General features: G+C 45.5%; 1 protein-coding gene across 1 annotated transcript; it reads left to right on the top strand.

The window, feature by feature from the left end:
- The first annotated feature begins 31,755 nt into the window (after positions 1-31,755).
- On the top strand, positions 31,756-51,362 carry LOC124045057 (basic salivary proline-rich protein 4-like). The gene is made up of 2 exons (XM_046364278.1): positions 31,756-33,532; positions 51,221-51,362. The coding sequence occupies exon 1, from the start codon at positions 31,780-31,782 to the stop codon at positions 33,418-33,420; it is 1,641 nt and encodes a 546-aa protein (XP_046220234.1). The 5' UTR covers positions 31,756-31,779; the 3' UTR covers positions 33,421-33,532; positions 51,221-51,362.
- The last annotated feature ends 20,727 nt before the right edge of the window (positions 51,363-72,089 follow it).

Below are 72,089 nucleotides of genomic sequence, written 5' to 3' on the forward strand. Positions count from 1 at the left end.
AGGAGGGAGTGTCATACCAGTGAGAGGAGGGGGAGTGTCATACCAATGAGAGGAGTCGTCAGTGTCATACCAATGAGAGGAGGGAGTGTCATACCAGTGAGAGGAGGGGAGAGTGAGTGAGAGGAGGGGAGTGTCATACCAGTGAGAGGAGTCGGTAGTGTCATACCAATGAGAGGAGTCGTCAGTGTCATACCAATGAGAGGAGTCGTCAGTGTCATACCAGTGAGAGGAGGGGAGAGTGTCATACCAGTGAGAGGAGGGGGAGTGTCATACCAGTGAGAGGAGTCGTCAGTGTCATACCAATGAGAGGAGTCGTCAGTGTCATACCAGTGAGAGGAGGGGAGAGTGTCATACCAGTGAGAGGAGTGTGTCATACCAGTGAGAGGAGTCGGTAGTGTCATACCAATGAGAGGAGTCAGTGAGAGGAGGGGAGTGTCATACCAGTGAGAGGAGGGGGAGTGTCATACCAGTGAGAGGAGGGGAGAGTGTCATACCAGTGAGAGAGGAGGGGGAGTGTCATACCAGTGAGAGGAGGGGGAGTGTCATACCAGTGAGAGGAGGGGGAGTGTCATACCAGTGAGAGGAGGGGGAGTGTCATACCAGTGAGAGGAGTCAGTGTCACCAGTGAGAGGAGGGGGAGTGTCATACCAGTGAGAGGATGGGGGAGTGTCATACCAGTGAGAGGAGGGAGTGTCATACCAGTGAGAGGAGGGGGAGTGTCATACCAGTGAGAGGAGGGGGAGTGTCATACCAGTGAGAGGAGGGGAGAGTGTCATACCAGTGAGGAGGAGGGTGAGAGGGGGAGTGTCATACCAGTGAGAGGAGGGGGAGTGTCATACCAGTGAGAGGAGGGGGAGTGTCATACCAGTGAGAGGAGGGGAGTGTCATACCAGTGAGAGGAGGGGTGTCATACCAGTGAGAGGAGGGGGAGTGTCATACCAGTGAGAGGAGGGGGAGTGTCATACCAGTGAGAGGAGGGGAGAGTGTCATACCAGTGAGAGGAGGGGGAGAGTGTCATACCAGTGAGAGGAGGGGGAGTGTCATACCAGTGAGAGGAGGGGGAGTGTCATACCAGTGAGAGGAGGGGGAGTGTCATACCAGTGAGAGGAGGGGGAGTGTCATACCAGTGAGAGGAGGGGGAGTGTCATACCAGTGAGAGGAGGGGGAGTGTCATACCAGTGAGAGGAGGGGGAGAGTGTCATACCAGTGAGAGGAGGGGGAGTGTCATACCAGTGAGAGGAGTCGGGTGTCATACCAATGAGAGGAGTCATACCAGTGAGAGGAGGGGAGAGTGTCATACCAGTGAGAGGAGGGGGAGTGTCATACCAGTGAGAGGGGGGAGTGTCATACCAGTGAGAGGAGGGGGAGTGTCATACCAGTGAGAGGAGGGGGTGTCATAGAGAGGAGTCATACCAGTGAGAGGAGGGGGAGTGTCATACCAGTGAGAGGAGGGGGAGTGTCATACCAATGAGAGGAGGGGAGAGTGTCATACCAGTGAGAGGAGGGGGGAGTGTCATACCAGTGAGAGGAGTCGGGAGTGTCATACCAGTGAGAGGAGTCGTCAGTGTCATACCAATGAGAGGAGTCGTCAGTGTCATACCAGTGAGAGGAGGGGGTCAGTGTCATACCAATGAGAGGAGTCGTCAGTGTCATACCAATGAGAGGAGTCGTCAGTGTCATACCAGTGAGAGGAGGGGAGAGTGTCATACCAGTGAGAGGAGGGGGAGTGTCATACCAGTGAGAGGAGGGGAGAGTGTCATACCAGTGAGAGGAGGGGGAGTGTCATACCAGTGAGAGGAGGGGGAGTGTCATACCAGTGAGAGGAGGGGGAGTGTCATACCAGTGAGAGGAGGGGGAGTGTCATACCAGTGAGAGGAGGGGGAGTGTCATACCAGTGAGAGGAGGGGGAGTGTCATACCAGTGAGAGGAGGGGGAGTGTCATACCAGTGAGAGGAGGGGAGAGTGTCATACCAGTGAGAGGATGGGGGAGTGTCATACCAGTGAGAGGAGGGGAGAGTGTCATACCAGTGAGAGGAGGGGGAGTGTCATACCAGTGAGAGGAGGGGGGAGTGTCATACCAGTGAGAGGAGGGGGAGTGTCATACCAGTGAGAGGAGGGGGAGTGTCATACCAGTGAGAGGAGGGGGAGTGTCATACCAGTGAGAGGATGGGGGAGTGTCATACCAGTGAGAGGAGGGAGAGTGTCATACCAGTGAGAGGAGGGGGAGTGTCATACCAGTGAGAGGAGGGGGAGTGTCATACCAGTGAGAGGAGGGGGAGTGTCATACCAGTGAGAGGAGGGGAGAGTGTCATACCAGTGAGAGGAGGGGGAGTGTCATACCAGTGAGAGGAGGGGGAGTGTCATACCAGTGAGAGGAGGGGGAGTGTCATACCAGTGAGAGGAGGGGGAGTGTCATACCAGTGAGAGGAGGGGGAGTGTCATACCAGTGAGAGGAGGGGGAGGGTGAGAGGAGGGGGTGTGTCATACCAGTGAGAGGAGGGGAGTGTCATACCAGTGAGAGGAGGGGGAGTGTCATACCAGTGAGAGGAGGGGTGTCATACCAATGAGAGGAGTGTCATATACCAGTGAGAGGAGGGGAGAGTGTCATACCAGTGAGAGGAGGGGGGAGTGTCATACCAGTGAGAGGAGTCGGTAGTGTCATACCAATGAGAGGAGGGGGGAGTGTCATACCAGTGAGAGGAGGGGAGAGTGTCATACCAGTGAGAGGATGGGGGAGTGTCATACCAATGAGAGGAGGGGAGAGTGTCATACCAGTGAGAGGAGGGGGGAGTGTCATACCAGTGAGAGGAGTCGTCAGTGTCATACCAGTGAGAGGAGTCGTCAGTGTCATACCAGTGAGAGGAGTCGTCAGTGTCATACCAATGAGAGGAGTCGTCAGTGTCATACCAGTGAGAGGAGTCGTCAGTGTCATACCAGTGAGAGGAGGGGGGAGTGTCATACCAGTGAGAGGAGGGGAGAGTGTCATACCAGTGAGAGGAGGGGGAGTGTCATACCAGTGAGAGGAGGGGGAGTCATACCAGTGAGAGGAGGGGGAGTGTCATACCAGTGAGAGGAGGGGGGAGTGTCATACCAGTGAGAGGAGGGGGAGTGTCATACCAGTGAGAGGAGGGGAGTGTCATACCAGTGAGAGGAGGGGGAGTGTCATACCAGTGAGAGGAGGGGAGAGTGTCATACCAGTGAGAGGAGGGGGAGTGTCATACCAGTGAGAGGAGGGGTCAGTGTCATACCAGTGAGAGGAGTCGTCAGTGTCATACCAGTGAGAGGAGTCGGGGGAGTGTCATACCAGTGAGAGGAGGGGGAGTGTCATACCAGTGAGAGGAGGGGGGGAGTGTCATACCAGTGAGAGGAGGGGGAGTGTCATACCAGTGAGAGGAGGGGGAGTGTCATACCAGTGAGAGGAGGGGGAGTGTCATACCAGTGAGAGGAGGGGGAGTGTCATACCAGTGAGAGGAGGGGGAGTGTCATACCAGTGAGAGGAGGGGGGAGTGTCATACCAGTGAGAGGAGTCGTCAGTGTCATACCAATGAGAGGAGTCGTCAGTGTCATACCAGTGAGAGGAGGGGAGAGTGTCATACCAGTGAGAGGAGGGGGGAGTGTCATACCAATGAGAGGAGTCGTCAGTGTCATACCAATGAGAGGAGTCGTCAGTGTCATACCAGTGAGAGGAGGGGAGAGTGTCATACCAGTGAGAGGATGGGGGAGTGTCATACCAGTGAGAGGAGTCGGTACCAGTGTCATACCAGTGAGAGGAGTCGGGAGTGTCATACCAGTGAGAGGAGGGGAGTGTCATACCAGTGAGAGGAGGGGGAGTGTCATACCAGTGAGAGGAGGGGGAGTGTCATACCAGTGAGAGGAGGGGGAGTGTCATACCAGTGAGAGGAGGGGGAGTGTCATACCAGTGAGAGGAGGGGGAGTGTCATACCAGTGAGAGGAGTCGTCAGTGTCATACCAATGAGAGGAGTCGTCAGTGTCATACCAGTGAGAGGAGGGGAGAGTGTCATACCAGTGAGAGGAGGGGGAGTGTCATACCAGTGAGAGGAGGAGTGTCATACCAATGAGAGGAGTCGTCAGTGTCATACCAATGAGAGGAGTCAGTGTGTCATACCAGTGAGAGGAGGGGAGTGTCATACCAGTGAGAGGAGGGGGAGTGTCATACCAGTGAGAGGAGTCGTCAGTGTCATACCAATGAGAGGAGTGTCATACCAGTGAGAGGAGGGGAGAGTGTCATACCAGTGAGAGGAGGGGGAGTGTCATACCAGTGAGAGGAGTCGGTAGTGTCATACCAATGAGAGGGGAGTGTCATACCAGTGAGAGGAGGGGAGAGTGTCATACCAGTGAGAGGATGGGGGAGTGTCATACCAGTGAGAGGAGGGGAGAGTGTCATACCAGTGAGAGGAGGGGGGAGTGTCATACCAGTGAGAGGAGGGGAGAGTGTCATACCAGTGAGAGGAGGGGGAGTGTCATACCAGTGAGAGGAGGGGGAGTGTCATACCAGTGAGAGGAGGGGTGTCATACCAATGAGAGGAGTCGGGAGTGTCATACCAGTGAGAGGAGGGGGAGTGTCATACCAGTGAGAGGAGGGGGAGTGTCATACCAGTGAGAGGAGGGGGAGTGTCATACCAGTGAGAGGAGGGGGAGTGTCATACCAGTGAGAGGAGGAGGGAGTGTCATACCAGTGAGAGGAGGGGGAGTGTCATACCAGTGAGAGGAGGGGGAGTGTCATACCAGTGAGAGGAGGGGGAGTGTCATACCAGTGAGAGGAGTCGTCATCATACCAATGAGAGGAGTCGTCAGTGTCATACCAGTGAGAGGAGGGGAGAGTGTCATACCAGTGAGAGGAGGGGGGAGTGTCATACCAGTGAGAGGAGGGGGAGTGTCATACCAATGAGAGGAGTCGGGGAGTGTCATACCAGTGAGAGGAGGGGAGTGTCATACCAGTGAGAGGAGGGGGAGTGTCATACCAGTGAGAGGAGTCGGTAGTGTCATACCAATGAGAGGAGTCGTCATGTCACCAGTGAGAGGAGGGGAGAGTGTCATACCAGTGAGAGGAGGGGGAGTGTCATACCAATGAGAGGAGGGGAGAGTGTCATACCAGTGAGAGGAGGGGGAGTGTCATACCAGTGAGAGGAGGGGAGAGTGTCATACCAGTGAGAGGAGGGGGAGTGTCATACCAGTGAGAGGAGGGGGGTGTCATACCAGTGAGAGGAGGGGGTCAGTGTCATACCAGTGAGAGGAGGGGAGAGTGTCATACCAGTGAGAGGAGGGGGAGTGTCATACCAGTGAGAGGAGTGTCATACCAGTGAGAGGAGTCGTCAGTGTCATACCAATGAGAGGAGTGTCAGTGTCATACCAGTGAGAGGAGGGGAGAGTGTCATACCAGTGAGAGGAGGGGGAGTGTCATACCAGTGAGAGGAGTCGGAGAGTCAGTGTCATACCAGTGAGAGGAGGGGAGTGTCATACCAGTGAGAGGAGGGGGAGTGTCATACCAGTGAGAGGAGGGGAGTGTCATACCAGTGAGAGGAGTCGGTAGTGTCATACCAATGAGAGGAGTCGTCAGTGTCATACCAGTGAGAGGAGGGGAGAGTGTCATACCAGTGAGAGGATGGGGAGAGGAGTGGGGAGTGTCATACCAATGAGAGGAGGGGAGAGTGTCATACCAGTGAGAGGATGGGGGAGTGTCATACCAATGAGAGGAGGGGAGAGTGTCATACCAGTGAGAGGAGGGGGGAGTGTCATACCAGTGAGAGGAGTCGTCAGTGTCATACCAATGAGAGGAGTCGTCAGTGTCATACCAGTGTGAGAGGAGGGGGAGTGTCATACCAGTGAGAGGAGGGGGAGTGTCATACCAGTGAGAGGAGGGGGAGTGTCATACCAGTGAGAGGAGGGGGAGTGTCATACCAGTGAGAGGAGGGGGAGTGTCATACCAGTGAGAGGAGGGGGTGTGTCATACCAGTGAGAGGAGGGGGAGTGTCATACCAGTGAGAGGAGGGGGAGTGTCATACCAGTGAGAGGAGGAGGAGTCAGTGTCATACCAATGAGAGGAGTCGTCAGTGTCATACCAGTGAGAGGAGGGGAGAGTGTCATACCAGTGAGAGGAGGGGGGAGTGTCATACCAATGAGAGGAGTCGTCAGTGTCATACCAATGAGAGGAGTCGTCAGTGTCATACCAGTGAGAGGAGGGGAGAGTGTCATACCAGTGAGAGGAGGGGGAGTGTCATACCAGTGAGAGGAGGGGGAGTGTCATACCAATGAGAGGAGTCGTCAGTGTCATACCAGTGAGAGGAGGGGAGAGTGTCATACCAGTGAGAGGATGGGGGAGTGTCATACCAGTGAGAGGAGGGGAGAGTGTCATACCAGTGAGAGGAGGGGGGAGTGTCATACCAGTGAGAGGAGGGGGAGTGTCATACCAGTGAGAGGAGGGGGAGTGTCATACCAGTGAGAGGAGGGGGAGTGTCATACCAGTGAGAGGAGGGGGAGTGTCATACCAGTGAGAGGAGGGGGAGTGTCATACCAGTGAGAGGAGTCGTCAGTGTCATACCAGTGAGAGGAGGGGAGAGTGTCATACCAGTGAGAGGATGGGGGAGTGTCATACCAGTGAGAGGAGGGGAGAGTGTCATACCAGTGAGAGGATGGGGAGTGTCATACCAGTGAGAGGAGGGGGAGTGTCATACCAGTGAGAGGAGGGGGAGTGTCATACCAGTGAGAGGAGGGGGAGTGTCATACCAGTGAGAGGAGGGGGAGTGTCATACCAGTGAGAGGAGGGGGAGTGTCATACCAGTGAGAGGAGGGGAGAGTGTCATACCAGTGAGAGGAGGGGGTGTCATACCAGTGAGAGGAGGGGAGAGTGTCATACCAGTGAGAGGAGGGGAGTGTCATACCAGTGAGAGGAGGGGGAGTGTCATACCAGTGAGAGGAGGGGGAGTGTCATACCAGTGAGAGGAGGGGAGAGTGTCATACCAGTGAGAGGAGGGGGAGTGTCATACCAATGAGAGGAGTCGTCAGTGTCATACCAGTGAGAGGAGGGGAGAGTGTCATACCAGTGAGAGGAGGGGGAGTGTCATACCAAGTGAGAGGAGTCGTCAGTGTCATACCAGTGAGAGGAGGGGGAGTGTCATACCAATGAGAGGAGTCGTCAGTGTCATACCAGTGAGAGGAGGGGGAGTGTCATACCAATGAGAGGAGTCGTCAGTGTCATACCAGTGAGAGGAGGGGGAGTGTCATACCAGTGAGAGGAGGGGAGAGTGTCATACCAGTGAGAGGATGGGGGAGTGTCATACCAGTGAGAGGAGGGGAGAGTGTCATACCAGTGAGAGGGGGGGAGTGTCATACCAGTGAGAGGAGGGGGAGTGTCATACCAGTGAGAGGATGGGGGAGTGTCATACCAGTGAGAGGAGGGGAGAGTGTCATACCAGTGAGAGGAGGGGGAGTGTCATACCAATGAGAGGAGTCGTCAGTGTCATACCAGTGAGAGGAGGGGAGAGTGTCATACCAGTGAGAGGAGGGGGAGTGTCATACCAATGAGAGGAGTCGGGGAGTGTCATACCAGTGAGAGGAGGGGGGAGTGTCATACCAGTGAGAGGAGGGCAGAGTGTCATACCAGTGAGAGGAGGGGGAGTGTCATACCAATGAGAGGAGTCGTCAGTGTCATACCAGTGAGAGGAGGGGAGAGTGTCATACCAGTGAGAGGAGGGGGAGTGTCATACCAATGAGAGGAGTCGTCAGTGTCATACCAGTGAGAGGAGGGGGAGTGTCATACCAGTGAGAGGAGGGGAGAGTGTCATACCAGTGAGAGGAGGGGGGAGTGTCATACCAATGAGAGGAGTCGTCAGTGTCATACCAGTGAGAGGAGGGGAGAGTGTCATACCAGTGAGAGGAGGGGGAGTTTCATACCAATGAGAGGAGTCGTCAGTGTCATACCAGTGAGAGGAGGGGGAGTGTCATACCAGTGAGAGGAGTCAGTAGTGTCATACCAGTGAGAGGAGGGGGAGTGTCATACCAGTGAGAGGAGGGGGAGTGTTAAACCAGTGAGAGGAGTCAGTAGTGTCATACCAGTGAGAGGAGGGGGAGTGTCATACCAGTGAGAGGAGGGGAGAGTGTCATACCAATGAGAGGAGTCAGTAGTGTCATACCAGTGAGAGGAGGGGGAGTGTCATACCAGTGAGAGGAGGGGGAGTGTCATACCAATGAGAGGAGTCAGTAGTGTCATACCAGTGAGAGGAGGGGGAGTGTCATACCAGTGAGAGGAGGGGAGAGTGTCATACCAGTGAGAGGAGGGGGAGTGTCATACCAATGAGAGGAGTCAGTAGTGTCATACCAGTGAGAGGAGGGGGAGTGTCATACCAGTGAGAGGAGGGGAGAGTGTCATACCAGTGAGAGGAGGGGGAGTGTCATACCAATGAGAGGAGTCGTCAGTGTCATACCAGTGAGAGGAGGGGGAGTGTCATACCAATGAGAGGAGTCGTCAGTGTCATACCAGTGAGAGGAGGGGGAGTGTCATACCAGTGAGAGGAGTCAGTAGTGTCATACCAGTGAGAGGAGGGGGAGTGTCATACCAGTGAGAGGAGGGGGAGTGTCATACCAGAGAGAGGAGTCAGTAGTGTCATACCAGTGAGAGGAGGGGGAGTGTCATACCAGTGAGAGGAGGGGGAGTGTTAAACCAGTGAGAGGAGGGGGAGTGTCATACCAGTGAGAGGAGTCAGTAGTGTCATACCAGTGAGAGGAGGGGGAGTGTCATACCAGTGAGAGGAGTCAGTAGTGTTATACCAGTGAGAGGAGGGGGAGTGTTAAACCAGTGAGAGGAGGGGGATTGTCATACCAGTGAGAGGAGTCAGTAGTGTTATACCAGTGAGAGGAGGGGGAGTGTTAAACCAGTGAGAGGAGGGGGATTGTCATACCAGTGAGAGGAGTCAGTAGTGTCATACCAGTGAGAGTAGTCAGTAGTGTCATACCAGTGAGAGGAGGGGGAGTGTCATACCAGTGAGAGGAGGGGAGTGTTAAACCAGTGAGAGGAGGGGGAGTGTCATACCAGTGAGAGGAGTCAGTAGTGTCATACCAGTGAGAGGAGGGGGAGTGTCATACCAGTGAGAGGAGTCAGTAGTGTTATACCAGTGAGAGGAGGGGGAGTGTTAAACCAGTGAGAGGAGGGGGAGTGTCATACCAGTGAGAGGAGTCAGTAGTGTCATACCAGTGAGAGGAGGGGGAGTGTCATACCAGTGAGAGGAGGGGGAGTGTCATACCAGAGAGAGGAGTCAGTAGTGTCATACCAGTGAGAGGAGGGGGAGTGTCATACCAGTGAGAGGAGGGGGAGTGTCATACCAGTGAGAGGAGGGGGAGTGTCATACCAGTGAGAGGAGGGGGAGTGTCATACCAGTGAGAGGAGGGGGAGTGTCATACCAGTGAGAGGAGGGGGAGTGTCATACCAGAGAGAGGAGTCAGTAGTGTCATACCAGTGAGAGGAGTCAGTAGTGTTATACCAGTGAGAGGAGTCAGTAGTGTCATACCAGTGAGAGGAGTCAGTAGTGTCATACCAGTGAGAGGAGTCAGTAGTGTCATACCAGTGAGAGGAGTCAGTAGTGTTATACCAGTGAGAGGAGTCAGTAGTGTCATACCAGTGAGAGGAGTCAGTAGTGTCATACCAGTGAGAGGAGGGGGGAGTGTCATACCAGAGAGAGGAGTCAGTAGTGTCATACCAGTGAGAGGAGGGGGGAGTGTCATACCAGTGAGAGGAGGGGGGAGTGTCATACCAGAGAGAGGAGTCAGTAGTGTCATACCAGTGAGAGGAGTCTGTAGTGTCATACCAGTGAGAGGAGTCAGTAGTGTTATACCAGTGAGAGGAGTCAGTAGTGTCATACCAGTGAGAGGAGTCAGTAGTGTCATACCAGTGAGAGGAGTCAGTAGTGTCATACCAGTGAGAGGAGTCAGTAGTGTTATACCAGTGAGAGGAGTCAGTAGTGTCATACCAGTGAGAGGAGTCAGTAGTGTCATACCAGTGAGAGGAGGGGGGAGTGTCATACCAGAGAGAGGAGTCAGTAGTGTCATACCAGTGAGAGGAGGGGGAGTGTCATACCAGTGAGAGGAGTCGGTAGTGTCATACCAGAGAGAGGAGTCAGTAGAGGAGGGGGAGTGTCATACCAGTGAGAGGAGTCAGTAGTGTCATACCAGTGAGAGGAGTCAGTAGTGTTATACCAGTGAGAGGAGGGGGAGTGTTATACCAGTGAGAGTAGGGGGGATTGTCATACCAGTGAGAGGAGTCAGTAGTGTTATACCAGTGAGAGGAGGGGGAGTGTTAAACCAGTGAGAGGAGGGGGATTGTCATACCAGTGAGAGGAGTCAGTAGTGTCATACCAGTGAGAGTAGTCAGTAGTGTCATACCAGTGAGAGGAGGGGGAGTGTCATACCAGTGAGAGGAGGGGGAGTGTTAAACCAGTGAGAGGAGGGGGTAGTGTCATACCAGTGAGAGGAGTCAGTAGTGTCATACCAGTGAGAGGAGGGGGAGTGTCATACCAGAGAGAGGAGTCAGTAGTGTCATACCAGTGAGAGGAGTCAGTAGTGTCATACCAGTGAGAGGAGTCAGTAGTGTTATACCAGTGAGAGGAGTCAGTAGTGTCATACCAGTGAGAGGAGTCAGTAGTGTCATACCAGTGAGAGGAGTCAGTAGTGTCATACCAGTGAGAGGAGTCAGTAGTGTTATACCAGTGAGAGGAGTCAGTAGTGTCATACCAGTGAGAGGAGTCAGTAGTGTCATACCAGTGAGAGGAGGGGGGAGTGTCATACCAGAGAGAGGAGTCAGTAGTGTCATACCAGTGAGAGGAGGGGGGAGTGTCATACCAGTGAGAGGAGGGGGGAGTGTCATACCAGAGAGAGGAGTCAGTAGTGTCATACCAGTGAGAGGAGTCAGTAGTGTCATACCAGTGAGAGGAGTCAGTAGTGTTATACCAGTGAGAGGAGTCAGTAGTGTCATACCAGTGAGAGGAGTCAGTAGTGTCATACCAGTGAGAGGAGTCAGTAGTGTCATACCAGTGAGAGGAGTCAGTAGTGTTATACCAGTGAGAGGAGTCAGTAGTGTCTTACCAGTGAGAGGAGTCAGTAGTGTCATACCAGTGAGAGGAGGGGGGAGTGTCATACCAGAGAGAGGAGTCAGTAGTGTCATACCAGTGAGAGGAGGGGGAGTGTCATACCAATGAGAGGAGTCGGTAGTGTCATACCAGAGAGAGGAGTCAGTAGTGTCATACCAGTGAGAGGAGTCAGTAGTGTCATACCAGTGAGAGGAGTCAGTAGTGTCATACCAGTGAGAGGAGTCAGTAGTGTTATACCAGTGAGAGGAGGGGGAGTGTTAAACCAGTGAGAGTAGGGGGGATTGTCATACCAGTGAGAGGAGTCAGTAGTGTTATACCAGTGAGAGGAGGGGGAGTGTTAAACCAGTGAGAGGAGGGGGATTGTCATACCAGTGAGAGGAGTCAGTAGTGTCATACCAGTGAGAGTAGTCAGTAGTGTCATACCAGTGAGAGGAGGGGGAGTGTCATACCAGTGAGAGGAGGGGGAGTGTTAAACCAGTGAGAGGAGGGGGAGTGTCATACCAGTGAGAGGAGTCAGTAGTGTCATACCAGTGAGAGGAGGGGGAGTGTCATACCAGTGAGAGGGAGTCAGTAGTGTTATACCAGTGAGAGGAGGGGGAGTGTTAAACCAGTGAGAGGAGGGGGAGTGTCATACCAGTGAGAGGAGTCAGTAGTGTCATACCAGTGAGAGGAGGGGGAGTGTCATACCAGTGAGAGGAGGGGGAGTGTCATACCAGAGAGAGGAGTCAGTAGTGTCATACCAGTGAGAGGAGGGGGAGTGTCATACCAGTGAGAGGAGGGGGAGTGTCATACCAGTGAGAGGAGGGGGAGTGTCATACCAGTGAGAGGAGGGGGAGTGTCATACCAGTGAGAGGAGGGGGAGTGTCATACCAGAGAGAGGAGTCAGTAGTGTCATACCAGTGAGGAGTCAGTAGTGTCATACCAGTGAGAGGAGTCAGTAGTGTTATACCAGTGAGAGGAGTCAGTAGTGTCATACCAGTGAGAGGAGTCAGTAGTGTCATACCAGTGAGAGGAGTCAGTAGTGTCATACCAGAGAGAGGAGTCAGTAGTGTTATACCAGTGAGAGGAGTCAGTAGTGTCATACCAGTGAGAGGAGTCAGTAGTGTCATACCAGTGAGAGGAGGGGGGAGTGTCATACCAGAGAGAGGAGTCAGTAGTGTCATACCAGTGAGAGGAGGGGGGAGTGTCATACCAGTGAGAGGAGGGGGGAGTATCATACCAGAGAGAGGAGTCAGTAGTGTCATACCAGTGAGAGGAGTCAGTAGTGTCATACCAGTGAGAGGAGTCAGTAGTGTTATACCAGTGAGAGGAGTCAGTAGTGTCATACCAGTGAGAGGAGTCAGTAGTGTCATACCAGTGAGAGGAGTCAGTAGTGTCATACCAGTGAGAGGAGTCAGTAGTGTTATACCAGTGAGAGGAGTCAGTAGTGTCATACCAGTGAGAGGAGTCAGTAGTGTCATACCAGTGAGAGGAGGGGGGAGTGTCATACCAGAGAGAGGAGTCAGTAGTGTCATACCAGTGAGAGGAGGGGGAGTGTCATACCAATGAGAGGAGTCGGTAGTGTCATACCAGAGAGAGGAGTCAGTAGTGTCATACCAGTGAGAGGAGTCAGTAGTGTCATACCAGTGAGAGGAGTCAGTAGTGTTATACCAGTGAGAGGAGTCAGTAGTGTCATACCAGTGAGAGGAGTCAGTAGTGTCATACCAGTGAGAGGAGTCAGTAGTGTCATACCAGTGAGAGGAGTCAGTAGTGTCATACCAGTGAGAGGAGTCAGTAGTGTCATACCAGTGAGAGGAGTCAGTAGTGTCATACCAGTGAGAGGAGTCAGTAGTGTCATACCAGTGAGAGGAGTCAGTAGTGTCATACCAGTGAATGCATATTTCTACTTTTCTTCCTCTTCTTCTCTTTCCTCCTCGTGTTTTCTGTTTCCCTCTGATCCTCCAGCCTGTTTCTCTCTGTCCTCATGAAGTGTGTGTATGTGTTGTTTGGGTGCCACGTTCTTCACACATGACCACTAGGTTCACAAACCTTGACTTTAGAACCAGGTTGTTACCACGGAGACTAACATACGTCGCGGTATATAAAAGGCTGTTTTTCTGTGTGCTCTGTGTAGTGTCGGCGCTCAGTGTTGAACATAATATGATGCTGGCTAGATGTGTGGGTGTGTTATAACCAATAGCCTCTCTTTTGGGAGTCATTTTGACAGCGAGATGTTTAATAACAACAACAGCCCTGGCAAAGGACTCTGTTCCCAAAAATCTGTTCCACCACAGGAAAAAGGATGAAGAGACTAGAGCCTCCAGTGACAATCTCTCCAACTGCAGTATGTGATGATCCTCGTTGGATTTAGCCAATGGAAAATCTCTCTCTCTCCCAATACATATGAGCGAGAGAGTCCTCTTGTCTAGAAAGCAGCCAGGGGAAACGTCTTCCTATAGATAGTGGTGTAAAACTAGGACAGTGGGAATCACTGCTTCTTCTTCAGGGAGCTGTTGAGAAGCGTATGTTGAGCTACAGCTGCTGCTGCTGTCAGTGTTCAGCCCACTGCAGGGGCTGGGACAGCCAGTTCAACTGGAGCAGGCAGCCGACTGGGCCAACAAGCTCTCACAGTCTCAATGCAGAATTAAATGTTCATCCATTTTCTACAAACGTCAGATTTCTATGTTAAGTTTAGGCACTCATTCCAAATGGTTACGGTAAGGGTTAAGGTTTGGGTTAAAACCAAAACTAAAAAAACAAGTGTCCATGACTGGGATTGAAAACGAAACCTTCTGATCATGATATTAGGCCTGTCCTCCACCCCATCCACAAGGTCCTATCAAAACCCAAGCCTACTTACAACGCTCAATGTTGCCCCTAGTGGCCGGTTTTGAATGCATTTCCCGATGTCTTCATTATATGCATAGACATCCAATTATGTCTCAATCCTGAACGACCGAGCTGGACTGGGAAGCCGCCAAGTCCATTTCAAGGACTCCTCGACAGCCCCTCTCACTGTTGCTGGGTCAGTGGCACTGGGCACTGCACACAGCTCACATTGATTAAGTAATTGAATAAATAATTATTACTCAATTGATCATTAAATCAACTGCATTTCAGAGACATCTTTCTCAGTAGTAGTAGATTATAGTTTTTACTCGCTAGGGCAGTGAAGCTCACCAGATAGCTAATATCGTTAACAGTCCCAATTCTAGGGACAGCTTGATAAGCAGTGAGGCGCTGCTCATTAGATAACGTTGCAGGTGTGGTTTTGTTCCCTGGTATGTAACAAGGAGGATTATGGCTTATTTTAGCCCAGCGGAACTATCACAGAGAGGCTGCCCGTCTCGGCTCTTTCTCCCTGGCACTGCCCCAGCCTCAGTCCTCCTGGTCCTCCAATCTGGCCTGTCTGGCACATGGTAGTCCCAGCACACTACAGGATGGAACAGGACTGGAGAGCAGAGAGAGGTAGAGGGAGAAGGGAAGGAAAGAGGGAGAGTGAGGGGGAGAGGTAGAGAGAGAGGTAGGAGGGGAGAGCAAGGTAGAGGGAGAAGAGAAGGGAAGGTAGGGTGAGGGAGAGAGAGGGGAGGGAGAAAGAAGGGGAGAGGTGGAGAGAGAGGAAGGGAGGGTGAGGGAGAGAGAGGGGAGGGAGAAAGAATGGGAGAGGTGGAGAGAGAGGAAGGGAGGGTGAGGGAGAGAGAGGGGAGGGAGAAAGAGAAAGAAGGGGAGAGGTAGAGAGAGAAAGAAGGGGAGAGGTGGAGAGAGAGGAAGGGAGGGTGAGGGGAGGGAGAAAGAGAAAGAAGGGGAGAGGTAGAGAGAGAGAGGAAGGGAGAGGGGGGAGATATAACAGAAATGTATTTTTATTTCTTTATTTTTATTTATCCGTTATTTTACCAGGTAAGTTGACTGAGAACACGTTCTCATTTGCAGCAACGACCTGGGGAATAGTTAGAGTGGAGAGGAGGGGGATTAATGAGCCAATTGTAAACTGGGGATTATTAGGTGACCATGATGGTTTGAGGGCCAGATTGGGAATTTAGCCAGGACACCGGGGTTAACACCCCTACTCTTACGATAAGTGCCATGGGATCTTTGATGACCTCAGAGAGTCAGGACACCCATCCGAAAGATGGCACCCTACACAGGGCAGTGTCATTGGGATATATTTTTTTAGACCAGAGGAAAGAGTGCCTCCTACTGGCCCTCCAACACCACTTCCAGCAGCATCTGGTCTCCCATCCAGGAACTGACCAGGACCAACCCTGCTTAGCTTCAGAAGCAAGAAATGCAGAGAGATAATGTGATGGCATCTAGCTATGCATTGGAATAGGCAGACACACACACACACAACCCACAAGTCAGCAGTGTTGTTCTGTACGGTACCTTATGTGAGTGTTATGGATGGGTTGGTGTGATGAGATAGGGAGTGTCTCCCTCTGCTGCAGCCAGCAGGAACACTCAAACTGGGTTCCTTTGGGCATCACGGCTATTCTGAGGACCAGATCTTATCCATTATACATGAGCAGGGCCCATGATCCCCGTGCACCAGGTAGTCAGGCACCACATGGGCTCGCGCACATGCATGCACGCACACACATGCAAGTATACACACACACACACACACACACACACACACACACACACACACACACACACACACACACACACACACACACACACACACACACACACACACACACACACACACACACACACACACACACACACACACACACACACACACACACACACACACACACACACACACACACACACACACACAGTCTCCATCAGATCCCTCAATGGAATAACACTAAGGGCTGCTGGGCAGGATCCCACTGGCTCCTCTATGCATTTCCCTTACTGGTGCATTTGACCACAATTTGTGTAATTTACGGTATACAGATGCAGGATCTTAATTTGAGCCAATTCGCTACAGCAGGAAAATAATCCTGCAGCAACAGGAAATATTAAGACTTATGTGGATTATAATGAAGGGATTGATACATTTTTCTCAAGTGAAAATCAAGTCTGACATTTTCAAGTGGAAGTTATCTACTTCAGAAGCCTTTTTAAACCTTAAATACACTACATGTTTTATAAGTCCTGCATTGCAGGAAAGTCTTGCAACAGGGTGGTCAAATGAAGATCCAATTCAGTATGTGCTAAGGCCTAGACTTGCACAGTTCATGCACAACAACAGAGTACATGCAGTTTTCATTGTCACTGATCACCATCGTTGTCAGTTGAACAGGGTTCGGATTACAAACAGTTAATGTGTTGTGAATTTTCTCTCTTTACTTGACATGCAAGTCAAATAGCATTTCTCATGAGAGCTTTATTGTTGTATGGCTGATGCCCTGTTCAAAGATGTCTTCATCGCTGATCACAGCGAGTCTGACAACAGTCATTTTTTGATGGTCAGCAAAGCTGGTCACGGATAGACTACATACAAGCTTAATTAGACATGTTATTTCAGTATGACACTTCCTCTTCTGGCATCCCTGCCTGCCTGCCTCCATGCCTGTATGCCTGCCTGCCTCTCTGCCTATCTCCCTGACTCTATGTATGCCTCCCTCCCTGTCTGACTGCCTCCCTACCTCCCCGCCTGCCTGCCGCACTACTTGCCTGCCTGTCTGTCTGCCTCCCTGCTTGCCTGCCTCCCTGCTTGCCTGCTTGTCTGTCTGCCTCCCTGCTTGCTTACCTCCCTGCTTGCCTGCCTCCCTGCTTGCCTGCCTCCCTGCTTGCTTACCTCCCTGCTTGCTTACCTCCCTGCTTGCCTGCCTCCTTGTTTGCTTACCTCCCTGCTTGCCTGCCTCCTTGTTTGCTTACCTCCCTGCTTGCCTGCCTCCCTGCTTGCCTGCCTCCCTGCTTGTCTGCCTCCCTGCTTGCCTGCCTCCCTGCTTGTCTGCCTCCCTGCTTGCCTGCCTCCCTGCTTGCCTGCCTCCCTGCTTGTCTGCCTCCCTGCTTGTCTGCCTCCCTGCTTGCCTGCCTCCCTGCTTGCTTACCTCCCTGCTTGCCTGCCTCCCTGCTTGCCTGCCTGTCTGTCTGCCTCCTTGCTTGCCTGCCTCCCTGCTTGCCTGCCTCCCTGCTTGCTTACCTCCATGCTTGTTTACCTCCCTGCTTGCTTGCCTCCCTGCTTGCCTGCCTCCTTGCTTGCCTGCCTCCCTGCTTGCCTGCCTCCCTGCTTGCTTACCTCCCTTCTTGCCTGCCTCCTTGCTTGCCTGCCTTCCTGCTTGTCTGCCTCTCTGCTTGCCTGCCTCCCTGCTTGCCTGCCTCCCTGCTTGTCTGCCTCCCTTTTTAAATGTTGAAAGGCTGACCCGAAGCTGGTTCTTAGTGATAACTAGGGTGTTTTCCTCGAATCCCTCCAGTCACGTTCCAGCCTGAAGGCTGCTGTCTGTTTGTCTGTCCGTCTGTGTTTCAGAACTCCCTCCCTTAGATAAGACATACATGATTAGTCACTGTAAACACTGTAAAGGTAGGGAGCACGCTTCTGGAACCACAGTGCTTTTTAAAACATGAATACAAAATCCCCAGGTCCCCTCCTTCCCTGGCTGGGTTCTGTACAGGGTATTGTTTTTCAGTTTTACTGAAATTCACTATTGATCTGCCGTGACATCGCTTATAGTGAGGTTTTTAACGATCAGCCAGTTGGAGTGAGACAAAGTGCTGAGGCAGATTTTAATTAAGTAACATACGGTAATACTGATCGATGATCACTGTAAGGAATGGAGGGGGTGGAGAGTGGAAGGGGAGGGGGTCCTGTGGGAAGGAGGGGGTAGTGGGGTGTGATAAAGAGTGAGAAAGGGGCATGTGTGGTGGTGTGTGAGAGAGAGAGAGAGAGAGAGAGAGAGAGAGAGAGAGAGAGAGAGAGAGAGAGAGAGAGAGAGAGAGAGAGAGAGAGAGAGAGAGAGAGAGAGAGAGAGAGAGTAGTGTGTGTGTGCGTGCGTGCGTGTGAGCGTGTGTTGCAAACACGTATGTGTCTGTGATTGGGAAGCCTCTGAGGGAGGTGAGAGTGTTTCTGACTTCCTCACTGAGAACTTGGGGGTGATCCAGTGAGATTGAGAATGACCCCTGTGTGTAGTTCATCTCTTAGCCCTGGCCTGCTGAGACTAAGCTGTCTGCTGCAACTCTGCAGCTCAAATAAGAGAGAGACGGGTGTCGCTTTCTCCACAGGACTATGAGGACGCTTTAAAAGTTGATCTTATCGTGCTCTTTGACCTCCACCTTTTCTGGAATCTTTTTAAAATTAGTTCTGGATTCACTATTTTCACTGTTATATTCGTTATTCTGGAAAAGATAGAGATCAGAGATCTAAAATGTTCCCTGCAATTATTCTGATCTGACTTTCCCACATAAATTAATCTGAATTAAAGGCACAGTATGAGGAAAATGAGAAAAATCTTCATATTTCAGTTGAAGAAAAAGTGGAGGGTTTGGAACAGAAATCTTCAGATGATGCAGATTCATTGTTACTGTACATCAGTTAGTCCTGTTCATCTAAAGCAGAGAACTACAGTACAGTACAATATAACATAGCCATGTGGAAACGTTAGCCGTAGCGTTGGCGCTAGATGGAGAAAATGGCTGCCACTGGACTCGGATTGTCAGGTTTAAAACACTGAGGGAGCATTATGATAGACCCACTAGCACTCTGCTGTAATGGAGAACACTAATGGAGTTTTATATATTTTTTTTATAGTATCACTCTAACCAAATGGAAAGCAATTCTCCAGAGAAAAAGTATTAATCTAACCAAATGGAAAATAATTATCCTGAGAAAAGGTATTAAAGTATTCTATGCAGATGTTTCCAATGGGAACAATGAAGTGATATTCATTCCTATATTCTGCAATTGAAGTGCTCTTATACTGTGGACCATTTAGTCATGGTAAATGCCAAAATATGCATAAACTACTATAAGATACTATCGATTTAGAATACTTCAAATGTTATCCGATCCATCACACACTGTATGTGCTTCATCCAACTCCTCTGGTTATCATTGTCGTGTCATTCTTGTAAGGAGTTGCCTAGTCAGGCTAGCCCATGTAAACACATACCCATGCATTTCGGATAGGTGTTTGAAAGATCACTCGACACAAAGTGATAGGCCACCTTTTAGCAGACAGTACTGTAAGACAATTAGGGATTCTCCCTTTTTAAAGAGGCCTGGTTTATTCATTAGACACCAAACAGAAGAAAATGGACTGAAACAGGGAGAGACTACTGTCCTTATCCAATAAGAAACACTCCTTTTCTGGGGGGTTTCTATTTGAAAAGTTTGTCCGTTGTGTTCCATAATGCACACGATCCTGGGCCCACATTGACTGGTTGTCCTCCCTGGGCAGATGATCCAGCTCACTGGCCGGTCTATAGCCTTAACGAGGCAGATGATCCAGCTCACTGGCCGGTCTATAGCCTTAATGAGGCAGATGAAGCAGCTCACTGGCCGGTCTATAGCCATAATGAGGCAGATGATCCAGCTCACTGGCCGGTCTATAGCCTTAATGAGGCAGATGATCCAGCTCACTGGCCGGTCTATAGCCTTAATGAGGCAGATGATGCAGCTCACTGGCCGGTCTATAGCCTTAATGAGGCAGATGATGCAGCTCACTGGCCGGTCTATAGCCATAATGAGGCAGATGATCCAGCTCACTGGCCGGTCTATAACCTTAATGAGGCAGATGATGCAGCTCACTGGCCGGTCTATAGCCTTAATGAGGCAGATGATGCAGCTCACTGGCCGGTCTATAGCCTTAATGAGGCAGATGATGCAGCTCACTGGCCGGTCTATAGCCTTAATGAGGCAGATGATGCAGCTCACTGGCCGGTCTATAACCATAATGACGCAGATGATCCAGCTCACTGGCCGGTCTATAGCCATAATGAGGCAGATGATCCAGCTCACTGGCCGGTCTATTGCCATAATGAGGCAGATGATCCAGCTCACTGGCCGGTCTATAGCCTTAATGAGGCAGATGATCCAGCTCACTGGCCGGTCTATAGCCATAATGAGGCAGATGATGCAGCTCACTGGCCGGTCTATAGCCTTAATGAGGCAGATGATCCAGCTCACTGGCCGGTCTATAGCCATAATGAGGCAGATGATGCAGCTCACTGGCCGGTCTATAGCCTTAATGAGGCAGATGATCCAGCTCACTGGCCGGTCTATAGCCATAATGAGGCAGATGATGCAGCTCACTGGCCGGTCTATAGCCATAATGAGGCAGATGATGCAGCTCACTGGCCGGTCTATAGCCTTAATGAGGCAGATGATCCAGCTCACTGGCCGGTCTATTGCCATAATGAGGCAGATGATGCAGCTCACTGGCCGGTCTATAGCCATAATGAGGCAGATGATGCAGCTCACTGGCCGGTCTATTGCCATAATGAGGCAGATGATGCAGCTCACTGAGGCAGATGATGAAGCTCACTGGCCGGTCTATAGCCATAATGAGGCAGATGATGCAGCTCACTGGCCGGTCTATTGCCATAATGAGGCAGATGATTATTAATTATGACGGTAATCATCTGTTGTCCACTGTGTACACATAATTAGGTGTGAATAGGGTGCTTCATGACTATCACCATGATGCGTTCCAAATGGCATCTTATTCCCTACATAGTTCACTACTTTAGGGTCCATAGGGCTTTGGTCAAAAGATGTAAGGAATAGGGAGCCATTTGGGACGCATCCCGTCATTTCAGGGGCATTGACTGTTCCGTTCTGTATGTTTCTAGGAAATTGATCAATGTATTGACTTGCATACTCTACAGTTCCCTTTATTATTTTCCACACCTTTGATAAATATGTACAAAGGCAACAATATATAAACTACCATACAATTGTTATTTAGCAGACACTCTTATCCAGAGTGACTCAGTGTTAGTGCATTCATCTTAAGATAGCTAGGTGAGACAACAACACATCACAAGCATACATTTTCCCTTAACAAAGTATTTATCGGGGGGCATATCAAATAGAAAAGTAAAAATAATGATTCATTATTGTGCTCAACAACATGCATTGACAAAATGCTACCTCGAGTGATTGAAGAGGTTAGTACTTCTTGAGTATTAAAAAAATGAAGTAAATAAATATATACCTAGCTAGCACATAGCGTTCTGAGAACCATATGTTTCTTGGAGCTTGGTGAGATTGGTTATTTTTCATACACCTTCCCACAATGTTATGGGAATGGTGCAGGATACCCAGCTAGCACATAACATTCTGAGAACCATATGTTTCTTAGGTGGGAATTTCAGTAGTTCAGTGTAAGGTTTTATGCAGGTTCTATTAAGTCGTGCTCTCGGAACATTAAGAAAACGTTCCAGAAAAACCACAAGAGAACATTAGTAACTGTAATGGGTGCATGTTGGTGGCAGGGAAGTCAGGCGCAGGAGAACGAACTTGGTAAAAACGGAGTTGTTTAATAAATGCTGATAAAACTCCAATAACCAAAATGTACAAAACAACAAAAGTGGGTACAAAACAACAAAAGTGGGTACAAAACAACAAAAGTGGGTACAAAACAACAAAAGTGGGTACAAAACAACAAAAGTGGGTACAAAATAACAAAAGTGGGTACAAAATAACAAAAGTGGGTACAAAATAACAAAAGTGGGTACAAAATAACAAAAGTGGGTACAAAATAACAAAAGTGGGTACAAAACCCGTCACACACCAACATAATACATGCACATCACATACAATCAAACAATCTCCGACAAGGACATGGGGGGAACAGAGGGTTAAATACACAACATGTAATTGATGGGATTGGAACCAGGTGTGAAGGAAGTCGTGACAGTAACGTTCAAAGAACGTTCTAAGAATGTTATTTAAAACTATATACATTCTGTTCTCAGTGTCAACAAAACTCTCTTTATCCTCTATCTTGTTAAGTGTGTTCAGGTGTGTTAGCCGATCCCACTAATTGGCCACACCTGATCTTAACGAGTGCTTGTTTCCTTTGAAATGGGGTCTGTTTGAATAGACTAAAAGGAACAGTTTTGTATGAGTAAAAAAAAAACATGGCATGCCAGCTCCATTCCGGTGGTGCAGTCGACTAATTCCATGGATAGAGGTAAGAAGATGGGTTTGAATCTCACTGACTACGTGCCACAATAAAAACATATATGTTTGCATGATTAATGACTAAGCAAATGAACTTCCATGTGTCCTATCTGTTCCTCGAGTTCAAAACACTTAACCCAAACTAAGCTAACAGTGTTATTAAAATTCTTATTTGAAACATGTTCTCAGAAAGTTCATTAATTATCTTCAAATAACCTCTAATTTATGTTCTCAGACCATGAATAAAACCTCCTAGAAAAACTTTCAGGGAACCATTGTAAAACTTTCTCAGAACCTCTCTGCAACTTAAAAATGTACGTTCCTAGAACAGGAGACATTTTTACTTCCGTTCTCAGAACATTTAAAAAACGTTCCATTTTACCGGTCAAGAAACTTATGGCTTCGTTCCCAGAACTAATGGGAAACCGAAAACATATGTTCCCACAACTTCCAATGAACTAAATGGGCTAGCTGGGATAGAAACAGAGTGCACTCTAAATAATTGAACTGTATGATTGAGAAAGACTACATTGAAGTTCTCCATGGAGAGAAAGACACTTTTGGAGAGTATAAAAGAGTGAAGTGTTCTGACTGACTCATCGTAAACAGCAGTAAAGATGAACTGGCCAGAACTTGCATCAGCCTGCAGTTTAATCTCAGCTGCCCTTGAACCAGGCTAGATGGCTGGCTGCTTCCCTAAAATGAGATTGGAAAAATGTAAAGACACTTATTTCTCTCTCTTTCTCCTTCCCCCGGTACATCCCTCTCTCTCTTTCTCTGATCCACACATCTTAGTTGCAAGGGGGATGGCTGGTTGATGGGCAGCTCTGTTAAAGGCCTGGTGGTGCTATGACTGATCTGATGTATAGTAGCCTTTTCCTCTGACAGAGTGGGTAATGAACTTTTCTGGAGCGGCCTGCTGTTTCTCAATGATACGACTCAGTTAGCACCACAAACACAACCACCAGCACCAGTACCACCACAACCACTACAGCAACCACCATCACCACAACTACCAGCACCACCCCTACCACAACCACCACCATCACCACAACTACCAGCACCACCCCTACCACAACCACCACCGCAAATACCACCACCACCACAACAACACCCATCAGCACAACCACCACCGCAAACACCAGCACCACCCATACCACAACCACCACCACCACAACAACAACCACCAGCACAACCACCAACACCAACACCAGCACCACAACAACCACCAGCACAACCACCAGCTCCAGCACAACCCCTACCAGAACCACCACCACAACAACAACCACCAGCACAACCACCACTGCAAACACCAGCACCACCACCACAACAACAACCACCAGCACAACAACAACCACCAGCACAACCACCACTGCAAACACCAGCACCACCACCACAACAACAACCAGCACCACCACCACAACAACAACCACCAGCACAACAACAACCAACAGCACAACCACCACCGCAACTACCAGAACCATCACCACAACACCAGCACCACAACCACCACCACTACTGTGTGTGTCCCCTGTCAGCTCTATATCCTGGATGTTGGCATGCTAGCACAGTGCTTAGTTACTCTACTTTTATAGGTAGTTGTACTAGTGTTATCCATCTACCAATAACAAGGATATTGAACATCTGTGTTTGTGGTCTTACCATTTAGTTAGTTTAGTAGTAGCTGGGTTTCCTAACCTTTCTGATTCATTTTTCATGGGGGGCAGCTGGTTTTTGCCTACGTGTCACACTTGTGTGCAAGTCAACAGGCCACGGACATTGCTAGGTTTGTCGTGTCAGAGTTTGCTGTCAGACATTATTTTCCGCAAGCAATGACATTCCGACTGCTTTTTACTTTGTTAAGGCTGATCTGTCAGTGTGTTTGTTTACATGTATACACCTAATAGCTTTAGACACACTACTGTCGTGTCTTTGGCTATGCCGGATTAATTGATATGATATGCTATTCTATAAAATAATTTATCCGTTATTAATATTACCTGATTGAGCTAATCATGTAAATGTAATTAACTAGAGAGTCGGGCACCATGAAAGAATATTTATAGAGCTGTTATCTTTCGAATAAACTCTTAAAGACCTAGTAATATTTTACATCAATAGCAGTCAATATTAATGGTCATCTTAATTCAGTCTCATCTGAAAGTTGTAAATTCTTGGTTATCTGCACAAACCCTGGCTAACAAGCTGAATCAGCAATACAAATTGGGTTTAATTATTTATTTACTAAATACCTAACGAATTACATATACACATATTTAAATCATAACTTGATTACAAATTACGTCCTAAAGGAAAACGTCCCTAGCGTGCTGAACAGATATGACATCTGGTTACACAAAAGAAAAGGGGCTGGATTTGAGTGAAAGAGCGGGAAGACTGAGGAACAATTTGGAAAAGGAAAATGAATAAATATCTACTCTGAGCTGCGCTTCGGTAGGTTGGTGATAGATGGAAGGCTGTGTTGCCCAACCAAGTCCTTTGTTCTTTGAAGAATGTCTCTGCTGGTAAATTGAATACGTTGTAGTAACGTCATTGTGTGGTAGACAGGATACTCTGTCTGTTCCTTCCTAACCCTTGTTTGCACTGGCTGTTGCTAACTCAACGGCTAGGAGGTATCACTTCTGTAGTGAATAAGAGTTCAAAGTTCATACCATTCGCAACCAAAGCTCACACTGATGTTGGCTTCGACCTGCAGTTATTATCTGAACCATTCTGACATCGGACCCTCGTCCTCACGTCCTCAGAACAGGAGGTTATATTGTCATCAAGGCTTTATATACCAAGGGAGAGGAGGGCGTGTTTGAAAAGTTTTATAGCCCATGTCCCTTCACAGGGGCGGGCCACTGATTGAGCAGAGCCATACCTTATGAAAACCCAAATCTCACATTTTAGAAGCCAAAATCACCTTTCATCCCATCACGAATAATTTAATATTCAAACATTTAAATTGAACAACAATTCCATGTGAATCTGATAACTCTGATGTGTAGACTTTCCACTGTAGAGTTTGTCATCTTATCATTGATGAGAATGTCTCAGATGACAACCGAACTGACATCATATTCATTAAGTACCACCGCATATGTTCAATTGGTCGGATTACCAGAATATAGTTCATTTTCCCCCACCTTCTGATGTTCCCAGAATCTCTATGTTAACCAAGGGTTTTGCAAATGTAACATCAGTAGGGTAGAGAGAGGAAAAAGGGGGGAAGAGGTATTTATGACCGTCATAAACCTACCCCCAGGCCAATGTCATGACACTACCATCAAAAAAGAGTCTTGCAATTCTAAAACAACAACATCTCTGATGTAACTCCAACACCAAAGTTATCTATAGCATCACCCTTGTCTTGCTGTGTCTCTCATCTATCCTCTTAGTCCTTAGTAGAGTTCCTAGTTCCTGGGCTGACCTCCCCACTGCCCCCTGCTCTCCCAGTAATTAATGACAGATTAAATTAGAGCTCCTGAGTACTCCCTCATGCTGCTGCACTGCTCTGAAGGAGTGATAAGTGGGTGCATGGAGACGGGCTGAGATGCTATGATAAGGCCTTGCATGATTAGAACAGAACACCTCCTTCTTCCATCCTTCCATTCAGTTGGTGGAGAGACAGAGAGAGACTGTGGAGAGATGGAGAGACAGAACACAGGGGAAAAGGATTACCACTGGTTTAGTTTGATTAGTTTAAAGTGACCCCCTGGATTAATTACTGACAATCAGGACACAAAGTGTGTGTGTGTGTGTGTGTGTGTGTGTGTGTGTGTGTGTGTGTGTGTGTGTGTGTGTGTGTGTGTGTGTGTGTGTGTGTGTGTGTGTGTGTGTGTGTGTGTGTGGATGTAGGTAGGTGCATGCATGTTTGTACATATATGTTTGCATGTGTGTGTGCAGATGAAAATTGGGCTGGTCCCAGATTTGTACGTGATTTTGCCAACTACGATAGTCAGACCATTTGGCTACGGTAAACACACATACAGATCTGGGACCAGGCAAAAAGCATGATCGGCTCAAGGCGTCCCACCAGCGGGACACCTGTCGACAACTTCCGGTGAAATTGCCGGGCGCGATTGAAATAAATAATCATAAAAATTATGGATATTAATCATCTAGGTACATACAAGTGTCTAATATCAGTTAAAAGCTTAAATTCTTGTTAATCTAACTGCATTGTCCGATTTACAATATGCATTACAGGGAAAGCATGCCATGCGATTGTTTGAGGACGGCAACCCACATCAAAATATTTTTCAACCAGCACAGGCTTCGTAAAATCACAAATGGCGATTAAATATTAATTTACTTTTTGAAGATATTCTTCTGATTTGCAATCCCCAGTGTCCCAGCTACAACATGCATGGTCATTTTGTTAGATAAAATCCTTCTTTATATCCCAAAAAGTCTTGTTTAGTGGGCATCATCGATTTGAGTAATCCACTCGTTCAACATGCAGAGAAAGGAATCCAAAAAGCTAAACTTTGTTAAAACTTGTCAAACTACGTTTTTATTTAATCCTCAGGTACCCTAAAATGTAAATAAACTATAATATTTCATATGGAAAAAGTATGTTCAATAGAAAAGTAAAATTAGCAAGTGCGCATCTTCTTCGTTGCGCACGCACAGACTGAGTTCCAACTTTGACTCCCAGTATCAAAACTCAAAGTTCTCCCTCGTTTGGAAAGAAACAAGCCTGAAACCTTGAACAAAGACTGTTGACATCTAGTGGAAGCCATAAGAATTGCAACCTGGGAACCTGGGAGCTGGAATTGCATAGGACCCATAGCCTTCCATCTCAAAAAAGAAATGTTCCAGTTGGTTGTCCTTTGGCTTTTCTCCTACCATATCAATTGTGTTATAGTCTCATACATTATTTTAACATTTCTACAAATTTCTAAGTGTTTTCTATCCAATGGTACATATTATATGCATATCCTGGCTTTACTTTGGACACGTCAGTCAGACAGTCATTGGCAGCAGAGAACTGGAAGGAAATGTGGCCAAATGAGGTGTTGGCTTTGGGGTTGACCAGTGAAATATACCTGCTGGAACGTGTGCTACGGGTGGATGTTGCTATGGTGACCAGTGAGGTGAGATAAGGCGGAGCTTTACCTAGCAGAGACATATAGATGACCTGGAGCCAGTGGGTTTGGCGACGAATATGTAGTGAAGACCAGCCAACGAGAGCATACAGGTCACAGTGGTGGGTAGTATATGGGGCTTTGGTGACAAAATGGATGATGGACTGCATTCAATTTGCTGAGTAGAGTGTTGGAGGCTATCTTGTAGGATAGTCATAGGATAGTCATTTTTACGAGGGTATGTTTACGAGGGTATGTTTGGCAGCATGAGTGAAGGAGGCTTTGTTGTGAAATAGGAAGCCGATTCTAGATTTAATTTTGGATTGGGGATGCTTAATGTGAGTCTGGAAGGAGAGTTTAGAGTCGAGCCAAACACCTAGGTATTTATAGTTGTACACATATTCTAAGTCGGAACCGTCCAGAGTAGTGACGCTAGTCGGGCGGGCAGGTGCAGACAGCGATTGGGTGAAGAGCATGCATTTAGTTTTACTTGTAATTAAGAGGAGTTGGAGGCCACGGAAGGAGAGTTGTATGGCGTTGAAGCTCTTTTGGAGGTTAGTTAAGACAGTCTCCAACGAAGGGCCAGATGTATACAGAATGGTATCGTCTGCGTAGAGGTGGATCAAATAATCACCAGCAGCCAGATCGACATCATTGATATATACAGAGAAAAGAGTCGGCTTGAGAATTGAACCCTGTGGCACCCCTATAGAGACTGCCAGAGGTCCGGACAACAGGCCCTCCGATTTCACACACTGAACTCTATCTGAGAAGTAGTTAGTGAACCAGGCGAGGCAGTCATTAGAGAAGTATCCTAATAAGAATACGGTGATTGACAGTGTCGAAAGCCTTGGCCAGGTCGATGATGGCTGCACAGTACTCTTATTCTCCATGGACTTTACTGTGTCCCAAAACTTTTTGGAATTAGTGCTACAGGATGCAAATTTTTGTTTGAAAAAGCTAGCCTTTGCTTTCCTAACTGACTGTGTGTATTGGTTCCTGACTTCCCTAAAAAGTTGCATATCGCGGGGACTATTCGAAGCTAGTGTGGCCACAGGGTGTTTTTGTGCTGGTCAAGGGCAGTCAAGTCTGGAGTGAACCAAGGACTGTATCTGTTCTTAGTTCTACATTTTTTGAAAGGGGCATGCTTATTTAAGATGGTGAGGAAAGCACTTTTAAAGAACAAGCAGGTTTCCTTACTGAGGGCATGAGATTAAGTTAATATCCTTCCAGGATACCCGGGCCAGGTCGATTAGAAAGGCCTGCTTGCAGAAGTGTTTCAGGGAGCGTTTGACAGTGATGAGGGGTGCTCGTTTGACCGCGGACCCATAACGGTTGCAGGCAATGAGGCACTGATCGCTGAGATCCTGATTGAAAACAGCAGTGGTGTATTTAGAGGGCAAGTTAGTCAGAATGATATCTATGATGGTGCCCATGTTTACAGATTTGGGGTTGTACCTGGTGGGTTCCTTGATCATTTGTGTGAGATTGAGGGCATCTATCTTAGATTGTAGGATGGCTGGGGTGTTCAGCATATCACAATTTAGGTCACCTAGCAGTACGAACTCTGACGATAGATGGTGGGCAATCAATTCACATATGGTGTCCAGGGCACAGCTGGGAGCTGAGGGGGGTCTATAACAGGCGGCAACAGTTATTGACTTATTTCTGGAGAGATGGATCTTTAAAGGTAGAAGCCTGATCTGTGGATCTGGATAGTATGACAGAACTCTGCAGGCTCTCTCTACAGTAGATTGCAATTCCGCCCCCTTTAGCAGTTCTATCTTGACTGAAAATATTGTAATTGGGGATGGAAATTTCTGATTTTTTTTTGTGCCCTTCCTAAGCCAGGATTCAGACACAGCTGGAACATCAGGGTTGGCATTTACTGTTGCAGAAGTCAACAAATGAGAGCTCATGGGGACACACAAGGCCTGGGTTAACCTCTACATCACCAGAGGAACAGAGGAGGAGTAGGATGAGGATACGGCTAGAGGCTATAAGAACTGGTCGTCTAGTGCGTTGGGAACAGAGAATAAAAGGAGCAGATTTATGGGCGTGGTAGAATAGATTCAGGGCATAGTGAACAGACAAGGGTAAGGCAGGGTGCGAGGACAGTGGGGGTAAACCTAGGCATTGAGTGACGATGAGAGAGGTTGCATCTCTGAAAGCGCCAGTTAAGCTGGGTGCGGTCTCCGCGTGTGTGGGTGCTGGGAGCTATCTGAGACATGTTGTGCAGGACTAGAGGCTCCGCAGTAAAATAAAACAAAGAGAGCTGCCCTAAACAACAGTATACAAGGCATATTGACATTAGAGAAAGGCATAAGCAATCACAGGTGTTGATAGGGAGAGCAAAGACAACAACGGGTGAGACAACAACGGGTAAACAGCTAGGACAACAACAACGGGTAAACAGCTAGGACAACAACAACGGGTAAACAGCTAGGACAACAACAATGGGTAAACAGCTAGGACAACAACAACGGGTAAACAGCTAGGACAACAACAATGGGTAAACAGCTAGGACAACAACAATGGGTAAACAGCTAGGACAACAACAATGGGTAAACAGCTAGGACAACAACAATGGGTAAACAGCTAGGACAACAACAATGGGTAAACAGCTAGGACAACAACAATGGGTAAACAGCTAGGACAACAACAATGGGTAAACAGCTAGGACAACAACAATGGGTAAACAGCTAGGACAACAACAACGGGTAAACAGCTAGGACAACAACAACGGGTAAACAGCTAGGACAACAACAACGGGTAAACAGCTAGGACAACAACAACGGGTAAACAGCTAGGACAACAACAACGGGTAAACAGCTAGGACAACAACAACGGGTAAACAGCTAGGACAACAACAACAGGTAAACAGCTAGGACAACAACAACGGGTAAACAGCTAGGACAACAACAACGGGTAAACAGCTAGGACAACAACAACGGGTAAACAGCTAGGACAACAACAACGGGTAAACAGCTAGGACAACAACAACGGGTAAACAGCTAGGACAACAACAACGGGTAAACAGCTAGGACAACAACAACGGGTAAACAGCTAGGACAACAACAACGGGTAAACAGCTAGGACAACAACAATGGGTATATGGCAATGAATGGGCAGAGAGGGTCAGTTAGCTACACGCAGGGGCTGAGTTTGAGGCTGGGGCAGACAGATAAAAACATACCGTGTTAACGGACAGTCCAGCAGTCCCATAGGTCAAGACTTGGACAATGAAAACATACATAGACACAATTCACTTGTACAGTGCATTCAGAAAGTATTCAGACCCCTTCCCTTTTCCACGTTTTGTTACGTTACAGCCTGTCATTGTAATTTCCTGTATTACTAAATGACGAGAGTTGGAAACCACACACCAGAGTTATACTTAAATTTCCTCTTTTACTAATATGAGCTTCACTATAGCCCTTTGACTCTCAGATCAATTCAGTGTCTATAATGAATTCTGAGAGTCCCTACAAAAGAATACCAATATCTTTTATAGCCAAGATACACCCCTCTCAACTTACATGACGAACCACAGATCTTAGGAAAACTTCACAGAGGGCCTTTTACTTGAGAGAGGAGTATCCCATAGCCAGATAGCATTAGCTATAAATTATCGTTCAGTTTGGTCTCTAAGACGAGGTTTGAATCTCGTTCCTGGTACTTCATAGTACAAAAACATTACCTCATCCAATGGCATATATCAATTGTCAACAATTATATTCTCCCATCTCAACTAAACCCCCTCTTCTCCCCACACCTGGACAAGTGGGGAGTGAGCCTCTAAGTCATATACTATCTCAAGATAAGTGCAACATCAGAGGGGACATAAAATGGTTACAGACACTGCCATACTCCTCCCCCAATGGGAAAAGGAGGGAGTGACTGCCGTACAGACATTGTGGAGACACTTAATTGGTTCCCCATTAATCACGCCATCCCTTCACATGTTTTAAGAATAGTTAAAGACACATTCACATAAGAAAACAATGTTCCATTCTGTCCTCCTCCCCTTCTGATATTCTGCATAGCACCAGATGGTTTAACAGATACAGTGCCTTGCGAAAGTATTCGGCCCCCTTGAACTTTACGACCTTATGCCACATTTCAGGCTTCAAACATAAAGATATAAAACTGTATTTTTTTGTGAAGAATCAACAACAAGTGGGACACAATCATGAAGTGGAACAACATTTATTGGATATTTCAAACTTTTTTAACAAATCAAAAACTGAAAAATTGGGCGTGCAAAATTATTCAGCCCCCATTTAAGTTAATACTTTGTAGCGCCACTGAAGGTTCCCCTTCCAACAGGACAATGACTTTAAATACACAGCAAAGACAATGCAACAGTGGCTTCAGAACAAGTCTCTGAATGTCCTTGAGTGGCCCAGTTACTTGTTTCATTATAAAAGATGAAAAAGCAGAAATTAATCGGTGTAATTGTGTTGTTAACAAACTATTTTATCTTGTTTGTCTTCCCTAGGTACAGGAGTGGCTCTGTCTCAACTGCCAGATGCAGAGGGCCTTGGGCATTGACATGACCACCCCACGCTCCAAGAGCCAGCAGCAGATCCACTCTCCATCCCACCAAGCCAAACCCATAGTCCAGCCACCACCTGTTCAGCCAGCTCAGCCAGCAGCCCAGCCAAAACCCCAGCCTCAGCCCCAGGCCCAGCCCCCACCACAGTCAAAACCCCACTCCCAGCCCCAGAACCAACTCTACGGTCAATCCCAGCCCTATAGTCAATCCCAGCCCCAGGCCCAGCCCTATGGTCAATCCCAGTCCCAGCCCTATGGTCAATCCCAGTCCCAGCCCTATGGACAGTCCCAATCCCAGTCCCAGCTCTATGGTCAGTCCCAATCCCAGTCCCAGCTCTATGGTCAGTCCCAGCCCCAGTCCTTTGGCAAAACTCCACCCCAGCCCTATGGCCAATCCCAGCCTCAGCAACAGCCCTACAACCAAACTCAGCCCCAGCCACATGGTCAATCTCAGACCTATGGCCATTCCCAGCCCCAGCAACAGCCCTATGGCCAATCCCAGCCCCAACAACAGCCCTACAGCCAAACTCAGCCTCAGCCATATGGTCAATCCCAACCCCAGCAACACCTCTACGGCCAAAGCCAACCTCAGCCCCAGCCATATGGTCAATCCCAGCTCTATGGTCAATCCCAGTCCCAGCACCAGCCTCAGGCCAAACCCCAAGCTCAGCATCAGCCACAGACCTCTCCTGGCCTACAGAGTCACCCTATACCCGGCTCTGCTTCCCTGCCTGGGTCAACGACAAGCTCCCCCCAGCACATCCCATATGGCCAGAGAGGGCCTGGAGGTCCCGGCCAGCCCCGGATTCCCCATCCTGGGGCAGTCCCCCTGGTGGGCATGGCCAAGGCACCCTCCCAGCCAGATCTGGGCCGAGGCTCCTCGCTGCACCAGAGCGGCCGCCAGGCCGCCAGCGCCGGCTCGTCGCCTTCCCATCGGCCCGCCGCTCCCCAGGGGCAACCGCCCCAGGACGGCCTGACCAAACTGTTTGGCTTTGGGGCATCGCTCCTCAACCAGGCAGCCAGCACCCTGGCCTCTGTGGACCCCCTCTCAGGGACACCATCCACCCAGCCCTCCCCTGCCAGGGGTGGGCCTTCCAACAAACAACAAGGACCTCCTGGTGCCAAACCATTCCAGACAGGTGGCCCTCATGCACCCCAGACAGGTGGCCCTCATGCACCCCAGACAGGTGGCCCTCATGCACCCCAGATTGGTGGCCCTCATGCACCCCAGATTGACAGGTGGCCCTCATGCACCCCAGATTGGTGGCCCTCATGCACCCCAGATGGGTGGCCCTCATGCACCCCAGGTGAGTGGCCCTCATGCACCCCAGGTGAGTGGCCCTCATGCACCCCCGATGGGTGGCCCGCAAGCACCCCAGATTGGTGGCCCTTATGTACCGCAAATGGGTGGACCCCACACACCAACTCAGATTGGTGGCCCGTATGCACCACAAATGGGTGGCCCACATACATCAACTCAGAAAGCACCCCAACAGCAGCAATCACCTGTGCATCATCAGAAGGGACCACAGCAACAGCAGCAGCCGGCCAGACAGGAGCCCGTTCCCAACCTGGTGGAGCCCGAGAAGCCCAAAGTCAAATGCCCCCTGTGTAAGACGGAGCTCAACATCGGCAGCACCACTGAGCCGCTTAGCTACAACTCCTGCACCCAGTGCCACACTCAGGTCTGCAACCTATGTGGATTCAACCCCGCGCCTCACCTGGAGGTAAGCAAGACTTTCCATCTCTCTTTCTGTATGTTTCTATCTTTATCTCTCTTTATCTCTCTTTATCTCTCTTTATCTCTATCTCTCTTTATCTCTCTTTATCTCTTATCTCTCTCTCTCTCTCTCGTTCTCTCTCTCGCTCTCGCTCTCTCTCAGCTCGCTCAGCTCGCTCAATTCTTCACAGTAATCACACCTAAAAGTGTCTTAGCAGGTTTACATCTCCACCATGTCTGCCTCGCACTTATTAGTTTGCCTTCCCAATTGATAGAGGCAGTTCTTCCATTTTGGCGAGTGGTTCTTTCTGAATACCTGGTCAAAAGGGGAGCGTGGGGAACACAAAACTTCTGTTTTTTCTTCCATTAATTTCGTATTCAATAGAATTGTTCCATTTATTGATAATGAAACTCTCCAAAGCAGGCACTTTTCCCCTCGCACACCTTTTTCTATAGATCAGCACACAGACCTTGAGAACACTGCATGCGCATACTAAAGATTTAACGGTGGAGTGAAGGGCTGGAGCAAGGGATGAAAGTAGATGGACAGACACAGTAGAGGAAGCTGTTGAATGGCTTAGTAAAACCATCCCCATTAGGGATGTTCAGTCTCTAGGCCTTTTGTGGTTGTACTGTACCTGCCTGGTAGGTTGCTTCTCTTTTTGATGGAGATTTTCGGGAGTAAGTCATGGCCAACGTTAGCTATACTCCTGGACCTAGAAGCATTTTTTGATGGAGATTTTTTGGTCCAGGACAAGGCTTAATCTGTGTCCCGGAAACAACCTCTATATTCTATACTACTCGTTTGTGTGGTAGGCAATACAGAGGTGAAATCTCTCCTCATTGTCCTAAATACTTTAGTAAATCGTCCATAAACGGATGGTGAGGATAAGAACTAGGATTAGTTTATATTATATTCTCTCCCTCTCTAAAGAGATCCCTCTCTAAAGAGATCCAGGTCAGAAATCCTCCTTAATGGACATTAGGGTTGTTGGAAAAAGCTGGGAAAAAGGTTGAGTAAATCAACATTGTGCATATTTGTAGGTTGTCAATTAAAGGCTCGGAGATGGGAGATGTATTTCCCGCTATAATGCAGCCCTTTTGATTCAAGGAGGATCAGGCTTTCATCTGTGAGTGTGACCAGAATGTAAAGTGGTGCTGTTACAGTGTACCAATCAATGGGTGTTTTCAATCCTCCACGCTGACACTGGACTCACAGCCTAGCAGAAGCAACCTAGGAGAAACCATAAAGTGGCATTTATGTCCCTGGGTTTGAATTCAGTCAAACCTACTGGCCGTGTTTTGGTGATGGATAGCTTTGTGAAATATGGGAGCTTGTGAGATACAATTTCATCCTAAATATTACCTTGAAATAACTTCATTATTTACATTATGATTTGTATTTCAGATTATTGAGATCATGAAATCATTGCTCCTTTTGATCCAACAGTAAGTGTTGCAGATCATAGAGTTAACATGGTGCTACCCAAGGGTCTGTGGGGAATATTGTACAGTACAGTGGGTCAATGCCAGAGCCAGTATTGCATTGTATGTTCATCCCTCCAGTCAGAACTACAGATAATGGCCGGGCTATAAATAGATTCCAGAGTACAGCCTTGGTGACTGCGTGGGGGACCAAGATGCATTGAATCAAGTAATATACACCAAGAGGAATCCCAGCCCATTCAAACTGTTAGGGGCGCACAGAAAGAAAGGGGCAGAGGCGGTTTGCTGAATGTCGGCTCAATTTATGCTTCAAACAAAGGAGGGCAGGAAGCTTTCAAGAGTAGCGGGCTACTGCAGAACCTTCAGTAGGCTAGCTGTCAGTAGAAGAGAGGCCTGTCATGGCCTGCGAGCTACGCAGCACTCCTGAAAATGATGGAGAGCCAGGCTGTGGAGGAGACTCTGGAAAGAGCACGCTATAGCTGGGTCACGTGGCGAGTCCAGAGGGAGAGCTCCTGGGGGACCACAATAAAAAGGGGGGAGGGAGGGAGGGAGGGAGGGAGGGAGGGAGGGAGGGAGGGAGGGAGGGAGGGAGGGAGGGAGGGAGGGAGGGAGGGAGGATAAACTAAAGAATGGGAGGCTGGGGGGAACCAAACAAAACCTGTTGACTGTTCTCCTACTCAGCTAGCTAGACCTTGGGAGGGCTGTGGAGGGTAGCAGCCCAAATGTTTTTTTTTTTGCATTTCCTCTAGTCTGTCCAGAGTACCAGATCGGCAGTTTTCATCATTGTGACTCCTCCGTTGGTTCCATTGTGCCAGGACAGCTCAATCAAGCTCAGATAAACTATTTCAAATAGTGTTTGAACCCGGGTCTGGAGGGTAGTGAGGGTACAGTACACTGCTCCACTACATATTTAATCTCTCACTATTTATAATGCACATCCTCTGAATTATTAATCAAGCACTCTTCTTCTCTCTCTGCCCCTTCTTTTTGCAGTTCCCTCAAATGCATGTCACTAAACAAAATGTGTTCATTGCACTTTATCTCAACCAATGGCCAAAGTCCTGGCATCCTCCTCCATTTCATCCTGAATCCTCCCACTCCAGGCTTAATAATGATATACAGATTAGAGCAGTGGGTTGTGGGCTGCTCAATGTTAAGTAGCGTTTCAGTACTGAAAATACTAGATGGAGAGAGAGCTACAGAGAGAGAATACTAGGATTAGCTACAGGTTGTTCACATGGTCTTCACTCCATGTTTTTCAAGATTGATTTAATACATCGAGAGATTGTGAAATCCTTTGCTCATTCACTTGGGAAAGAAATGTGTCTTATGCTGTGTTGTTATGAACTGACAGAAGTAGATCGCAATGTAACAAATGTGGCTAAACGTTCACCATGTGGGATTTCTCTCACTGTGGAGCTTTTCATCATTTCCCTTTCCTCACCAACATCTCTTTACTCCTGTACCCTCTTATGAGAGTGACAAAAAACGTCCCTCTCCTGCTCTCTCTGCACCCGCAGGATTCATTGTAAATTCATTCAGATGTGAACCTTTCTCTACCACAGAGTGGCCTTTGTGGCAGTGTAGCTCAGTGTAGCTCAGTGGGGCTCAGTGTGGAGCTCAGTGGGGCTCAGTGTGGCTCAGTGTGGAGCTCAGTGTAGCTCAGTGTGGCTCAGTGTGGAGCTCAGTGTAGCTCAGTGTGGCTCAGTGTGGAGCTCAGTGTAGCTCAGTGTGGAGCTCAGTGTAGCTCAGTGTAGCTCAGTGGGGCTCAGTGTAGCTCAGTGTAGCTCAGCGTAGCTCAGTGGGGCTCAGTGTAGCTCAGTGTAGCTCAGTGTGGCTCAGTGTGGAACGGGGAGCTAGCTCAGTGGGGCTCAGTGGGGCATCCAGTGGGACAGCTCAATAGTGCATCTAAAACTCAGTGGGGTGAGAGGGATTACTTAACCTAGCCTTAAAGAGGTGGGGTTTCAGGTGTCAGTGATTGAGCTCCGCTGTCCTGGCGTCGTGAGTTCCACCAGCTCAGTGTGGCTCAGTGTGGCTCAGTGTGGCTCAGTGTGGCTCAGTGTGGCTCAGTGGGGCTCAGTGTAGCTCAGTGTAGCTCAGTGGGGCTCAGTGGGGCTCAGTGTGGCTCAGTGGAGCTCAGTGTGGAGCTCAGTGTGGAGCTCAGTGTAGCTCAGTGTGGCTCAGTGTGGAACTCAGTGGGGCTCAGTGTGTAGCTCAGTGTAGCTCAGTGTGGAACTCAGTGTGGAACTCAGTGTAGCTCAGTGGGGCTCAGTGGGGAGCTCAGTGTGGAGCTCAGTGTGGAGCTCAGTGTGGAACTCAGTGTGGAACTCAGTGTAGCTCAGTGTGGCTCAGTGGGGCTCAGTGGAACTCAGTGTGGAACTCAGTGTGGAACTCAGTGTAGCTCAGTGTGGCTCAGTGGAACTGAGTGTAGTTCAGTGGAGCTCAGTGGAGCTGTATGGCTCAGTGGGCTCAGTGGAACTGAGTGTAGTTCAGTGGGCTCAGTGGAACTGAGTGTAGTTCAGTGGAGCTCAGTGGAGCGGTGTGGCTCAGTGGGCTCAGTGGAACTGAGTGTAGTTCAGTGGAGCTCAGTGGAGCGGTGTGGCTCAGTGGGCTCAGTGGAACTGAGTGTAGTTCAGTGTAGCTCAGTGCAGCTGTGTGGCTCAGTGGGCTCAGTGGAACTGAGTGTAGTTCAGTGTAGCTCAGTGGAGCTGTGTGGCTCAGTGGGCTCAGTGGAACTGAGTGTAGTTCAGTGTAGCTCAGTGGAGCGGTGTGGCTCAGTGGGCTCAGTGGAACTGAGTGTAGTTCAGTGTAGCTCAGTGGAGCTGTGTGGCTCAGTGGGCTCAGTGGAACTGAGTGTAGTTCAGTGGAGCTCAGTGGAGACGTGGTTGATCCAGCAGCCAACCTTCTCCCATGCAGCCTGTAATGAAACATGAAAGGGCTTGAAAGAAAATAGCACAGAGGACAGGGAGGATGGGACAGTGGCATCACAGCCAGCGCTGGTCATCCAGAGGGACTGGAATGATGACACACTGTGTTTCACACACACTCTTGCAGGCAGCATAAAAGCAAGCCTGCATACGCACACGCATGCATACAGTACAAGTGCACATTTATGCGCATACACACAGAGAAACACACACACACACCAACTGACTCATCAGACCTTGTAGCATACTGCCCTCTCGTTAGCAAATATGTCTGAGTCGCTCCCAATGCGACCCTTCACTTCATGCTGAAATGAGAAACATCACATTACACTGTCATTTTCATAAACTCTCAGGCAACAATAAACCTTTTAGTGCAGCACAGAGATGTGAAATGCATATTTTTTTAAAGAAGGTGTTTTATTTGTGACCGACCGGCGAGATTCGGTCTTATGTAGCAACATTTGAAATGGTGTTTTTTACATTGGATAAAAGTAGAGACTTAGAGATATAAATGTGTATATCATACACTACAGTTGAGGAAAAATGGGAAAGTAATTCTGCTTTGGAAGTTGATAAACTTGTAACCTCACTTTTGAGAAAATTGCTCTTGAATGTTTTGGTATACCTACTGGAGAGCTCTTCTTTGTCAATACCCATTCAACATCGTTAACACCCTCTTAAGCCTTAGCCACACCCATCTCTTTTTTTAAACATTTTATTTTTTAATTCTCCCCAATTGGTAGTTACAGTCTTGTCCCACCGTACGGACTCGCGAGAGGCGAAGGTCGAGAGCCATGCATCCTCCGAAGCACGACCCTGCCAAGCTGCACTGCTTCTTGACAAACTGCTCGCTTAATCCAGAAGCCAGCCGCACCAATGTGTCGGAGGAAACACTTTTCAACTGGCGACCATGTCAACATGCATGGGCGCGGCCCGCCACAGGAGTCGCTAAAGCACAAAACTCTCCCCTTACCCGGACAACGCTGTGAAATGCCTCATGGGTCTCCCTGTTGCAGCAGGCTGCGTCATAGCCTGGGATCGAACCCGGATCTGCAGTGATGCCTCAAGCTTTGCGATGCAGTGCCTTAGACCGCTGCGCTACTCAGGAGGGCCCCCATCCATTTCTTTAAGAATTCACGAGGCCATGTACTAAACAACCAAATATTTCAAGACTAAAGGCTGGTTTATACCAGGGCTGTGTTCGTGCATTTAATCTGGAGTGCCAGAGTGTGCTCAGGGCATTCGTAAACTCAGAGTGTTGTCAGATTGTCCGGTTATAAATTGGACAGTGGACGCTCTGGCCAAGGAGTATGTAACGGCTTTCATCGGAAGAAGAGGAATCGTCAGACCAAAATGCAGCGGGATACGTGTTCATCTTTATTATAAGGAACTGAACACTGAATACAAAAATAACAAAAGGAAAACCCGAAACAGTCCTGCAAGGTGAAACAAACACTAAACAGAAATACCCACACCTAAAAGTGGAAAAACAGGCTACCTAAGAATGATTCCCAATCAGAGACAACGATAGACAGCTGTCCTTGATTGAGAACCATACCTGGCCGAAACATAGAAATACAAAACCAAGACATACAAACATAGAATGCCCACCCAAATCACACCCTGACCAAACAAAAATAGAAACATACAAAGCAATCTACAGTCAGGGTGTGACAGAGTAGGGTTGATCTGAGCGTTCTGACCTAACAACCACAGTCAACCACGCAAGCTAACTGGCTAACGTTTGCAAGCTTGCTAGCTACTTCCAGGCACAAACGAGAGAACAGCTCACTCTGACCATTTTACTCGCCCTAGCTGAGCAGGTTAGGCTGTCTTTATGTTATCCAGAGCGTTGATGACTGCAACTGTGCTGCTGGCAACAATTTAATTACACTTTTTTGCCAACGTTTACTTACACCGGCCCTATTCAGTGGGTGTTAAGCATTCGTAAATTCGGCAGTTATTCTGCACTCTGGTACACTCAGACGAGAGGGCGCTGAAATCAGAGTAGATAGCCAGAATGAATTTACCAACTACACCTATCAACAGTTGTCGCAGTGACATCATTAACATTATATTGAAATGCTTACTTGCATAGTGGAGTCTTTTGTTTAGACATGTAGCTAGCTAACTAAACAATTAACCATAATCCCAACTCATAACGTTACTACCCTGGATGAATCTGCAGTTAGCTAACCGATCAGCTAACTAGCAAGGCAACTAGTGTAGCAATGTGAATGGCCCTGAGATACAAATTATATTACTTCACAGATCATACACGTAACGTTAGCGCATGTTAGCTAGCTACAGTTAGCTAGCTAACACTAACTGTAGCTAGCTAGCTAACAGTACACTTTAACTTTAAACGAAAATTAATTTCTGACAATTCGAAATGTGTAATATCTGAAAATGTAGCTAGCGAGACTATCTTACCCGTATACATGGATGGACGCTCCTCCCTCTCTGTCCCAGATGCCATGGTTGCCCTTAGTTTGAAGATGTAATCCGGAGACAGCTGTTTCATACAATAGAATTCTGTGTGTTCTCTTTTCGACACCGTCTGAATATTTCCAATCAAATGCCATCATTTTCTCCATCTCCTTAGCTATCATACTCAAGACTCAGTCGTCCAGAAAGTGGAGAACAACACTTATGTAGTTCTACTACGTGATATCTTTAAAAAAAGCTGCGTTAGAAAGGATTACCTACACATACTGCCCAGTGCATGTTATAGACAGAAGCATGCTACATGGCAGACCATCTCTCGGCATGTCCAACCCACTCATTATCTTAGTCAATCATGGGTAGCTGGAAGGTTGCCCCCTTTTTCCGTGGCTAAACCAACTAGGCTCGTAATTAAACAATTTTATTCATATTTGTTGGCATACAACTTTGTTATTAAGGCACATGTTCCAGAAGGCATTTCTGCAAAAAAAATGCATTTTGATGAAAAAAAAGGATTTATAAATGGCTCTTCTGTGAAGTAGTGACGAGCGACATACACCTAGTGATACTTTTTTTGTCAGATAATGGTCAATTCTACATTCTTAGAAATTGCCGCGAAAGGAATATACTTAATTGTGTTAGTGGTCAGGTACAGGTAACAAAATACATACCAACCACTATGAGAGGCTTTACAAGTCCACTACCTGTCACCAGGGCCCATAATGGTCAAAGGTAGGCCATAATATGTGATATAAAAAAATAAAACATCTTAAAAATGTTCTCATCAATCTACACACAATACCCCAAAACATCTTTTTATACATTTTTTCTAATTTAAAATAAAAACTAAAATATGACATTCATGTAAGTATTCAGACCCTTTACTCAGTACTTTGTTGAAGCACCTTTGGCAGTGTTACGCCCTGGCCTTAGTATTCTGTGTTTTCGTTATTATTTTGGTTAGGCCAGGGTGTGACATGGGGATTTATGTGGTTTGTTTGTAGTTATGGGATTGTGGTTAGAGTAGTACTCTAGGTAAGTCTACGGTTACCTAGAGTGGTTCTCAATCAGAGGCAGGTGTTTATCGTTGTCTGATTGGGAACCATATTTAGGCAGCCATATTCTTTAGGTCTCTTGTGGGTGATTGTTCCTGTCTTTGTGTTTGTGGAACCAGATAGGACTGTTTTTTTTTCACGTTTCTTGTGTTGTAGATTGTTGTATTTTCATCTTTATTAAAGATGTACAAAACTAACCACGCTGCATTTTGGTCCGCCTCTCTTTCACCAGAAGAAAACCGTTACAGGCAGCAATGACAGCCTTCTTGGGTATGATGCCACAAGCTTGGCACACCTGTATTTGGGGAGTTTCTATAATTCTTCTCTGCAGATCATCTCCAGCTCTGTTCGGTTGTATGGGGAGCGTTGCTACACAACTATTTTCAGGTCTCTCCAGAGATGTATGTTCGGGCTCTGGTTGGCCCACTCAAGGACATTCAGAGACTTGTCCCGAAGCAACTCCTACGTTGTCTTGGCTGTATGCTTAGGGTTGTTGTCTTGTTGGTAGGTGAGTTTGAGGTCCTGAGTGCTCTGGAGCAGGTTTTCATCAATGATCTCTCTGTACTTTGCTCCGTTCATCTTTGCCTTGATCCTGACTAGTCTCCCAGTCCCTGAAAAACATCATCACAGCATGATGCTGCCACCACCATGCTTCACCGTAGGGATGGAGCCCGGTTTCCTCCAGACGTGACACTTGGCATTCATGCTAAAGAGTTCAATCTTGGTTTCATCAGACCAGAGATCTTGTTCCTTATGGTCCTTATGGTCAGACTTTAGGTGCCTTTTGGCAAACTCCATGCAAGCTGTCATGTGCCTTTTACTGAGGAGTGGTTTCCATCTGGCCAGTCTATCATAAAGTCATGATTGGTGGAGTGCGTTCTTGGGGACATTTTTTGGTACCCTTCCCCAGATCCTGTCTCGGAGCTCTACGGACAATTCCTTCGACCTCATAGCTTGGTTTTTGCTGGACTGTTAAATGTGGGACCTTTCATAGACAGTTGTGTGCCTTAACAAATGATGTCCAATCAATTTAATTTACCACAGGTGAACTCCAATCTCAAGGATGATCAATGGAAATAGGATGCACCTGAACTCAATTTTGAGTCTCATAGCAAAGGGTCTGAATCCTTATGTAAATAAGACATTTATGTAAATAAGACATTTATGTAAATAAGACATTTCTGTTTTTTAGGTTTGATACATTTGCAAAAATGTCTAAAAACGTGCTTTTGCTTTGTCAGTATTGGGTATTGTGTGTAGATTGCTGAGGATGTTTTATTTATTTAATCCATTCTAGAATGAGGCTGTAACGTAGCAAAATATGGAAAAAGTCAAGAGGTCTGAATACTTTCCGAAGGCTCTGTTTGTGAATTGTGTCTACAGTATGTATGTAATAATCACCATTATGGATGACTAATCCATCTTGCGTGATAGAGTGTGTGTGCATGTGACTGTGCTAATGACTATGTTTGTGTGTGTTCTAATAAGTGTGTGTTTAATGTGTGTAATCCTGCTCTCCGGCACGTGTGTGTGGGTGTGTGTGTGTGATGAAAGCGCTGATAGAACTACTGTCCTATTTGAACCCCTGTCACGAAGAGGCTGGAAATAGACTAGCAGGAAGTGGTGAACAGCTGTCACAGTCATGGCTGGGCTTGTAAAGAAGACTGACTGAGAGAGGCGCTTAAGTCCAGTGTGTGTGTGTCACTGAACTACAGTAAGTATTAGCTAATTATTAGGCTTAATTCTCTCACTGTCCCAACAAAGAGAGTGACGGGAAAGAGACTTCTACCTTGCTTCAAATGCCTTTTCATTTCTCTCTCTCTCTCTCTCTCTCTCTCTCTCTCTCTCTCACACAAAAGACTGTGCAGAATGAGATAATTGGGTGACATTTATTCTGTATTCCGATTGCATAATGATTGACTTGGGGAAAGCAAGATAAACGTTTGGAAGAGTACGAGAACAAAAATAAGGTGGCAGCCTCATGAATATGGATGAGCTACTATTCTTTTTCAGGCTTCTATATCTATCCTGTACCTTTATACCATTCTATATCCTTATAACCATCCTATATGCTTTTACCCATTCCATATCCTTATACCCATCCTATATATCCTTATACCATCCTATATCCTTATACCATCCTATATCCTTATACCATCCAATATCCTTATACCATCCTATATCCTTATACCATTCTTTATCCTTACACCCATCCTATATGCTTATTCCCTTTCCATATCCTTATACCCATTCTATATCCTTATACCATCCTATATCCTTATACCATCCTATATCATACTTTACAGGTCTATACCCAAACAGTTCGAGCTTCTAATTTTTAAAATGTATCTCTCCAGAAATAAGTCTCTCACTGTTGCCGCCTGTTATAGACCCACCTCAGCTCCCAGCTGTGCCCTAGACACCATATGTGAAATAATTGACCCTCATCTATCTTCAGAGTTCGTTTTGTTAGGTGACCTAAACTGGGATATGCTTAACATCCCGGAAGTCCTACAATCTAAGATAGATGCCCTCAATCTCACACAAATGATCAAGGAACCCACCAGGTACAACCCAATATCCGTAAACATGGGCACCCTCATAGATATCATCATGACCAACTTGCCTTCCAAATACACCTCTGCTGTTTTCAATCAGGATCTCAGCGATCACTGCCTCATTGCCTGCATCCGCTATGGGTCCGCGGTCAAACAACCATCCTTCATTACTGTCAAATGCTCCCTAAAACACTTCTGTGAGCAGGCCTTTCTAATCGACCTGGCCTGGGTATCCTGGAAGTATATTGACCTCATCTCGTCAGTCGAGGATGCCTGGTCATTCTTTAAAAGTGCTTTCCTCACCATCTTAAATAAGCATGCACCTTTCAAAAAATATAGAACTAAGAACAGATATAGCCCTTGGTTCACTCCAGACCTGACTGCCCTCGACCAGCACAAAAATGTCCTGTGGCGGACTGCAATAGCATAGAATAATCCCTGCGATATGCAACTTTTCAGGGAAGTCAGGAACCAATACACGCAGCCAGTCAGGAAAGCAAAGGTTAGCTTTCTCAAACAGAAATTTACATCCTGTAGCTCTAACTCCAAAAAGTTTTGGGACACTGTAAAAGTCCATGGAGAACTAGAGCACCTCTTCACAGCTGCCCACTGCACTGAGGCTAGGTAACACTGTCACCACTGATAAATCCATGATTATCAAGAATTTCAATAAGCATTTCTCTACGGCTGGCCATGTTTCCTCCTGGCTACCCCAACCCCAGCCAACAGCTCCGCACCCCCCACAGCAACTTGCCCAAGCCTCCCCAGCTTCTCCCTCACCCAAATCCAGATAGCAGATGTTCTGAAAGAGCTGCAAAACCTGGACCCGTACAAATCAGTTGGGATCAATCTGGACCCTTTGTTTCTACAATTATCCTCTGCCATTGTTGCAACCCCTATTACCAGTCTGTTCAACCTCTCTTTTGTATTGCCTGAGATCCCTAAAGATTGGAAAGCTGCCGCGGTCATCCCCCTCTTCAAAGGGGGTGACACTCTAGACCAAAACTGTTATAGACCTTAATCCATCCTGCCCTGCCTTTCTAAAGTCTTCGAAAGCCAAGTTAATAATCACTGACCATTTAGAATCCCACCGTACCTTCTCCGCTGTGCAATCCAGTTTCCGAGCTGGTCACGGGTGCACCTCAGCCACGCTCAAGGTACTAAACGATATCATAACCTCCCATCGATAAAATATTGTACTGTGCAGCCGTCTTCATCGACCTGTCCAAGGCTTTCGACTCTGTCAATCACAGTATTCTTATCGGCAGACCTAACAGCCTTGGTTTCTCTAATGATTGCCTCGCCTGGTTCACCAACTACTTCTCAGATAGAGTTCAGTGTGTCAAATCGAAGGGCCTGTTGTCCGGAACTCTGGCAGTCTCTATGGGGGTATCACAGGGTTCAATTCTCGGGCCAACACTTTTCTCTGTATATATCAACAATATCGCTCTTGCTGCGGGTGATTCCCTGATCCATCTGCAGACGACACCATTCTGTATACATCTGGCCCTTCTTTGGGCACTGTGTTAACTAACCTTTAAACAAGCTTCAATGCCATACAACTCTCCTTCCGTGGCCTCCAGCTGCTCTTAAACGCTAGTAAAACTAAATGCATGATTTTCAACCGTTCGCTGCCCGCACCCGCCCGCCCAACTAGCATCACTACTCTGGACGGTTCTGACTTAGAATATGTGGACAACAACAAATACCTAGGTCTCTGGCTCAACTGTAAACTCTCCTTCCAGACTCATATTAAACATTTCCAATCCAAAATTAAATTTAGAATTGGCTTTCTATTCCGCAACAAAGCCTGCTTCACTCACGCCGCCAAACATACACTAGTAAAACTGACTATCCTACCGATCCTCGACTTCGGCGATGTCATTTACAAAATAGCCTCCAACACTCTACTCAGCAAACTGGATGCAGTCCATCACAGTGCCATCCGTTTTGTCACCAAAGCCCCATATACCAGCCACCACTGTGACCTGTATGCTCTAATCGGCTAGCCCTCGCTACATATTCGTCGCCAGACCCACTGGCTCCAGGTCATCTATAAGTCTTTGCTAGGTAAAGCTCCGCAATATCTCAGCTCACTGGTCACGATAACAACACCCATCCGTAGCGCGTGTTCCAGCAGGTATATCTCACTGGTCATCCCTAAACACAACACCTCCTTTGGTTGCCTTTCCTTCCAGTTATCTGCTGCCAATGACTGGAATGAATTGCAAAAATCTCTGAAGCTGGAGACATATATTTCCCTCACTAACTTTAAACATCAGCTAACCGATCGCTGCAGCTATACATAGCCCATGTGTAAATAGCCCATACAATCTACCTACCTTATCCCCATATTGTTTTTTATTTACTTTTCTGCTCTTTTGCACACCAGTATTTCTACTTGCACATCATCATCTCCACATCTATCACTCCAGTGTTAATTTGCTAAATTGTAAATACTTCGCTACTATGGCCTATTTATTGCCTTACCTCTTCATGCCATTTGCACACACTGTATATTGACTTTATTTTTTTACTATTGTGTTATTGACTATACGCTTGTTTATTCCATGTGTAACTCTGTTGTTTTTTGTGTCGCACTGCTTTGCTTTATCTTGGCCAGGTCGCAGTTGTAAATGAGAACTTGTTCTCAACTGGCCTACCTGGTTAAATAAAGAATTGAAAAAATACAATTATACTCCTCCTATGTCATTATACCATGCTCTATCTTTATACCTACCTATATCCTTTTACCATGCTATATTCTTATACAATCCTATGTCCTTATAACCATCCTATATCCTTATGACTGTTATGCAGGTGAATGAGGACCCAAAAGCGACTTGGCGAAAACAGAGTCTTTAATCCAGTAAAGTAAATATTCAATACTCCTAGACAATTCGGAGCGGTAAATAAAGCATAAAGAACAACTCCACTCGTAATGACGAGAACAGACTGGAGACTCGATCATGAACTGCAGGTTGCCTCGGGAAGGCACTTGACCGTAGCAGACTCAGACACCTGCTCACCACGCAGCATCTGAGGGAAACACGACACGACAGGGCGATACAAAGACACAGCATGGTGAACAATATACAAGGATCCGACAGGACAGAAACGGAAAACAAGGGGAGAAATAGGGACTCTAATCAGGGGAAAGATAGGGAACAGGTGTGGGAAGACTAAATGATTGATTAGGGGAATAGGAACAGCTGGGTGCAGGAACGGAACGATAGAGAGAAGAGAGAGAGAGAGGGAGAGAGAAAAAGGGGAACGAACCTAAAAAGACCAGCAGGGGGAAAACGAACAGAAGGAAAAGCAAAATGACAAGACAATATAAGACAAAACATGACAATGACATCCTATATCCTTACACATACTGTTGTGTCTTTGGCATCATTAAACTGAAGATGAAGCTTTATCAAATAACTCTCTGTAATTATTATCACATGATTAAACTGATTAATCATGTAACTGTAATTAACTAGGAAGTCGGGGAACCAAGGAAAATATTCAGATTACAAAGTTATAATTTTCCTAATATAACTTTTCAGATATTTTTCATATCTGATCAATCGTCTTCTGATGAATGAATGATTTATTTTACCTCACGTTAGGCTCATTCCAAACGCCGTAAATAGTTGGTTATCTGCACGAACCCAGTCTTCACTATGAGTCACCCATACATCAATTGTCATTTATTTATTAACTAACTAAACAATCACAGAAGTGCACACACAAACAAACAAAGTAAATATGGTTACAAGAAATGAGGGGAATGTGCCCGAGTGGGCTAAACCGGCATCACGGCTTGGTGTACAAAAGGGAAGTGGGGGTCGACTGAGATAAGACAACACAGGTGATAATTATAACAATTGAAATGCTAATCCTTTGCACATGAATGCTCATGCTCACTCATTCGGGAACAATTGCAATCAATACAGTAGGGCAAAAAAGTATTTTGTCAGCCAACAATTGTGCAAGTTCTCCCACTTAAAAAGATGAGAGAGGCCTGTAATTTCCATCATAGGTACACTTCAACTATGACAGACAAAATGAGAAAAAAAATCCAGAAAATCACATTGTCGGATTTATGAATTTATTTGCAAATTATGGTGGAAAATAAGTATTTGGTCAATAACAAAAGTTTATCATAACTTTGTTATATACCCTTTGTTGGCAATGACAGAGGTCAAATGTTTTCTGTAAATCTTCACAAGGTTTTCACACACTGTTGCTGGTATTTTGGCCCATTCCTCCATGCAGATCTCCTCGAGAGCAGTGATGTTTTGGGGCTGTTTACTGGGCAACTCTGTCTTTCAACTCCCTCCAAAAATGTTCTATGGGATTGAGACCTGGAGACTGGCTAGGCCACTCCAGGACCTTGAAATGCTTCTTACGAAACCACTCCTTCGTTGCCCGGGCGGTGTGTTTGGGATTATTGTCATGCTGAAAGACCCAGTCACATTTCATCTTCAATGCCCTTGCTGATGGAAGGAGGTTTTCACTCAAAATCTCAAGATACATGGCCCCATTCATTCTTTCCTTTACACGGATCAGTCATCCTGGTCCGTTTGCAGAAAAACAGCCCCAAAGCATGATGTTTCCACCCCCATGCTTCACAGTAGGTATGGTGTTCTTTGTATGCAACTCAGCATTCTTTGTCCTCCAAACACGACGAGTTGAGTTTTTAACCAAAAAGTTATATTTTGGTTTCATCTGACCATATGACATTCTCCCAATCTTCTTCTGGATCATCCAAATGCTCTCTAGCAAACTTCAGACGGGCCTGGACATGTACTGGCGTAAGCAGGGGGACACGTCTGGCACTGCAGGATTTGAGTCCCTGGCGGCTTAGTGTGTTACTGATGGTAGGCTTTGTTACTTTGGTCCCAGCTCTCTGCAGGTCATTCACTAGGTCCCCCCGTGTGGTTCTGGGATTTGTGCTCACCGTTCTTGTGATAATTTTGACCCCACGGGGTGAGATCTTGCGTGGAGCTCCAGATCGAGGGAGATTATCAGTGGTCTTGTATGTCTTCCATTTCCTAATAATTGCTCCCACAGTTGATTTTTTCAAACCAAGCTGCTTACCTATTGCAGATTCAGTCTTCCCAGCCTGGTGCAGGTCTACAATTTTGTTTCTGGTGTCCTTTGACAGCTCTTTGGTCTTGGCCATAGTGGAGTTTGGAGTGTGACTGTTTGAGGTTGTGGACAGGTGTCTTTTATACTGATAACAAGTTCAAACAGGTGCCATTAATACAGGTAACGAGTGGAGGACAAAGGAGCCTCTTAAAGAAGAAGTTACAGGTCTGTGAGAGCCAGAAATCTTGCTTGTTTGTAGGTGACCAAATACTTATTTTCCACCATAATTTGCAAATAAATTAATTAAAAATCCTACAATGTGATTTTCTGGATTTTCTTTTCTCATTTTGTCTGTCATGTCTGTCAAAGTGTACCCATGATGAAAATTACAGCCCTCTCATCTTTTTAAGTGGGAGAACTTGCACAATTGGTGGCTGACTAAATACTTTTTTTGCCCCACTCTATCTATATTTACGCTCAGTGTGTCATCGGGGTCTCTGAAAAGTTTGTTTCTGTTGGAGAGTTTTTCCGCCCTCTCTGTCGTGGTTAGAATGGATAGTTGAGTGACATTCATTCATGTCGTTATGGATAGATGTTTTGACGGTTGTCGGTCTTCGCGTTCAATGATACCGAATTCCTAGCTGCAGACCAGTAATCAATATCAAAGATTTGTTCTTATTCTGTCGGTATCGATAGTCTAAGAGTTTAACCACGTGGTATGGTTCAAAGATTCAGCCATCTACTCAAACCTTGGCCCTCTCGTTATCGAGGTAAGCAGGTCTGCAACCTTTGTCCTCTCGTAATTGAGGGAAACATGGTCCATTGAGAAATTCTATTTTATTCGGGAGTTGCAGAAAAGGGCCTGTCCCAGGATGCCCGACCCTAACAGGGCTCATGGGCGGTCCTCTGATTTAGTTAAACTCAAAAGGGAATTGAAGTTTCCTTTATTAAACAGTCCAAAATCACATTACACAATTTTACAAACAGTATCATCTTCACTCATTCATCTTATACAACAATTAAGATGTAAACCTCATATCTGAGGCTATTATATAAACAGTGTTATGGCAATGTGGCCGTATTGTCTCCCATGAGTTTAACAAAATTGTACCAAACGGACCAGTTTGTAGCTGCATTCTTCACCAATCTTTTATAACTTCTCCAGAACATAAATGTTGTTCGGACCTCAAGTTCTGTGAGGTGGAAGAAATTCCTTTGTTCTCTATGAAAATTCACTCTATTCGTCTCTATACTGTGGCCATGAGGAGATAATCTCCACCAGGAATTTACGACCTCTCTCTGACAGCACCCTGTGTGTATCCTAAACCATCTTATATCCTATTTATTACCCATTCTAAACTCAGGATTCAGTGTCCATTCAGAGTTCCAAATGACTGAGGTGAGTGTGCCCAGTCTGGGTCAGGCAGACTGCAAGTGGTAGAGGGAGGGCCTGCAAGCTGCTGTTCTCAGTGTGTGACTCAGACTCACTGTCCCGGAGAGGAGAGGCCTACAGAAATAGAGGCTGAGAGAGAGGCAGCAGAAGCTCTCATAATGGAGGGCCATCATGCACTGGAGCACATCTCATCTCCATCAATAATTCAACATGGTTCTATCCTGCTCCTCTTTCTCCCCTTCCTCCTCCTCTTCTTCCTCCCTCTCCTCATTTTCTCCCATCCTCCTCCTCATGCTCCTCCCTCTTCCTCATCTCCCCTCATACAGAACCCATACAGAACCACCTGTCCACGCCCTTAATGCCCAAACGCCCGGCACAGGCCAGCTCCTAACTTATTCAACCAATTTAACTCCAGCTATGTCATTTTTAGATGCCATGCAATATTTACAATGTTATGAAGGAAATTGCAAGCCATACAAGTTTGCTGCATTACACTGTCTGTGCATCAAATTGGTCATAATTCATCACGCAGTTCAAAACACACTGCAACTCCCCACTCTTAACTTTGTGTATTGCAATATTGATGGTTGTTTAACATCTCTCTCGAAGCATTCTGTGGCTGACATAGAGAGTACTGTAGTGCACTGCTTCAGGAACATCTCTTCCCAGTCTCCTCTCTGTTTATTTTTGATCAGCTAGTCTCTGGGGATACCAGTAATTTGATAATCCATGTCACCTTACTTTCTCCTCTGTCCCTCCACCACTCCGCCCTCCATCCCTTCTCTCCAGATCCGGGGGAATGTGACCCAGCCAGGGCTGCTTGTCCTTGGAGAAACTACTCCTGCTTGGTTTTCCAGGCCTGCTGCCTCTGTTTTGTGTGTGTGTCTGTTTGTGTGTTTGTATGTGCATGAATGTGTGTTTGTGTGTGTGTTTTGCCTGTAAATCTCATGTAGGAATAAAATACTTCCCATAAAGTGCCGCTGACTTAACGAGGTTGCAGCCGGAGCCCTGGCTTTATCTCCATTGATCTGTCCTCTATAAAGGCCTGGAGTCCTGGATTAGAGAGAGAGTTGGGGGGACGGAGAGAGGGAGAAAGAGAGATATCTGCCACTGAGGTCCATAAATGTAAGACACTTCCATACACTCTTCATATGGACCTTATTGGATTTTTAGTTGGTCCACAGAATGGTAAGGAAGGGGGAGCGACTAGAGGGGGTAGGGTGAAAATTAGATGAGAACTATAAAGTGTGTGCATGGGTAAATGAGTATGCTAACTTCCTGTACACAGTGGTTGTTGTTGACTTCAGATCGTCGTGGGGGGATGAAAGACATTTCCCAGTCATACTGTATATTCTTAGATGACAAGCATGTGTAGGCAGTAGGGCAATAGGGCAATAGAGCAATAGGGCAATAGGGCAATAGAGACAGATGTGATACAAACCGTGTGCCATGGAATCGGTACATCTAAAATATCTTCCCAACTATTTTGGCATCAACAGTTGAAGTTGGAAGTTTTACATACACTTAAGTTGGAGTCATTAAAATTAAAATTAAAATGTCCTTTGTTGTTTGAACTGTTTGGCCATAATGACCATCGTTATGTTTGGAGAAAAAAGGGTGATGCTTGCAATCCGAAGAACACCATCCCAACCGTGAAGCACGGGGGTGGCAGCATCATGTTGTTTGGGGTGCTTTGCTGCAGGAGGGACTGGTGCACTTCACAAAATAAATGGCATCATGAGGATGGAAAATTCTGTGGATATATTGAAGCAACATCTCAAGACATCAGTCAGGAAGTTAAAGCTTGGTCGCAAATTGGTCTTCCAAATGGACAATGACCCCAAGCATACTTCCAAAGGTGGTGCAAAATGACTTAAGGACAACAAAGTCAAGGTATTGGAGTGGCCATCACAAAGCCCTGACCTCAATCCTATAAAACATTTGTGGGCAGAACTGAGAAAGCGTGTCAAGAGGAAAATTCACCCAACTTATTGTGGGAAGCTTGTGGAGGGCAACCCGAAACGTTTGACCCAAGTTAAACAATTTAAAGGCAATGCTACCAAATATTAATTGAGTGTATGTAAACTTCTGACCCACTGTTAATGTGATGAAAGAAATTAAAGCTGAAATAAATCATTCTCTCTACTATTATTCTGACATTTCACATTCTTAAAATAAAGTGGTGATCCTAAATTACCTAAAACAGGGAATTTTTACTAGGATTAAATGTCAGGAATTGTGGAAAAACTGAGTTTAAATGTTGTTGGCTAAGGTGTATGTACATTTCCGACTTCAACTGTATATGCCAATTATCTGATCGTCTGATCGCATTCTGTCTCCTATCAACACTTTTTTAATTAAACTTTTGCTGCCAACGAGAATGGCATAAGAAAGTAGTCAAGATGACTAGCTTGATTGAGCCTCCTCCATGCATATCTCACTAGGTCAGGATATTTAAGCCTCCATATATCCACTAGTTCCAATATATCCATGACATTTGTGATTTCCTTAAGAGCATGTGGGTGATAGTTTGTAGTGTGATTTCCTTTGCGGTCTATTGAGGTATTTAAAACAGTATTATAATCTTGCACCATAATAATAGATTATTGCATTGCTTGTAGGATTGATAATATAAATATATATATTTTAAAATAAACTTGGATCATCATTATTTGGACCATGAAGGTTAATGAGCCATATGTGTTTATGATCCAATAATATCTTTAAAATCATCCATCTACCTTGATGATCTGTTCGGACAATTTGCACATTTGGATCAAAATTACTGTTAATTTATATCATCACCCCTTTTGAATTTCTATGCCTATGGGAGAAGTATATTTCACCCCCCAGTCCTTTTTCCACACAACTTCATCTAAAATTGTTGAATGAGTTTCCTGTAAACAATAGATATTATATTCCTTCTCTTTAAGCAAGGTAAATATTGTTAGTATTTTCTTATCTGTTTAGCCATTACAGTTATAACTTGCTATACTTATTTCACTAATTACCATAATGAGATACAAGTTTAACATCTATTTATCATAATATATGTATGTAATCTACCGTTAAAAAGTACCATCGTGATTAGGGTTGCAAAGGGTCAGAAACTTTCCTGTAAATTTCCGAAAAACTTTCGGAGATTTTACATGTGATGTTTAGCAGGGGAATTTTGGGAACTTTGCTTACATTCATCAAAAAGGTTAGCTTATAACAGTGAACCTCTTTTATTGGATCCCCAATTCAATGGAATCACATGTACTTCTGATTCTCAAGATCGCACACCAATGATATGCTATTGAGCCCACGCTACTACACTGTCTGTGCCAAGGACTACATGCTTCCTGGTAAGTTTTGATTACAAAACGGGGTGGGGTGAATATATTTTATATGACATACATGATTTTTTGTTAAATAGTAAATAGTAGCATACAGTTTAAATAATTTCTAAATTGTTAACAATTTCTGCTAGTTAGTTTTTGTTACCATGTGGGTTTTAGCTTGCTTAAGCCTGCTAACTGAGGAGTGTTAATTCACATGTTTCCATACATGTTTCATGATAAACATTTACCTTATAAAAGGAGTTGTTTAATCTATCTGCTTAACTATTTATATCTACATGGAATTGTATTTCTTTTTTTTAACTAATTTTTTCCCAAATCTTTACAGGAAAATGCCACAGGCACTATCTGATGTGTGGAGACATTTCACTGCAGCTAATGTAGAAGGAAAATCTGTGTATATTTGCAGATAGTGTGTCAAATCATATGTGAAGAATGTAACAAAGATGCAGAATCATCTGGCCAAATGCATGAAGTTCCTTCAGTGCTCACAACCAGCAACCTCTGACAAAAGTCCCTCTACTGAAAATGATGAATCAGACACCTTATCGATAGCAACAGCTCATGGTCCTCCAGGAATCATAAGGTTTTTTGACTCAATGGAGGAACGTAGTCAGAGAAATGCTGATGAATGTCTTGCTCGAGCTTTGTATACAACTGGTTCACCTCTAATACTCACAGGCAATGTGTATTGGAAGAGATTTCTGAATGTTCTTCGCCCAGCATACACCCCTAAAACCAGACATGCTTTATCTACTCATTTGCTGAATACGGAGTTCAATTGAAGGTCAAGCAAATCATAGAGAAAGCAGACTGTATTGCAATCATCTCTGATGGGTGGTTGAATGTTCGTGGGCAAGGAATAATTAACTACATCATCTCCACCACCCAAGAGCACAGACACAAGGGACAACAGACACACCGGTCTCTACATTGCAGATGAGCTGAAAGAGGTCATCAATGACCTTGGACCACAAAAGGTATTTGCACTGGTGACAGACAATGCTGTGAACATGAAGGCTGCTTGGTCTAAAGTGAAGGACCCCACCCTCACATCACACCATTGGCTGTACTGCTCATGCATTGAATCTGCTCCTCAAGGACATCATGGCACTGAAAACAATGGATACACTCGTCAAGAGAGCCAAGGAAATGGTTAGGTATGTGAAGGGTCATCAAGTTATAGCAGCAATCTACCTCACCATGCAAATTGAGAAGAATAAGAGCACCACATTGAAGCTGCCCAGCAACACCCGTTGGGGTGGTGTTGTCATCATGTTTGACAGTCTCCTGGAGGGGAAGGAGTCTCTCCAATAAATGGCCATATCACAGTCTGCCGATATGGACAGCCCCACCAAGAGGATCCTTCTGGATGATGTATTTTGGGAGAGAGTGGTAAGCAGCCTGAAACTCCTGAAACCTATAGCAGTAGCCATTGCACGGATTGAGGGAGACAATGCCATCCTGTTCAGACTCTGCTTGCAGATGTAAGAGAAGAAATCTGAACTGCCCTGCTCATTTCACTATTGCTCCAAGCAGAGGAAACTGCAGGTCTGAAATCCATCAAAAAGCAAGAAGACTACACCGCAGCGTACATGTTGTACCCCAAGTATGCTGACATGGAAGACTGGGAGGAAGACAACCCAAGCTTTAGTTTCTAGACTATCATTTTACAGATGTATGTTGAAAATGTTTTTGGGAGATGCGATGGCTCATTGGGGATCATTCAATATTCCCTTTCTTTTGTTGTTCAGTGAAATCATCCCATGTGAAGAGTCAACTCATTTAATTAAAGTTCAATTCGTAACTAAATAGTTTTTTATTTCTATTTTAGGATTTAATCATTTGCAATTGTTTCCTTATGATCGGGTAAAAGGTTTATGTTTCCCTCTCCATATGATATTGTTAGTATATCCAATGCAAAAAACATTGACATTTAAATGGTATTAATATTAATTTGCATATATTTCTTTAATTCCCATATAATCCTGTTAATTCCCATGGAAAGTTCCACCTCTGAATATTCTCCAAAAAGTGCAACCCTAATAAGTGATTGAGTGTCCATATAGCTGTACCATGGTATTTACATTGCTACTAAGTAACCCTCCAATTGTTCTCCACTATTCCACCCAATAAAGCCCCTCCCCTTCCCAAGTTGGGTTGTCATCCCAGTGACTGGCAGTCAATCCCCGTCCCCCCGGATCCCTAGGCTCCCCGAGAGGCCAGGACCCATCCCTCGAAAGAGCACACAGCACACAGCACCCACAGAACAGAGGCAGATCAACTGATTAAAGCATTTCCAATGCTCTCACCTCAATTTGCTTTATACAGTGCCTTGCAAAAGTATTCATCCCCTTTGGTGTTTTTCCTATTTTGTTGCAGCCCCTAAATAAGATCTGGTGCAGCCAATTACCTTCAGAAGTCACATAATTAGTTAAATAAAGTCCACCTGTGTGCAATCTAAGTGTCACATGATCTGTCACATGATCTCAGTATATTTACACCTGTACTGAAAGGCACCCAGAGTCTGCAACACCACTAAGCACGGGGCACAACCAAGCAAGTGGCACCATGAAGACTAAGGAGCTCTCCAAAGAGGTCAGGGACAAACTTGTGGAGAAGTACAGATCAGGGTTGGGTTATAAACAAATTCGGAAACTTTGAACATCCCACGGAGCATCATTAAATCTATTTTTTTTAAATGGAAAGAATATGGTACCTGTCAAGAGAATGCCGCCCACCAAAACTCATGGACCAGGCAAGGAGGGCATTAATCAGAGAGGCAACAAAGAGACCAAAGATAACCCTGAAGGAGCTGCAAAGCTCCACACCGGCGATTGGAGTATCTGTCCATAGGACCACTTTAAGCCATACACTCCACAGAGCTGGACTTTACAGAAGAGTGGCCAGAAAAAAAGCCATTGTTAAAGAAAGAAATAAGCAAACACGTTTGGTGTTCGCAATAAGGCATGGGGGAGACTCCCTAAACATGGAAGAAGGTACTCTGGTCAGATGAAATTTAAAATGGAGCTTTTTGGACATCAAGGAAAACACTCTGTCTGGCGCAAACCCAACACCTCATCATCTCATCATCCCGAGAATACCATCCCCAGTGAAGCATGGTGGTGGCAACATCACGTTGTGGGGATGTTTTTCATCAGCAGGGACTGGGCAGAATTGAAGGAATGATGGATGGCGCTAAATACAGGGAAATTCTAGAGGGAAACCTGTTTCAGTCTTCCAGAGATTTGAGACTGGGACGGAGGTTCACCTTCCAGCAGGACAATGACCCTAAGCATACTACTAAAGCAACACTTAAATGGTTTAAGGGGAAACATTTAAAGGTGGCTCTACCAAGTATTGACTTTGGGGGGTTGAATAGTTATGCCTGCTCAAGTTTTCATTTTTTGTCTTATTTCTTGTTTGTTTCACAATAAAACATATTTTGCATCTTCAAAGTGGTAGGCATGTTGTGTAAATCAAATTATACAAACCCCCCCAAAATCCATTTTAATTCCAGGTTGTAAGGCATGAATACCTTTCGCAAGCCACTGTATAAAGCAAATTGAGGTGAGAGCATTGGATATGTATATACAGTTACAGCTGTTTAAGAAAGCATGCAAGATTGAGCAAAATTGGCAATGTCAAGTCCTAGGTGATGGAGATCAGATACACCTCCTTCCCCTGAAACACACATACATACCCTGGTCCCCCTTGTATTTGATTATTTTGTGCTCCTAGAGTCACAATAATATGCCCCCTCTCTGATTGTCAGAGTGTAACCCCCTCCCCATGGGTAACTGCAGCCAGTGTTGCCAGCACTGCCACTACCTGGGTTGGGGCACCCCACCGGAATCCCCAACAAGGTCGTCAAGGTTCTCATTAGCATCTTTGAGAATTTCTTTCTATATTATGCTCTCCCATCAGGGGGCTCTGGCTTTGTATTTTTTATATTTTTTATTTAACCTTTATTTAACTAGGCAAGTCAGTTAAGAACAAATTCTTATTTACAATGGCGGCCTACCCCTGCCAAACCCGGACGCTGCTGGGCCAATTGTGCACCACCCGATAGGACTCCCAATCACGGCCAGATGTGATGCAGCCTGGTGCTGCTCTGGTAGATCTCTGTTCACATTCTGTTTTGTCTGCACATAGACAACTTACAGTAAGCCCACAAAACAGATAAGGACTTCTCTTTAGTGTACGGGTCGCTCAGGTGGGTGTCTAGGGTATAGGATTGGGGACCGTTCCATCATGATAGGACAATAAATAAGTACATTAGATGTATAATTTATTTTAAAATGTATAACCCTCATCTGCACAAAATTGAAAGCTCTCTCTCGCAACCCCTGTTCACAGACACACATTGGTTCTGGGATATGCATCCGTTTCCTTTCTCACTCACTTAAAGCCACACTTTTCCAAACACAAAAACACACACCGCACCTTCTATCACAATACATCCACACATACCCACATACTGTGCCTTCTATGTCTTCTGTTTGCTATGAGTTTATCTCCATCATGTTGGTTGAGTACTTTTCTGTTCCAATTCGTTGTATTTGCTAGTTATCCTTTCTTCTAATGCTGTCTTATCCATTTATAAAATACTATTAATGGAAAGTTAAATAATTATTTTACAAAATTATGTATCTTGAATGGTATAGTGCAGTTTTTTATCTATTATTTTCTATTATTATTACAATCCCTACCATGACTAGTATTTGGTTTTCCATTATTCGACTCCTCTATCAGAACAGCCATGGAGTAGTCTTTGTGTCTCAGTACATTTGGTTGTCAATATACAGTTTATTGGCTATGAGAGCCTTACGCTTCCCTTTTAATCTATTCTAGTTGAAGATTGGGTACAGAACTTTGTGCTGTTCTGCAATCTCCCCCGGGAACTGATCATTCATGCCTTTTTTCATGCCAGCAAATCTTTTACCCAGGCTTTTAACCATTACTTTATCCTTAAAGAAAGCAAATTTGGCAACGATTGGGCATTCATATCTCTGTCCTCTTTGTCCAAAATGGTGTACACCTTCAAGTTGGATTTTATCGAGTGGGATTTGAAGCACTGTAAGAAAGAATTCCTTCACTACTCTTTCAGGAACTTCTTCTCTATCTTGAATTTCTTGATGAGTAAGTATTAGATTTTCTCTCGTAGATCTAGTCTGTATGTCAAGTAACGCTTCTCTCAGAAAGATGTTCTCCTTTTGAAGTTTATTAATACATTCGTATTGACTGTTCCTTTTAGCTTGTTTGTTTTTTTCTCCATTGTCGCAGCTTTTTCATCACTCATTTCGAGGCTCGCCTTCAACTCCTTTATGTCTTTACTGACTAATTCAAGTATGCCCAGTTTGTCATTTATCGGCTTTAATAAATCGCTTTCCGCCCTTACCAGTCCCGGTGGTGAAAAGCATAAATCGTCTGTATCCGCCGAAAAGTTGCGTTTTCTTTTGGAGATATGGTCTCCTTGTTTACTCTCCGTCATGCTTGGGTGTTGCTTGTTTTTGTAATATTTGTCGATACATTTCTCAAGGCTTATGATTTGTTTTGTGTTGTTATCCAGATGGAATGTTATTATACACGAGCATGTGAAGTACTAATATATAGTCTATAGTCTTATAGATATTGAATATTACATTCTTATCTCGAGGCAATCTGCACCGCTGTGTTCAGTCCTCCTCTCTGAACATCTAGGAGTCTCTTGTTGACGCTCTCTCACAGAGAGTTGTTATTGAATGAAGATGGAGTTGTGATTGGTTGAGATTGGTGTTTTCCTGGCATAACCGTCTCTGCCGCGATACCCTGGATCTAAATAGGTCAGTCAGCAAGGCAGGTGTCCCCAGGGCTTCACTGTGATGGAGAGCACAGGAGCAGCTGAGCAACTGAGGCGAGCGGAGCTGGAATGATGGAGCCGGGTAATGCTGTGCTACAATAACATCGAGGTCACTTGAGCCCTAATAGAGTCGCAGTTGCCTACTCCGCTCTCTCTGTCTCTCTCTTTCTCTCTGTGGGATTGTGTTTGTGTTCATATCATAGGCAAACACATTGATTTGCTCCCACACTGTTAGCCCCCCTACACTTGTTGAGTGATTCAGTAGCTTTTCAGTAGACAGAGGTGGCTTCAGTGTGCCTGCTGTCTGACTTACCACCCTCATCAGAACAGAAGGACCTCACTCTTACATTTTCCATCAGGCACACGTGAAGAGTACATGCTCATTTGAGGACACCTACAATTCATTCTGACTCATCATCATGCATACATTCATAATGCTTAATGACAAAGAAAGGCCATGTCTTCTTTTTTTCTTTTTTAACAAAGGTATTAAAGTACAATCAATCAGTGGGAATAGGGGCCAGTTGTGCGTAATGAAAGTTCCAGAAGGTTCCATGACACATGGTGAAGTTATTAATTACACTTTGGATGGTGTATCAATACACCCAGGCACTACAAAGATACAGGAGTTCCTAACTCAGTTGCCAGAGAGGAAGGAAACCACTTTGGGATTTCACCATGAGGCAAATGGTGACTTTAAAACAGTTACAGAGTTTAATGGCTGTGATAGGAGAAATCTGAGGATGGATCAACAAAATTGTACTTACTCCACAATACTAACCTAATTGACAGAGTGAAAAGAAGGAAGCCTGTACTAGTGGTGCATGGGTCAGCTGTTTTTTCACCGCTGCAATTGCTAATAATCCATCCTCAACCACCATATGCGATAAAGTGAAAGTCTGTGGCCCGCACCCGACCCTAACCCGCTAACATTGAAAATGTGCTGTAGGCTACAGTCAGAGACAGCAGAGCAATTTTTGACAGGGGTGCAGAAATGTTTTTGCTTGATTTAAATACACTATACAGTGCATTCAGAAAATATTCAGACCCCTTCTGTCACGTTCTTTCAAAATCGAACCCAGAAGCAGACCAGGACAAGGAGAGTAGGAAGAAGGTGAGTATTTATTTACAAGTGAATGTGAATGGGTAGATATATCCAGGTGGCGTAGCGGGCAGCGGTGGTGAGTTGATGGAGAGAACGTCACCAACCGCCTGTGCCTCTATTGCGGTTGCTGGACATTTTGTTAATTCATGTTCAGTAAAAGTAAATAGGTGGATCCAATGGGGTAGCGGAATCCTCCGACGACCAGGCGGGAATGGGGTAAATCAAAATCAAATCAAATGTATTTATATAGCCCTTCGTACATCAGCTGATATCTCAAAGGGCTGTACAGAAACCCAGCCTAAAACCCCAAACAGCAAGCAATGCAGGTGAGCAAATGATCCGGGTGAGTAACTGAAGACAGAACAAACGGAGGTAAGTTTAAGACAAGCAATACGTAAAAAAACAACAAAACAAATTCTAACCAACTTGAGGCTGATACTATGGCACAACATACTGTTCATGGCTAACGATCCGGCAGGGAATGGATGTCAGGTCCGGGCTTATGAAGAGGAGAGATGATGATCAGGACCAGGTGAGCAGATAGCTGGTGGGATACAGGTGCGGGTAATCAGAACTCCCAACTGGCTACATTGCCCGGCAACCAGACAGGGTGCGTTCTAGGACGCCGGAAAAAACACTCCAGGACAGAACACAGGCAAAAAACAGACTCAGGAAACGGGATTCGTGACACCTTCACCTTTTCCAGATTATGTTACTGTCTACATATACGCTGGGACTCACGAAGCAGGTGCAGAAGGCGAGTTTATTGATGAAGAATGCAGATAAACAAAACATGAGAAGCATACAGAACATGAATGAAAACAAACCAATACTGCTTGATGACTGAGGCTACTGGGGGCAAAATAAAGGGAAGGTAATCAAGGTGATGTTGAAGTCCAGGTGTGCATAATGATGGGGAGCAGGTGTGCATAATGAAGATTGCCTACTCCCGCCCGGACTACTCCCGCCCGGATTATAAAATGGATTCAATAGTTTTTCCCCTCATTACCCCATAATGACAAAGCAAAAACAGGTTTTTAGAAACCTTTGCAAAAAAAAATATGAAATATACATTTCCATAAGTATCCAGAACCTTTACTCAGTACTTTGTTGAAGCACCTTTGGCACCGATTACAGCCGGGAGTCTTCTTGCGTATGACACTACAAGCTTGGCACACCTGTATTAGGGGAGTTTCTCCCATTCTTCTCTGCAGATCCTCTCAAGCTCTGTCAGGTTGGATGGGGAGCGTCCTTGCAAAGCTATTTCTAGTTCTCTCAGTACCGCCAAGTGCTGTAGTGCGTAGTGTGTAGAAATGATCTGTACTCGGTTGCAACACTCAGTACCAAGTTCCAAACTGCCACTGGAAGCAACATCAGCACAAGAACTGTTCATGAAATGGGTTTCCATGGACGAGCAGTTGCACACAATCCTAAGATCACCATGCGCAATGACAAGCGTCGGCTGGAGTGGTGTAAATTTAGCCAACATTGGACTCTGGAGCAGTGGAAACGCGTTCTCTGTAGTGTTGAATCACGCTTCACCATCTGGCAGTCCCATGGACGAATCTGGGTTTGGCTGATGCCAGGAGAATGCTACCTGCCCGAATGAATAGTGCCAACCAGGGGCGCAATGAGGGAACGGTGTGCTTTAGGACCATGAGGACGCCTCCAAGTGGTCGGGTAGACTGTTTAGAATGTTTATCCCCCCCATTTCTAAAAACCCAAGTTGCGCACCTGGTGCCAACTGTAAAGTTTGGTGGAGGATAAATAATTTGTCTGGGACTGTTTTTCATGTTTGGGGCTAGGCTCCTTCCAGTGAATGAAAATATTAACGCTACAGCATACAATTACATTCTTGATGATTCTGTGCTTCCAACTTTGTGGCAATAGTTTGAGAATACCCTTTCTTATTTCAGCATAACAATGCCCCCATGCACAAAGCGAGACCCATACAGAAATAGTTTGTCAAGATAGGTGTGAAAGAACTGGACTGGCCTGCAGAGCCCTGATCTCAACACCATCAAAAACACTTTGGAATGAATTGGAACACCGACTGCGAGCCAGGCCTAATCGCCCAACATTTTTATTTATTTAAAAATATATATTTAACCAGGTAGGCCAGTTGAGAACACGTTCTCATTTACAACCGAGACCTGGCCAAGATAAAGCAAAGCAGTGCAACACAAACAACACAAAGTTACACATGGGATAAACAAACGTACAGTCAATAACACAATAGAAAATCTATATACAGTGTGTGCAAATGTAGTAAGATTAGGGAGGTAAGGCAATAGTGGCAAAATAATTGAGCAATTAACACTGGAGTGATTGATGTGCAGAAGATGAATGTGCAAGTAGAGATGCTGGGATGCAAAGGAGGTAACAATATGGGGATGAGGTAGTTGGGTGGGCTATTTACAGATGGGCTGTGTACAGGTGCAATGATCCGTAAGCTGCTCTGACAGCTGATGCTTAAAGTTAGTGAGGAAAATATGAGTCTCCAGCTTCAGTGATTTTTGCAATTCGTTCCAGTCATTGGCAGCAGGCGGCCAAATGAGGAGGTTGCTTTGAGAATGACCAGTGAAATATACCTGCTGGAACGCATGCTATGGGTGGGTGCTGCTATCGTGACCAGTGAGGTGAGATAAAGCGGGGCTTTACCTAGCAAAGTCTTTTAGATGACCTGGAGCCAGTGGATTTGGCGACGAATATGAAGCGAGGTCCAGCCAACGAGAGCATACATGTCGCAGTGGTGGGTAGTATATGGGGCTTTGGTGACAAAATGGAAGGCACTGTGAGAGACTACATTCAATTTGCTGAGTAGAATGTTGAAGGCTATTTTGTAAATGACATCGCCGAAGTCAAGGATTGGTAGGATGGTCAATTTTACGAGGGTATGTTTGGCAGCATGAGTGAAGGAGGCTTTGAAGCAAATTCTAGATTTAATTTTGGATTGGAGATGCTTAATGTGAGTCTTGAAGGAGAGTTTACAGGCTAAACAGACACCTAGGTATTTGTAGTTGTCCGCATATTCTAAGTCAGAACAGAGTAGTCATGCTAGATGGACGGGCGGGTGCGGGCAGTTGCGATTGGTTGAAGAGCATAAATGTAGTTTTACTTGCATTTAAGAGCAGTTGGAGGCCACGGAAGGAGTGTTGTATGGCATTGAAGCTCGTCTGGAAGATTGTTAACACAGAAGGGCCAGATGTATACAGAATGGTGTTGTCTGCGTAGAGGTGGTTCAGAGAATCGGCAACAGCAACAGCAAGAGTGACATCATTGATGTATACAGAGAAGAGAGATTAATCAAAATGCATTCTAAACTGAAGATCATGATTAGTTGATTATTGGAGTCAGGTGTGTTAGCTGGGGATGGGGCAAAACTGTGACACCAATTTTTATTTTTTTATTTTAATTGTTCGCCTTTATTTAACCAGGTAAGCTAGTTGAGAACAAGTTCTCATTTACAACTGCGACCTGGCTAAGATAACCAATCAGGCCCTTGGGGACTGGAATTGCCCACCCCTGCTCTAGAGGCTATATAAGTAGGTGTTTCATAGCGGTGTATGACCTGGCAAAGATCCAACTTGGATTGAAATGTTGTCTTTTTTTGTGGGTCTGATTTAAATCACATGGGAGCATACAAGAGTTGAGGACATACATATTTTTTTCTCCCTATATTTCACCACTCTTTTTCAACTCTTTCTTTCTTTCCACGCCTCCCCCTGTCCCTCCTTCACTGCCTCTCTTATCCTCCTTTCTCTCTCTCTTGTCTGTCTCTGTGAATGAGAGAGGGAGGCGTGTGATGTTGGGTTTTGTCACAGAGAGACAGAGCATTGATTCACACGTTTACTCATTATTTTATTCCTTTGGAGGGGAACCGAGTCAATGGTGGGTTTTCCCTCCTTTCTTTTCAGACTTTCTTTGTTCCCTTCTTCCCTCTGTGCACTCAGTGATTCTGTGCTCTAATGTGTCAGGCACCAGTTACCTTGAACCTTGAGGGAGAAACTACTCCAGTGAAAAATTTGTTTTAACCACAATTTACCTGAGTTTATACAGTCTCATTCATAGTCATTTACACAGGCAGATTAGATCAATCATTTCATGCAAATTATTATTTGTTTTGTTGGTTTTTCGCTCATTCAATAGTGTCTGACTCGACACAGACTGTTTAATCTCATTCACATAAGGGGTAGTTATTTGGGATGCCAGGTGATTTGTAGATCAGGGATTCTGCACAGTGCCTTCTCTGACAAGCTGTTAACCTCTCTCTGTTAGTCTTCCTGTGATTGTCCGGGAGAGAACAGGGGGAACTGTGGGATACGTAGTGTCAGTGAGTAGGCTGTCCTCCACAACTCCACCTCCATACAGCTTCATGTACTGCCCTGGAAGTGTGTGACAGTTTCTTTTAGTTCCAGTTGACAGCATTCAACCCCCCCTGTAGGAAGCAGCAGCTCCACCGCAGAAAGATATTTACCCTCCACTTCCTCTGTTTTTACTGTGTCTTCTGAGAAACAAAGGTTCTCAGACAAGGCAGCAGATCATCACACCAGAGCCATCTTAATCTCGTGCTTCCATTTAATTTGCCTCTGGTCTTTAGTAGGATTGTACGTGGGTGCAAATGTGTATCTTTGTAACAACACCTGTCAAGCTATATCTTGACTGAGGCCAGCACCATACCACCCTGCATCCCACTACTGGCTTGCTCCTGAAGCTAAGTAGGGTTGGTCCCTGGATGGGTGACCAGATGCTGCTGGACCCTGTGTAGGGTGCTGTCTTTTGGATGGGATGTTAAACAGGTGTCCCGACTCTCTGTGTTCACTATCCCTTGGCACTTATTGTAAGAATAGGGGTATTAACCCTGGTGTCCTGGCTAAATTCCCAATCTGACCCTCGTACCATTAGGGCACCTAATAATCCCCAGTTTACAATTGGCTCATTCATCCCCTTCTTCTCCCCTGTAACTATTCCCCAGGTTGTTGCTGTAAATGAGAATGTGTTCTCAGTCAACTTACCAGGTAAAATAAGGGTTAAAAAAATATATCTACATAGACTACTCTGGTGTTTCTACAGAGGGGTGAACATCCAGCGACATTCAGGCTTTTCATACAGGTCTATGATGGAATGACAGGTAGCCACCTATCTGTCAATCATCTGTCAGGTCCTATATTCCTGGATGTCTATCTCACTCACTGTCAGCCTCAGCACCACCTCCCTTCTCCCTGTCACTACACTGTACATGCTATGTCATCCTACTGTTTACTCCACTGTTTGGTTCCATTCATTATGAAATAATAGTTAGAGTAGAGTACCTGGATTGTGTCCGAAATTGCAACATATTCCCTATATAGTGCGCTACTTTTGACCAGCGCCCCATGGGCCCTAGTGCACTATATAGGCCAGAGAAAAGGGTGGCGTTTGGGATGCGTCCATACAGTTTGGCTGACCATGTCTTTTTATCAGTTGTTACTGCACCCAAAACCTCCATCACCATAGAACACAGACATTTTGTTTGGTTAAAAGACAGCTTTGACATTGTCTTTTATTTAAGATCAAGAAGTTCAAGAGCAATTGTTGGAGCAGTTGTGTTCATGTTTCTCAACACTGACTCACTCCACATAAAACACCCCATGAGTGTGTTTCATTCATGCATTTCAGTGAGGAAATGACCTGTGTCATTATCACTTGGCTGGAACACCAAGAGGTTGTGAGCTGTACATGAGAACCAGTGATTAAATGAACACTGGACTGTAAGTTTATTATATTTGTTGTGGGAGAGACACGCAGAGATGCAGTGTGGCGGAATTCTCTTCTAACCTGGTGCTCTGTGACAACAGACAGGAGGTCAGACCATGTACAGGGTTTGATCAGTGGAGGGATTATATTTCCTTTACACTAGTCTGACTGTCAGTCACTGGATAAATTGGTGTGTGTGTGTGTGTGTACATGCTTCGTTATCCTGCTCTACAGACTTAGCTACTTGGTGATGGTAAAGCTATTATTTGGATATCCCCACATATTGTTGGTCTACAGCAGGCATACTGACCTTTTAAGCAGAGTGTTGGACAGATGCTAAAACGAGAGGGAGGAACATAGTGTTTGTGTGTGAGAGAGAGAGAGAGAGAGAGAGAGAGAGAGAGAGAGAGAGAGAGAGAGAGAGAGAGAGAGAGAGAGAGAGAGAGAGAGAGAGAGAGAGAGAGAGAGAGAGAGAGAGAGAGAGAGAGAGAGAGAGAGAGAGAATTTGCACCACTGTTTTCATGTTTGTGGGGGTGTGTGGTCCCAGCTAACAATTCTACAGGAAGAGAACATTTTTGTAATGTTACCCTAAAGTTTGAGTGTCTAGTTTTCCACTAGTTAGGGGAGCATTCTATCTATGCTAGCAAAAACCTTCTGAGAACCATTTTAGCATGTTTGTTAAAATGTTTGGTGTTGAAGTTTGACATTTCCTTAATGTTTGACATTCCCTTAATGTCAAACAGAACTTATCTAGAACGTGGTTGCCATGTTCTCAGAATCAGTGGAGGCTCCTCAGAGGAGGAAGGGGAGGTTCCTCAGTGAATTTCTGAAAGATTTAAATAATGAAATGTTAAAAAAGTAATAATTTTTAAATATAAAACTATACTAAATATATTCACGTGACCAAATAATTGATTAAAACACCCTGTTTTGAAATGAAGGTCTACTGTAGCCTCAGCAGCACTCTGTAGGGTGGTAGCACCACCATGGTTTAGCCGGAGGACAGCTAGCTTCTGTCCTCCTCTGGGTACATTGACTTCAATACAAAACCTAGGATGTTCATGGTCCTCATCCCCTTCCATACACTTACACAATAATTATAACAACTTCCTGAGGACGTCCTCCAACCTATCAGAGTTCTTTCAGCATGAACTGACATGTTGTCCACCCAATCAAAGGATCAGAGAATAAATCTAGTACTGAATGCATAAGCTACAGCTAGCTAGCACTGCAGTGTATACAATGTGGTAGTTGACTCAGAGGGACAAAGACAATAGTTGAACAGTTTTGAACAAATGAATTTCTTCCAAAATGAAGGGGAAGCAAGAGAGAGAGGGGCGAGCGAGCAATAGCTAGTGTTGGGAAAAGGTGAGGGGAGGAGAGCACATAGATGTGAGAAGGAATTATATATACAACAAGCTGTTTGTATGTGTCTGGTATGAAAGTGAACTGTTTTTGCGTGAGATCAGGGGTGTCTTCATTGCACCTATTCTGTTGAAAAATGTTTCTTAAATGGAAGCAAACGGATCGAAAAAGGAATAAACATACCTACATTTGTCCAATATAAATTCTTGTTTGCAACTGATGGTGTCAGGACCCGGTTACGAACCCAGGTCTCCGGAGTGAGAAACAGTCACTTAACCAACTGAGCCACGAATAGTCGGCAGAACCCAGAAGATGAGACAGACACAGCAGTACTTGAGACGGTGTATTTAATGAAGTAAAAAGTGAAGTTCTTCAGGAAAATATGTAACTCCACAACCTCAAAAGGAATTCCACAAGAACAAAGGTAATCCTCCAAGACAAAAAGGTAAATCCACAAGGTGGAAGGTAAAGCACAAAAAGCCTCAAAAGATACTCAAAAACAAACAAACAAGAACAAAAAACAGAATTCCACAAGAGAGTCCACCGGGATCAACAAGGGTTCACAGAGTACTAGGGCTGGGTGCTAACATACAAACACAGCCAAGAACTGAGGAAAACAAAGGGTTTAAATACAATCAGGGGAAACGAGGCACAGGTGCAAATAATAATGGGGATCAAGGGAAAACAAAAGGTCAAAAGGCACAATGGGGGCATCTAGTGACCAAAAACCGGAACAACCCTGGCCAAATCCTGACAGATGGATTAATGATTACACCCAAGATTAGCTAGATGCAGGCAAGAGTGTGCAAGGCGGTATTGAATGTTTCATTGTCTGTCACCTTGATTACTCAACATTCTCTTGACCTGTGCACCTACAGTATGTTGTAAACTTTAATTCATAGGCTACAGTAGGTTGTAGCAATCTCATGATGGGAACAGGGAACCTTTGTAGTAGCCTAACCCTATTGATATTACATTGAGATGGGTGAATGGAGTATGAATGACAGTCATCCAATATGTTGTAATAGAAATAAGGCCATGTTCATAAAAAGTATATATCATCCTCCCTCATCTTAAATGGCACTGACCGCCACTGTTCAGAATATCAGATATTCATGTTCTAGACACATTTCATGGGACATTGCAAGAACATTCATATGTCCAGTTTTCTGATAGTTAGGATCACGTTCTGCAAGTGTTCCACCAAACATACACAGGACATGGTTGCCATGTTCTCAGAATAAAATATATGAATGTTCTAGACATGTTTCATGAGAATTTTGCAAAAACATTCCTGTTTTGAGTTTTCTGATGGTTGAGAGAATATTCCATCAATGTCCCACCAAACATACACAGAACATGTTTGCCATGCTCTCAGAAGGTAAGATATTAATGTTCTAAACGTTAATGTTCTAGAACATTTCTGTGTCCCAAAGAAATGTTCTCCAAAAAAACAAAAATCATTACACATCACACCGTGTTACTGTTGCCAAGCCCATCAAGGCCCTGATTGGTGAACCACTGATCCATTCACAGCTCATTTTGTCTGTTGGCAAGGGTAGGGATACTCTCACACACAGTGCTTTTAACATTGTTTTTTTTTCAATTCACATATTTGACACACATGATTACATTGTGCAAGGTTATTTCTACACTAATTATAATTCAACATGTCCTCACCTGGGATTTGAACTCACAACCTCTTGGTTCACGGCATTCAGATGTTCCTGCTACGTTTCCATGTCTGTGTCAGCAGTTAATTTGAATATTCTCTCATCATTGATTTGATATACTTATTTCAACAATGTAAGGGCTTTCTGTATTGTTTTCTAATGTTGGTGGGGCATATTACGCCTTCTTAATACTTACATTTACATTTACATTTAAGTCATTTAGCAGACGCTCTTATCCAGAGCGACTTACAAATCAGATCAACAGAGCTGAGATGTACTTCAAAGTTCATGAACCCTATTGCATACACATTGTAAATATGGTATTGGCACTGACCCTGGAACTGACCCTGTAAATACAGTGCATTCTGAAAGTATTCAGACCCCTTGACTTTTCCACATTTTGTTATGTTCCAGCCTTATTCTAAAATGTATTAAATTGTTTTTTTCCCTCATCAATCTACTCTCAATACCCCATAATTACAAAGCAACAACAGTTTTCTAAAAACATTTTAGTAAATGTATTAAAAAAATATATATATATATATTGTGTATGACCCTACAAGCTTGGCATACCTGTATTTCGGGGAGTTTCTCCCATTCTTCTCTGAAGATCCTCTCAAGCTCTGTCAGTTTGGATGGGGAGCGTTGCTGCACAGCTATTTTCAGTTCTCTCCAGAGATGTTCAATTTGGTTCAAGTCTGGGCTCTGACTGGGACACTCAAGGACATTCAGGGACTTGTCTCGAAGCCACTCCTGCATTGTCCTGGCTGTGTGCTTAGGGATGTTGTCCTGTTGGAAGGTGAACCTTCACCCCAGTCTGAGGTCCTGAGTGCTTTGGAGCAGGATCTCTCTGTACTTTTTCATCAAGGATCTCTCTCTGTACTTTGCTCCGTTCATCTTTCCCTCAACCCTAACTAGTCTCCCAGTACCTGCCACTGAAAAACATCCCCACTGCATGATGCTGCCACCACCATGCTTCACCGTAGGGATGGTGCCAGGTTTCCTCCAGACGTGATGCTTGGTATTCAGGCCAAGGAGTTCAATCTTGGATTCATCAGACCAGAGAATCTTGTTTCTTATGGTCTGAGATTCGTTTAGGTGCCTTTTGGCAAATTCAAAGCTGGCTGTCATGTGCCTTTTACTGAGGAATTGTTTCCATCTGGCCACTCTACCATAAAGGCCTGATTGGTGGAGTGCTGCAGAGATTGTTGTCCTTCTGGAAGGTTCTCCCATCTCCACAGAGGAACTCTAGAGCTCTGTCAGAGTGACCATCGGGTTCTTGGTCACCTCCCTGATCAAGGCCCTTCTCCCCTTATTGCTCAGTTTGGCCGGGTGGTCAGCTCTAGGAAGAGTCTTGGTGGTTCAAAACTTCTTCCATTTAAGAATGATGTAGGCCACTGCGTTCTTGGGGACCTTCAATTATGCAGAAATGTGTTGGTACCCTTCATCAGATCTGTGTCTCGACACAATCCTTTCTCTGATATCTATGGACAATTCCTTAGATGTCGTGGCTTTGTTTTTGCTCTGACATACACTGTCAACTGTAGGACCTTATATAGACAGGTGTGTGCCTTTCCAAATCATGTCCAATCAATTTAATTTAATTTAATTTAATTTCAATCAAGTTGTAGAAACATCTCAAGGATGATCAACGGAAACAGGATGCACCTGAGCTCAATTTCGACTCACATTGCAAAGGGTCTGAATACTTATGTCAATAAGGTATTTCTGTTTTTTTGTATTTAATACATTAAATTTGTCATTATGGGTTATTGTGTGTAAAATGATGAGGATCTGGTTTTATTTAATCAATTTTAAAATAAGTCTGTAACATAACAACATGTGGAAAAGTGAAGTGGTCTGAATACTTTCCGAATGCACCGTAGCTGACTTACTTTCTCCTATTTCTTGTTAGTTCTAATATGTTTTTGTTGTACTTGACTCTTTTTGTTTTTGTACTACTGATATTGATTACTGCATTGTTGGGAAAGTGCAAGTAAGAAAGACATTTCACTGTACTTGTGCATGTGACAAAAACTTGAAATTTGAAACATACTGTATGAAGTTGTGTTAGAACTAGTGCCAAAAGATGCCTAGGGATCAGGGTTTAGGGCTTCTTCTGCCCCAGTAAGCACATGGCCTAGAGATATCCCTTATTGTGACAGTGGATAGGGTGTTCTGGGTTCTTCTCACATTCTTAGCAATATATGTTAATGCCATTATTTAGCAACAGTTACAACACACCTATCTGATCTAATAAAAAGGGACTTTAATTCAAACAGGTTAATATGCCCCACCAACATTTGACAACTATACAGAAAGCCCATAAATTGCTTCAAGAAATAAATAAAATCAATGATAAGAGAATAGTCAGATTAACTGAACCTACCTTACATGGACATGGTGTAGTAGCAGGAAGATCGAAGTACTGTGAACCAAGAGGTTGTAAGTTCAAATCCCAGGTGAGCATATGTTGAATAATAATTACTGAGTAATTGAACATGCACAATGTAATTATGTATGTCAAGGTGAGTCAAATTTGTAAGTTGAGGACACTGTCTATTGAAAACCTTGCCAACAGACCAGAATCTGTGAA

This window comes from Oncorhynchus gorbuscha, linkage group LG10 (genome assembly GCF_021184085.1).
Source record: "Oncorhynchus gorbuscha isolate QuinsamMale2020 ecotype Even-year linkage group LG10, OgorEven_v1.0, whole genome shotgun sequence".
Classification (NCBI taxonomy): Eukaryota; Metazoa; Chordata; class Actinopteri; order Salmoniformes; family Salmonidae; genus Oncorhynchus; species Oncorhynchus gorbuscha.

Excerpts from the sequence above, each read along its gene's own strand:
- LOC124045057 (XM_046364278.1), top strand. The coding sequence starts at position 31,780 with ATGCAGAGGGCCTTGGGCATTGACATGACCACCCCACGCTCCAAGAGC.